Raw genomic sequence first — 72,089 nt, 5'->3', positions numbered from 1 at the left:
CCGGGGCAAGCCAGCCCGAAGGCCCAGCCGCCCCGAAACCCTAGCCGCGCCCTAACCCTAGCCACCAGCCGCCGCCGCCGCCAGCCGCCGCCGCCCCGCCGCCGATCCGCCGGAGCCGCGCATCGCCCGAGGTTCGCCGCACCTCGAAATCCGTGCCGTTTTTTTAAAAAAAATTCCGTTCGTCGTTTTTCTTTTTCGTCGGATTTTTCCGCGGTTATTTTCTGATCGCGATTTCTGATCCGATTTTCGTTTTAGTTTAACTTTTCGCTCGTTTATCGGAATCAGGCGATTCAAGCGCCTGGAGTTTCGTCTCGAAACCCTCTATCTGAATAATCAACTTAAACAAGTTTTTTCTACTGTAAAATTTGACTTAGGTTCAGATTACTAGAATGAAGTTGTTTTCTTTGGCCGTTTGACTTTCTTTGCTTCGTTCAATTTGATTCCTTTTGCCAACCGGAGTTCTTAAGTTGAACCTTCTGGTTAGATCTCTTATTTGAGTTTTACCTGTGCATTAGATGAGTACTTATTGTATGCTTGTTTGTTTGCCTGCGATAGAGTACCCGGAGTGCGCCGCCTGTTTCTTCGAATCGTTAGGTTTCACGGATCATCAGCAAGGCAAGTAACACTTTGATCATACCTTTTCTACAACCCAGTTATTTTTTTGCATTAGATCAATCTTCACACATTGCATGATTAGGATCTAATTAAACTGTGGGATGGGAAGTAGATGAGGTAGTACCTATTACCTGTTTATTATCAAACCATTGGGAGTTACTTCTACGTTTTCTTATTATGCCATGCTATGCTAGTAGACGTGGATTGGGTGAGTGAAATCCATGACAGATGTGAGATTGATAATTAATGGTTTATCTAAGGTGGCAACTTAAACACACATCTGGGTGGATTGAGGCACCTGGGTATTCCAGGACATGCCTGTTTTCTTTTGGACCGCCACCCAGACTCAAAGGGATCATGAGATTTTTCAAGCTAGAAACTTCCGTGTGCAGCCACAAGCCATTATGGGCTCTGGCATAGTTTATTAAGTCGTGCGAACTCTTACAGGGTAGACTAGCAGATGTAGGGGAAAGTAGGTGTACCGGTCTATCCATCGTAAGGTGCTAGCGCTTCTGAAAGACTATGTCTCGGTCATCCGTTTCTCAAACACCATGTAGTGCGAGAAATCTAACGGAGGCGATCGAGTCTTGTGGGGAAAAGTGCGCAAACCTCTGCAGAGTGTAACAAACTAATCATGATTAGCCGTGTCCCCGGTTATGGACATCTTGAGTATCTAGTATCTGGATTATCATGTGAATCTCAACATGTTACTCTAAAATTAATGTTGTTGGGTTAATGATGATGCTTAATTTGGGATTGAGAATGCTGTCAACCATTCTCAATGTTTAACAACCACCATGACAGTAATTAAATTTATTCCTTTTGAAGTAGGGAAAAATTGGCTTTATGCAAAACTGTAACCATAGAGCTTTCCACCAGCCAAATATGCATATAGTATAGCTGTTGCATTCCATTACTCTCTATGTGTTACCTTGCCAGCATATTCCATGTGCTGACCCGTTTTCGGGCTGCAACGTTAATGTTGCAGACTTTTCACACGACGATTAAGGAGTTTTTAGGTTGTGGTTCTATACTCAGTGATGCCGTTGGAGTTGATGGACTCACTTATCGTCCAAGCCTTCCACTGTTATTATTATTAGATGGCCTTAAGCCATATTTATTGTAATAAGTTCTCTTCTGAGACACTCGATGTAATAAGTGTGTGATTGCTACTCTGCTATAAATCCTCCGAGTACTGTGTGGTGTCAGCATTACTGATCCAGGGATGACACCGGAGCACAGAGATCAGACTGTTTGAGGTCTGGTCGCTACAGAGATGGTATCAGAGCACACGCTGACTGTAGGACACGACCACTAAGCTAAAGACCTAGATCACTACTCACTCTCTTCTCTTCTGACCTCTCATCTTTTCTACTCTTTAGAATGGCGGATGCAAGGAACAAGTTCACCCAACTGGATGAAGATACACCCTTTGGACGCCACTTGAAGGAAGTCACTAGATACCTGAACATAGGAGTACCAAGCTTCACAGGAACCTACAATGCCACTTTACCTGAAGAAGAGCGCTGGATGATTCAAGTTCAAATCCCAGGAAGGACGTTCATGCCATTCACTGAGCCCATAGAGTTTTCTTTTGATGCACCAACTTGGAGTCTAGGAAAGAGTATGGCAGCTCACATCGCCATGGGACGCATTGGAGAAGTCTACCGCAAGGATCTTAAGGATACTATATACCAGATTTGTGGGCGTCGAGATGAACACTGGGAGATGATTAGCACCATGAAGGATAGATCAATCACAGCTTTTATCCAGGAGTTAAACCAGCACATTCGACGACAGGAGAATCAGATGTGCACCGACATGATAGATCTGAAGAAGGCTAAGACTAGAATCAAGGAACTGGAGGAAGAACTCAAGGCTACACGCGAAGGTTATGAAGACGAAATTGAAGTATTGGTGGATAAGAATGCCGACCTAACTATGAAGCTAGCAGTATTTATGGGAGGCCCGACGCCAGTAGATGAAGACGAAGAACCCAAGGAGATTAGCCCGGAAGACTACATCATCATTGACGGCACCGACTCAGAACAAGATAGTAGAAATGATGATTATGTTGATGAAGCAGGAGCAGATATCATGGAGTCTACAACTGTAGAATATTTCTAGTAGACCACCTCATCAGTAGTAGTAGTCCACCATGTGAATATAGTGGTCCGCGCACTTTGCGATAGTTAGATCAATTGTATGCCTTTGTTTGTTTGAATGAAGTGAATTGTTTGCTTTTGCCTCATGTGCATATGGGTAGTGTTTTCTCTTTAGACCCCCTCTATTCTTATATCTCATCTTTTCTAAACCCTCAGATGCCTCTGAGACGTGACCCCGGATTTACCTTTCCGCCGGAGCTCACCCAGTTGATCCAGCAGCAGAACACCTTGATGCAGTTGCTAGTCCAGAATCAGAATCAGGGGAACAACAACAACAACCCACCACCACCACCACCACCTGTTGACCACTTAGCCCGTTGTCTTAGGCTGAATCCGCCGGTGTTTTCCAGTAGCACCGAGCCGATAGTAGCAGATGATTGGCTCCGCAAGGCAGCTAGGGAGTTGACCATAGCAGGATGCACAGATGCGGAGAAGGTTAAGTTTGCCGCACATCAGTTAGAAGGACCCGCAGCATCATGGTGGGAGAATTTCACAGCCACCTTTCCCGTCGACACTGTCACATGGGATCAATTTCAGCAGGCTTTCCGTACTGCCCATGTTTCAGCAGGAGCAATGGCCATGAAGAAGCGTGAGTTTTGTAACTTGCGCCAAGGAGGGCGGACAGTTGGTCAGTATGTGGAGGAGTTTAGTAAGCTAGCACGTTATGCCCCAAATGACGTTGCTATGGATGCAGCTAAGCAGGAGAAGTTCCTGGAAGGACTGAATGATGAGTTGAGTATGCAGTTGATGGTAGCCACCTTCAACAACTACCAGGAGTTGGTAGACCGTGCTCTTATGATTGAAGGGAAGCAGCAGCAAATTGAGAACCGCAGGAGGAAGTACCAGTGGTAAGGGAATTCCCTGATGTATTTCCAGAGGAGTTGCCAGGCATGCCACTGGATAGAGATATTGAGTTCTTAATTGAGCTATTGCCAGGCACAGGGCCAATATCAAAGAGACCATATAGGATGCCAGCAAAGGATTTGGTGGAAATTAAGAAACAGATTAAGGAGTTACTGGATAAAGGTTACATTCGCCCAAGTTCTTCACCTTGGGGATCACCAGTACTATTAGTAGAGAAGAAGGATGGATCGTTAAGGATGGTTGTTGATTATCGAGGATTGAATGAAGTAACAATCAAGAACAAGTACCCGCTACCAATGATCAATGATCTGTTTGATCGATTGCAAGGAGCTAAAGTGTTTTCCAAGATCGATTTGCGATCAGGGTACCACCAGTTGAAGATTCGAGAACAGGATATTCCGAAGACAGCTTTTACCACCAGGTATGGGCTGTATGAGTATACCGTTATGTCATTTGATCTGACTAACGCGCCTGCCTATTTTATGAACATGATGAACAAAGTGTTTATGGAGTTTTTGGATAAGTTCGTCATAGTGTTCATTGATGATATCCTGGTTTATTCAAAGAATGAAGAGGAACATAAGGAGCATTTGCGTTTGGTACTTGGAAAGCTCAGAGAACATCAATTATATTCCAAGTTCAGCAAATGTGAGTTTTGGTTGAAGGAAGTAGGATTCCTCAGACACGTTATATCTGGAGAAGGTATAGCTGTTGATCCCACTAAAGTTGATACCGTGACCAAGTGGGAAGCCCCAACAACAGTTGGAGAGATCCGGAGTTTTCTTGGACTCGCAGGATACTACCGGAGGTTTATTGAAATTTTTTCAAAGATTTCGAAGCCTATGACGGAGTTGTTGAAGAAAGATACCAAGTTCAAATGGACTGAGCAGTGTGAGGCTAGTTTCCAGGAGTTGAAGAAACGCTTGGTTACCTCACCAGTGTTGATTTTGCCAGATCAGACCAAGGATTATGAGGTGTATTGCGACGCTTCACGTCGAGGACTTGGAGCAGTGCTTATGCAGAAAGGGAGAGTTCTTTCATATGCCTCAAGACAACTGAAGCCCCATGAGTTGAATTATGCTACGCATGATTTGGAGTTAGCAGCCGTAGTGCATGCCTTGAAGACATGGAGACATTTACTCATCGGAAATCATTGTGAGGTGTACACGGATCATAAGAGTTTGAAGTACATTTTCACACAGAAGGAGTTGAACCTCAGACAAAGGAGATGGTTGGAGCTCATCAAGGATTATGATATGAGATTGCATTATCATCCCGGGAAGGCTAATGTAGTAGCTGATGCATTAAGCCGCAAGAGCCATGTCAATACGTTAATGACGGGAGAAATACCCAAGGAGTTAGCAGAAAATCTTCGTGAACTATGTTTGGAAATAGTTCCCAGAGGCTATGTAGCAATGTTGGAAATTCAGTCAACTTTGATGGACAGAATCAGGAAAGCTCAGAAGACTGACAAGGAGATTGCTTCCATAAAGGAGAAAATGAAAGAAGGAAAAGCTAAAGGATTTTGTGAGGATGAGCACGATACCCTATGGTTTGAAGACCGTGTCTATGTGCCCAATGACCCAGAGATCAGGAAGTTAATTCTGCAAGAGGCCCATGATTCACCCTATTCAATTCACCCAGGGGATACCAAGATGTATCTGGATTTGAAGGATATTTTCTGGTGGACCGGAATGAAGAAAGAAATAGCAGAGTATGTAGCAGTTTGTGATGTATGCCAGAGAGTAAAGGCAGAGCATCAGAAGCCAGCAGGATTGTTACAACCATTGCCGATACCCGAATGGAAGTGGGATAAGTTAGGCATGGATTTTATCACGGGATTTCCCAGGACTCGTTCAGGCTATGACTCGATTTGGGTTGTAGTCGATCGATTGACGAAAGTAGCTCATTTCATCCCAGTAAAGACCACATATACCAGTGCTAAGTTGGCAAAAATATACATGACCAGAATAGTATGTCTGCATGGAGTTCCGAGGAGTATCGTATCAGATAGAGGAACCCAGTTTACCTCAAAGTTCTGGAAGCAGTTGCACGAAACTTTGGGAACCAGGCTAGAATTCAGTATAGCTTTTCATCCACAGACAGATGGACAGACCGAGAGAGTCAATCAGATTTTGGAGGATATGCCGAGAGCTTGTGCGCTAGATTATGGATCTAGTTGGGACGATAATTTGCCATATGCAGAGTTCTCTTACAACAACAGTTACCAAACCAGTTTGAAGATGGCCCCTTTTGAAGCTTTGTACGGAAGGAGGTGCAGGACACCATTGTCGTGGGACGAAGTTGGAGACCATCAGTTGTTTGGACCTGACTTGATTAAGGAGTCTGAACAGAAAGTGAAGTTGATTCACGATAGGCTCAAGGTAGCCCAGTCCAGACAGAAGAGTTATGCAGATTCTAAACGCAAGGAGACAGTTTACGAAGTTGGAGACAGAGCTTATCTTCGAGTATCTCCACTTCGGGGAACAAAGCGTATGGGAGAAGTGGCCTACAAGTTGAAATTGCCCAAAGGATTGTCAGGAATTCATGATGTGTTCCACGTTTCTCAGTTAAAGAAGTGTCACGCGGAGATGGCTGACATACCATTGAGAGACACAGTGCCTTTGGAAACTATTCAGTTGGATAATGATTTGACCTACGAGGAGAAACCAGTTAAGATCCTCGAGTTTGCCAGCCGAGTTACTCGCAGCAAAGTTATCAAGTTTTGCAAGGTTCAGTGGAGCCACCACACGGAGGATGAAGCCACTTGGGAACGAGAGGAAGATTTGCTCAAAGACCACCCTCACCTATTTTCTAGCCAACCCGAATCTCGAGGGCGAGATTCATCTTAAGGGGGGTAGGTTTGTAACATCCCAAATTTTCAATTTGGAATGTTATACATTAGATCGTCATGCATATCATATTTTATTTGCTTTGGGTTTTGATCCTAGAAAATTCTAAGCAACTCAAGGACCAACGGAGAGAGTTGGGGATTTCGTTATTTTCATATTTGAGTTTTTCTCAAATTTTGAGAATAGGATCATTTGATTTTATTTATTTTATCATCAATTATTTCTATTACAAAAATATGAGAGAGGGAATAAAATGACTTTCCCAAAATATAGAAATGTTGAGGATTTAATAAAAAAATCAAATAGTTTTATTTCGGAGTTTTTTGTTGTTTTTATTTGAATTAGGAAAAATGCGTGTTTTTCAAAATTGCATTTAGGGCCCGAATAAATGTTCACTTTGTCGGGCTTGATTTTAGAAGCCCGGGAAAATTTATTTCGGGATTTTTGCAGTCCGTTTAGTATTTCTTTTTATTTTTTTTTCTTCCGAGCAAAAAAAAAGCGCAACCGACTATGGGCCGTACTCGGCCAGGACTCCGCCTGGCCGGGGCCTTTATAAGCTGGGGCAAGCCAGCTCGAAGGCCCAGCCGCCCCGAAACCCTAGCCGCGCCCTAACCCTAGCCGCCAGCCGCCGCCGCTGCCAGCCGCCGCCACCGATCCGCCGGAGCCGCGCGTCGCCCGAGGTTCGCCGCACCTCGAAATCCGTGCCGTGTTTTTTAAAAAAATCCATTCGTCGTTTTTCTTTTTCGTCGGATTTTTCCGCGGTTATTTTCTGATTGCGATTTCTGATCCGATTTTTGTTTTAGTTTAACTTTTCGCTCGTTTATCGGAATCAGGCGATTCAAGCGCCTGGAGTTTCGTCTCGAAACCCTCTATCCGAATAATCAACTTAAACAATATTTTGCTACTGTAAAATTTGACTTAGGTTCAGATTACTAGAACGAAGTTGTTTTCTTTCGCCGTTTGACTTTCTTTGCTTCGTTCGATTTGATTCCTTTTGCCAACCGGAGTTCTTAAGTTGAACCTTCTGGTTAGATCTCTTATTTGAGTTTTACCTGTGCATTAGATGAGTACTTATTGTATGCTTGTTTGTTTGCCTGAGATAGAGTACCCGGAGTGCGCCGCCTGTTACTTCGAATCGTTAGGTTTCACGGATCATCAGCAAGGAAAGTAACACTTTGATCATACCTTTTCTACAACCCAGTTATTTTTTTGCATTAGATCAATCTTCACACATTGCATGATTAGGATCTAATTAAACTGTGGGATGGGAAGTAGATGAGGTAGTACCTATTACCTGTTTATTATCAAACCATTGGGAGTTACTTCTACGTTTGCTTATTATGCCATGCTATGCTAGTAGACGTGGATTGGGTGAGTGAAATCCATGACAGATGTGAGATTGATAATTAATGGTTTATCTAAGGTGGCAACTTAAACACACATCTGGGTGGATTGAGGCACCTGGGTATTCCAGGACATGCCTGTTTTCTTTTGGACCGCCACCCAGACTCAAAGGGATCATGAGATTTTTCAAGCTAGAAACTTCCGTGTGCAGCCACAAGCCATTATGGGCTCTGGCATAGTTTATTAAGTCATGCGAACTCTTACAGGGTAGACTAGCAGATGTAGGGGAAAGTAGGTGTACCGGTCTATCCATCGTAAGGTGCTAGCGCTTCTGAAAGACTGTGTCTCGGTCATCCGTTTCTCAAACACCATGTGGTGCGAGAAATCTAACGGAGGCGATCGAGTCTTGTGGGGAAAAGTGCGCAAACCTCTGCAGAATGTAACAAACTAATCATGATTAGCCGTGTCCCCGGTTATGGACATCTTGAGTATCTAGTATCTGGATTATCATGTGAATCTCAACATGTTACTCTAAAATTAATGTTGTTGGGTTAATGATGATGCTTAATTTGGGATTGAGAATGCTGTCAACCATTCTCAATGTTTAACAACCACCATGACAGTAATTAAATTTATTCCTTTTGAAGTAGGGAAAAATTGGCTTTATGCAAAACTGTAACCATAGAGCTTTCCACCAGCCAAATATGCATATAGTATAGCTGTTGCATTCCATTACTCTCTATGTGTTACCTTGCCAGCATATTCCATGTGCTGACCCGTTTTCGGGCTGCAACGTTAATGTTGCAGACTTTTCAGACGACGATTAAGGAGTTTTTAGGTCGTGGTTCTATACTCAGTGATGCCGTTGGAGTTGATGGACTCACTTATCTTCCAAGCCTTCCGCTGTTATTATTATTAGATGGCCTTAAGCCATATTTATTGTAATAAGTTCTCTTTTGAGACACTCGATGTAATAAGTGTGTGATTGCTACTCTGCTATAAATCCTCCGAGTACTGTGTGGTGTCAGCATTACTGATCCAGGGATGACACCGGAGCACAGAGATCAGACTGTTTGAGGTCTGGTCGCTACATTTTCTTAGTTCGATCCTATTAGTAGTATCTTGATCTAGTAAAATAAAGTTTATGGCATGATCTAGTTTTGAGTTTTGCTTTATGATCCCTCTATGTAATCGAGTCTGTGAGCTATATATAATAAAGATTAGTGTTGAGTCAAGGGCTTGATTGTTTTGCCATGATCTTGGTTAAATAAAAGAAAAGAGAAAAGGAATAAAAAGAAACCAAGAGTTCATATTGATCTTATTGAGAGTAATGACTTCACATAGAAAGAGTATGATGATTAAAAGTTGTCGGGAGTTGGCAGACATAGCTTTGGTCATTGTTGCAATTAATAGGAAGTAATAAGGAAAGAGAGGTTTTCACATATGGATATATTATCATTGACATCTTTTATGATTGGGAGCACTCATTAAATTATGACATACTAAAGAGTTGATGTTGGACAAGGAAGACAACGTAATGAGTTATGTCTTTCTTATATCTGAGATAAAGTATGTTGTCATGGTTCCTCTAACTTGTTGAGCTTGCCTATCCCCCTCATGCTAGCCAAATTCTCAGCACCAAGTAGAAATACTACTTGTGCTTCCAAATATCCCTAAACCAGTTTTGCCATGAGAGTCCACCATATCTACCTATGGATTGAGTAAGATCCTTCAAGTAAGTTGTCATCGGTGCAAAGCAATAAAAAATGCTCTAAATATGTATGATTGATTGGTTGGGAGAAATAAGCTTTATACGATCTTGTGATGTGGAAGTAATAAAAGCGACGGACAGCATAATAAAGGTTCATACCACAAGTGGCAATATAAAGTGACGTTCTTTCGCATTGAGATTTTATGCATCAAACCATAAAAGCGCATGGCAACCTCCGCTTCCCTCTGCGAAGGGCCTATCCTTTATTATTATCCTCTACCTTATGCAAGATTCATGGTCATCTTCACCTTTTCTTTTTCATTTTATCCTTTGGCAAGCTCAGCATGTTGGAAAGAACATGATATATATATATATATATATATATATATATATATCTAATTGGATGTAGGGGAGCATGAACCGTTATTGTTGACATTACCCTTGAGGTAAAAGGTTGTGGGGGAAAACTATAAGCCCCTATCTTTCTCTGTGTCCGATTAAGACTCTGCAACCACAAGTATTGCGTGAGTGTTAGCAATTATGGAGGACTAAATGATAGTTGAGTATGTGGAGTTGCTTTTTTAGCTCTGACATAGACTCTTTCCGATGTTATGATAAATTGCAATTGCTTCAATGACCGAGATTATAGTTTGTTGGAGCCCAATAAGGTTTATGATTTATAATTTTGCATTGTGAATAGATCATCACTTAAACATAAGTAATCATATGACAAAATCTATATATGTTGCTGTTATAAGAATAATCATGATGCCTTCATGTCCGTATTTTATTTTTATCGACACCTCTACCTCTAAACATGAGGACATATTTATTGTTATCGGCTTTTCGCTTGAGGACAAGCGAGGTCTAAGCTTGGGGGAGTTGATACGTCCATTTTGAATCATGCTTTTATATCGATATTTATTGCATTATGGACTGTTATTTCACTTTATATCACAATACTTATGGCTATTCTCTCTTATTTTACAAGGTTTACATAAGGAGGGAGAATGCCGGCAGCTGGAATTCTGGGCTGGAAAAGGAGCAAATATTAGAGACCTATTCTGCGCAACTCCAAAAGTCCTGAAACTCCACGGAACGTCTTAAAAGAAATAAAGAAAAATGCACGCCAAAGATGAAGGCCAGGGGGCCCACACCCTGCTCACGAGGGTGGGGGGCGCCCCCCTAGGGCGCGCCCCCTATCTCATGGGCCCCCTGGTGGCTCTCCGATGCCCATCTTCTCCTATATGAGGTCTTTCGATGAGAAAAAAATAAGGAGGAACTTTTCGGGACGAGACTCCGCCGCCACGAGGCGGAACCTTGGCGGATCCAATCTAGAGCTCCGGCAGAGCTGTTCTACCGGGGATACTTCCCTCCCGGAGGGGAAATCATCACCATCGTCATCACCAACGCTCCTGTCATCGGGAGAGGGCAATCTCCATCAACGTCTTCACCAGCACCATCTCATCTCCAAACCCTAGTTCATCTCTTGTATCCAATTCTTGTCTCAAAGTCTGGGATTGGTGCTAGTAGGTTGCTAGTAGTGTTGATTACTCCTTGTAGTTGATGCAAGCTGGTTTAATTGGTGGAAGATCATATGTTGAGATCCTATATGCAAATTATTACCCCTCTGATTTTGAACATGAATATGCTTTGTGAGCAATTACGTTCGTTCCTGAGGACAATGGGGAAGTCTTGCTATGAGTAGTCATGTGAATTTGGTATTCGTTTGATATTTTGATAAGATGTATGTTGTCTAGCCTCTAGTGGTGTTATGTGAATGTCGACTACATAACACTTCACCATTATTTGGGCCTACAGGAAGGCATTGGGAAGTAATAAGTAGATGATGGGTTGCTAGAGTGACAGAAGCTTAAACCGTAGTTTATGCGTTGCTTCGTAAGGGGCTGATTTGGATCCATATGTTTCATGCTATGGTTAGGTTTACCTTAATACTTTTTTTGTAGTTGCGGATGCTTGCAATAGATGTTAATCATAAGTGGGATGCTTGTTCAAGTAAGAACATCATCCAAGCACCGGTCCACCCACATATCAAATTATCAAAGTATCGAACGCGAATCATATGAACGTGATGAAAACTAGCTTGGCGATATTCCCATGTGTCCTCGGGAGCGCTTTTCCTATTATAAGAGTTTGTTCCGGCTTGTCCTTTGCAACAAAAGGATTGGGCCACCTTGCTGCACTTTATTTAATTTTGTTACTTGTTGCTCGTTACAATTTATCCTATCACAAAACTATCTGTTACCACTTATTTCAGTACTTGCAGAGAATACCTTGCTGAAAACCGCTTATCATTTCCTTCTGCTCCTCATTGGGTTCGACACTCTTACTTATCGAAAGGACTATGATAGATCCCCCAATACTTGTGGGTCATCACACGACGGCGTGGTGGTGGAAGTAGTGGGATCCCGGCAGGGCTTCGCTTAGCGCAAGCGGGGATGAAGAGGTGTCACGGGAGGGAGGCGCCAGGGACTTGGGGTGCGGCTGCCCTCCCTCCCCTCCACTATATATAGGGGGCCTGGGTTCGGCGCCGGCCCCTAGAGATCCCATCTAATGGGGGGGCCTAGGGGGTGGCTTGGCCCCCAAGCCAGGTCCCCCACCCCCTTAGGGTTTCCAACCCTAGGCGCAAGGGAGGCCCAAGGGGGGCGCACCAGCCCACTAGGGGCTGGTTCCCTTCCCACTTCAGCCCATGGGGCCCTCTGGGATAGGTGGCCCCACCCGGTGGACCCCCGGGACCCTTCCGGTGGTCCCGGTACAATACCGGTGACCCCCAAAATTTTCCCGATGGCCGAAACTGGACTTCCTATATACAAATCTTTACCTCCGGACCATTCCGGAACTCCTCGTGACGTCCGAGATCTCATCCGGGACTCCGAACAACTTTCGGGTTACCGCATACTAATATCTCTACAACCCTAGTGTCACCGAACCTTAAGTGTGTAGACCCTACGGGTTCGAGAACCATGCAGACATGACCGAGACAACTCTCCGGCCAATAACCAACAGCGGGATCTGGATACCCATGTTGGCTCCCACATGTTCCATGATAATCTCATCGGATGAACCATGATGTCGATGATTCAATTAATCCCGTATTCAATTCCCTTTGTCAATCGGTACGTTACTTGCCCGAGATTCGATCGTCGGTATCCCAATACCTCATTCAATCTCGTTACTGGCAAGTCACTTTACTCGTTTCGTAACACATCATCCCGTGACCAATCCCTTAGTCACATTGAGCTCATTACGATGATGTCTTACCGAGTGGGCCCAGAGATACCTCTCTGTCATACGGAGTGACAAATCCCAGTCTCGATTCGTGCCAACCCAACAAACACTTTCGGAGATACCCGTAGTGCACCTTTATAGTCACCCAGTTACGTTGTGACGTTTGGCACACCCAAAGTATTCCTACAGTATCCGGGAGTTGCACAATCTCATGGTCTAAGGAAAGGATACTTGACATTAGAAAAGCTCTAGCAGACGAACTACACGATCTTGTGCTATGCTTAGGATTGGGTCTTGTCCATCACATCATTCTCCTAATGATGTGATCCCGTTATCAATGACATCTAATGTCCATAGTCAGGAAACCATGACTATCTGTTGATCAACGAGCTACTCAACTAGAGGCTCACTAGGGACATGTTGTGGTCTATGTATTCACACATGTATTACGATTTTCGGATAACACAATTATAGCATGAACAATAGACAATTATCATGAACAAGGAAATATAATAATAACCATTTTATTATTGCCTCTAGGGCACATTTCCAACATTCAGTAGCTTCTCAAATCCTTTGTCAAGCACAACATTCTCTGCCTTCCACTGCAGCAATTCCAGTACGGTACCGAGCTTTGTGTTGCCATCTTCGCAATTGGGGTACATCCCTTTTTTGTGATCCTCTAACATGTGATCGAACTTCAGCTACTCCTTTTGACTTTCGCATCGCGTCCTTGCATCGACAATGACCCGGCGGAGATCATCATCATCGGGCACATCGTCTGGTTCCTCATGATCTTCAGCAACTTCCCCCGTTGCAGCATCATTGGGCACATCGTCTGGTTCCTCTTAATCTTCATCGGCTTCCCCCATTGCAGCATCAGCGTATTCAGGGGGCACATAGTTGTCATCGTCCTCTTCTTCTTCATTGTCTTCCATCATAACCCCTATTTCTCCGTGCCTCGTCCAAACATTATAGTGTGGCATGAAACCATTGTAAAGCGGGTGGGTGTGAAGGATTTTCCGGTCAGAGTAAGACTTCGTATTCCCACATTTAGGGCATGGACAACACATAAAACCATTCTTCTTGTTTGGCTTAGCCACTTCGATAAAATCATGCACGCCCTCAATGTACTCGGAGGTGTGTCTGTCACCGTACATCTATTGTCGGTTCATCTGTGTGCATTATATATAATTAAGTATGTCAAAAACCATTACAGAACATCATGAATAGATAATTAAGTGACCAAATTAATAGAAGTTCATCATCACATTAAAACCAAAGTACATACCTAGTTCTCATCGAGCAACATATAGCTCTCCAGAGCATCTAATTAATTAAACCATACATTGAAATATGTAAAACATTTCAATGCGAAAACAAATGCGATCATAATCACAACCAAGGTAACAATTGATCCAACGGCATAATGATACCAAGCCTCGGTATGAATGGCATACTTTCTAATCTTTCTCATCTTCAACCGCATTGCATCCATCTTGATCTTGTGATCATCGACGACATCCGCAACATGCAACTCCAATATCATCTTCTCCTCCTCAATTTTTTTATTTTTTCCTTCAAGTAATTGTTTTCTTCTTCAACTAAATTTAACCTCTCGACAATAGGGTCGGTTGGAATTTCCGGTTCAACTACCTCCTAGATAAATAAAATATATGTCACGTTGGTCGGCATAATTGTCATAAACAATAAATGAACCAAATAGTTATAAAAAGATAATATATACCACATACGGATCATAGCCAGGACGAGGGCCGACGGGGGCGGATACCATAACCATCGCACTATATAATAACAAGCAATAATACAAGTAAGAAAATTAGACAAGTATCTATCTAAAGTAAGAATTTTTTTCTTTCAGAAAGAAGATAAGAACAAGAGGCTCACCACGGTGGTGCCAACGACGAGATCGGTGCGGGCGATCGACGGCGGTGACGGGAATGGGATGTGACGGGCCGCTAAACCTAGACAAATCTCGAGGAAAATTGAGCTTTGAGGTCAAGCTTCGAGAGGAGAAAGCTTAACTAGTGTGGCTTGGGCATTTCATCGAACACCTCATGTGCATAGGAGGTGAGCTAGAGCACCACAAAACCCTCCCCTCACCGGCCAGAGAAAAAAAGAACACCGGGGTGCTCTTCTCGCGGGCGAGGGGTATATATAGGCACCTCATTGGTCCCGGTTCGTGGCATGAACCGGGACCACAGGGAAGCCTGTGGTCCCGGTTCAAGCCACCAACCGGGACCAATGGTGGTGGGCCAGGAGCGAGGCCCATTGGTCCCGGTTCGTCCCACCAACCGGGACCAAAGGGGCCAGACGAACCGGGACCAATGCCCCCACGAGGCCCGGCAGGCCCCTGGCCTCACGAACCAGGACCAATGCCCCCATGGGTCCCAGTTCTGGACTGAAGCGGGACTAATGGGCTGACCCGGCCTGAACCAAAGCCCTCTTTTCTACTAGTGTAGATTAGAAGGATGAACCATGACTTGAGTTGGTTCTGGCCCAGATGTTGCTGTTGAGCTAGCTCTCGCTGATTGTATTGACATTATGATTTGAGTAATACTTCCTCCGTCTCAAAATAAGTGTCTCAACTTTGTACTAATCTTAGTACAAAGTTGTACTAAGCTTGAGACACTTATTTAAGACGGAGGGAGTACAATTTATCACCAGCAAAGAAAAAAGAATATGAGAAGAATGAGGCTCTGCACACAATGACCAGAATGCCCAACTTCTGTAATACTACTACTACATGGAGTGCAGGAACACACAAGCAGAATCCCCCTATGGCCCAACTTCTGCAATACTACTACTACATCGAGCGCAGCAGCACAAAAACATGACATGTCCTATTATATAGCCATGATATATCTCCATATTTTGTAATCATCTTATCAATTTGAACAACTTTGTTGGTTTCCTTTTTTTGTTTATGGATAAAGGGGTCTTTAGTTCCGGTGAAAACTCCGCTTTTGCCTCCGTGTCCATGTCGTATTCGCTCCATTTTTGGTTCCAGTAGTATTCATTTTCATATTTGTTTCCAGGGTTTCTGTATTCGTTTTTGCTTCCGCAAAAGATAAGAAAATAAATGTGGTAGCACCCAGTTTCATCTGTTTTCGCTCCGTTTTCATCCCTACCGTTAATCGTATATATCAGGTGTGTATCAGCCGCCTTCTAGTACGATCATGAATCTGATTAGGTCACTGTTATCATCCAAGTGCTACCTCTGGCCAAACAATGTTTCGGTATATTGATTGGTCGGTAAATCTGTTTGTGTGTAAAACTAATATCAAGTATACTTGGTCGTGTGTTTCAATAAAAACTTGGTCGTGAAAACTTCATAACTTCTACTAAAACATTCACCTATTGAACAATGCTTGAAGAGATCATGAATCATCTCACAATAAAGGGCAAATCTTTTTATTTTTGAACAATCACCGGGGACGGCGCTCACCTGAATGCATTATTCAAAGGTATTAATGAGGCAAGTTTTACAAGAAAGCACAAAGCGCAAAGAGAAGTATTGATGCAAAGAGAAGGCGACAACTTTCATAGAGGTTCTTAAATCTAAATGTCCAGGGAGTGAAGTCATTTTTGGAGTCCCGGATTTTTCATAATACTAAGAGGGCAATAGAAGGCCAAATCTTACTATCGAGGCTAGCCAGTGATGGGACATCCCAGATAAGGTCGATGGAGGTGGGAGTCATGAGCTGCAATTTGTCCTAAAGCACGTCACTGGGACATTGAATGAACATGTGTAGAGCATCCTTGAAAGGTGCTTCTGAAGGAAATATGCCCAAGAGGCAATAATAAAGTTGTTATTTATATTTCCTTATATCATGATAAATGTTATTCATGCTAGAATTGTATTAACCGGAAACTTAGTACATGTGTAAATACATAGACAAATAGAATGTCACTAGTATGCCTCTACTTAACTAGCTCGTTGAATCAATGATGGTTATGTTTCCTAACCATATACATGAGTTGTCATTTAATTAACGAGATCACATCATTAGAGAATGATGTGATTGACTTGACCCATCCGTTAGCTTAGCACGATGATCATGTAGTTTGTTGCTATTGCTTTCTCCATAACTTATACATGTTCCTATGACTATGAGATCATGCAACTCCCGAATATCGGAGGAACACTTAGTGTGCTATCAAACGTCACAACGTAACTGGGTGACTATAAAGATGCTCTACAGGTGTCTCCTATGGTGTTTCTTGAGTTGGCATAGATCGAAATTAGGATTTGTCACTCCGAGTATCAGAGAGGTATCTCTGGGCCCTCTCAGTAATGCACATCACTATAAGCCTTGCAAGCAATGTGACTAATGAGTTAGTGCGGGACGATGCATTATGGAATGAGTAAAGAGACTTGCCGGTAATGAGATTGAACTAGGTATTGAGATACCGACGATCGAATCTCAGGCAAGTAACATACCGATGACAAAGGGAACAACGTATATCATTATGCGGTTTGACCGATAAAGATCTTTGTAGAATATGTGGGAGACAATATGAACATCCAGGTTCCGCCATTGGTTATTGACCAGAGCCGTATCTCGGTCATGTTTACATAGTTCTTGAACCCGTAGGGTCCACACGCTTAACGTTCGGTGACGATCGGTATTATGAGTTTATGTGTTTTGATGTACCGAAGGTAGTTCGGAGTCCCAGATGGGATCACGGACATGACGAGGAGTCTCGAAATGGTCGAGACATAAATATTGATATATTGGATGACTATATTCGGACACCGAATGAGTTCCGGGGTCACCGGATAATTATCGAAGTGCTGGGGCGTTATCAGAACACCCGAGGGATCTGATGGGCCAACATGGGCCTTGTGAGAGAGAGATGTGGGGGCCTTAGGGTTGGCCTTGCCCCCCCCCCCTTGAGGAGTCTGAATTCGACAAGGAGGGGGCGGTGCCCCCTCTTTCCCTCCCTCTCTCCCTCTCCTTCCTTCCCCCTTCCTCCTCCTAGTTGGACTAGGAAAGGGGGAGTCCTACTCCTACTAGGAGGAGGACTCCTCCCCTCCTTGGCGCACCCCCAAGGGTCGGCCGGCCTCCCCCCTTGCTCCTTTATATACGGGGGCAGGGGCACCCTGATACGTCTCCAACGTATCTATAAATTTTTTATTATTCCATGCTATATTATATCCTGTTTTGGACATTATTGGGCTTTATTATACACTTTTATATTATTTTTGGGACTAACCTAATAAGCGGAGGCCCAGCCCAGAACTGCTGTTTTTTGCCTATTTCAGAGTTTCGCAGAAAAAGAATGTCAAACGGAGTCCAAACGGAATGAAACCTTCGGGAACGTGATTTTTGAAACAAACATGATCCAGAGGACTTGGACCCTACGTCAAGAAAGCAATCAGGAAGGCACGAGGTAGGGGGCGCGCTTACCCCCCCCCCCCCAGGCGTACCCTCCACCCTCGTCGGGCCCATGTTGCTCCACCGACGTACTTCTTCCTCCTATATATACCTATGTACCCCCAAACTACCAGATACAGAGCCAAAACCCTAATTCCACCGCCGTAACCTTCTGTATCCGTGAGATCCCATCTTGGGGCCTTTTCCGGAGCTCCGCTAGAGGGGGCATCGATCACGGAAGGCTTCTACATCAACACCATAGCCTCTCCGATGAAGTGTGAGTAGTTTACTTCAGACCTTCGGGTCCATAGTTATTAGCTAGATGGCTTCTTCTCTCTTTTTGGATCTCAATACAAAGTTTTCCCCCTCTCTTGTGGAGATCTATTTGATGTAATCTTCTTTTGCGGTGTGTTTGTTGAGACCCATGAATTGTGGGTTTATGATCAAGTTTATCTATGAACAATATTTGAATCTTCTCTGAATTCTTTTATGTATGATTGGTTATCTTTGCAAGTCTCTTCGAATTATCAATTTGGTTTGGCCTACTGGATTGATCTTTCTTGCAATGGGATAAGTGCTTAGCTTTGGGTTCAATCTTGCGGTGTCCTTTCCCAGTGACAGTAGGGGCAGCAAGGCACGTATTGTATTCTTGCCATCGAGGATAACAAGACGGGGTTTATTTCATATTGCATGAGTTTATCACTCTACATCATGTCATCTTGCTTAAAGCATTACTCTGTTCTTTTGAACTTAATACTCTAGATGCATGCTGGATAGCGGTCGATGTGTGGAGTAATAGTAGTAGATGCAGGCAGGAGTCGGTCTACTTGTCTCGGACGTGATGCCTGTATACATGATCATTCCTAGATATTCTCATAACTATGCTCAATTCTGTCAATTGCTCAACAGTAATTTGTTTACCTACCGTAATACTTATGCTCTCGGGAGAAGCCACTAGTGAAACCTATGGCCCCCGGGTCTATTTTCCATCATATTAATCTTCCGTCAACAAGCTATTTCCTTTTCCGTTTTTTTGCTTTCTTTACTTTGCATCTTTATCATAAAAATACCAAAAATATTATCTTATCATATCTATCAGGTCTCACTTTTGTAAGTGACCGTGAAGGGATTGACAACCCCTTTATTGCGTTGGTTGCAAAGATTTTATTTGTTTGTGTAGGTGCGAGGGACTCGTGCGTGGCCTCCTGCTGGATTGATACCATGGTTCTCAAAAACTGAAGGAAATACTTACACTACTTTGCTGCATCACCCTTTCCTCTTCAAGGAAAACCAACGCAGTGCTCAAAAGGTAGCAAGAAGGATTTCTGGCGCCGTTGCCGGGGAGTCTACGCAAGAGTCAACATACCAAGTACCCATCACAAACCCTTATCTCCCGCATTACATTATTAGCCATTTTCCTCTCGTTTTCCTCTCTCCCACTTCACCCTTGCCGTTTTATTCGCCCTCTCTCTCCATTCCCCTTCTCTCTCCCAATTTGCCTCTTTTGCCCGTTTCTTGTTCGCCTCATATGGTTGGAATAGTTGTTTATTTATTACTAAACAGAGAACCTAAGATCTATGGATCCTCATCCACTTGCTGATCTTTTTAAGAGATCCAATTATGATGAACCAATTGCTAGTGAGTTTTGTGCACTAGATTATCTTTATGAGGTTTTGCTTGAAATTTGTGAATCTGAAAAGTGTGATGAATTACTTTATGAAGCGATTCATGATAGATCTTTGAATAAAAATCATGATTGCAATGATTTTATTATAAATTCTATTTATGTAAATTGTGCTAATAATATTCAAATTCCTAAGCTTGGGGATGCTAGTTTTGCTATGTCCTCTACTTGTTGCAATGATCATGATTGGGGTGATTCTTCTTATGAGCTTGAAAATTTATTTAAGCCCCATGATGAATATGAGATTGATAATAGTGTTTGCAATATTATTGAAAGTGGGTTTGGAAGATTTTCAACTTTAGATCCCACATATTCGGAAATTTTTCAATCTTATGAAATCTTTGATAAAAGTGGGTTTGGAGAGGTCATGACTTTAGTTAATGTTAATCCCACTATTTTGGAAGAGTGTCAACTTTGCATGCATGTGGATCGTGTTGAAAATATTTTATGTAATAGCTATTTTGTTGAATTTGCTTATGATCCTACATATGAGAGAGGAAAGTATGGTGGTAGAAATTTTCATGTTACTAAATTACCTCTCGTTATGTTGAGATTGCTATTGTTTCTTTCCTCTTCCTTGCATATGCTAGTTTTTGCTTGCCTTGATATTTTGTTTGCCTATAAGATGCCTATGCATAGGAAGTATGTTAGACTTAGATGTGTTTGTCACGTGTTCTATGATGCTCTCTTTGTGCTTGAATTCTTGTCTTTCATCTGAGCATCATTGAAATATTATGCCTAGCGCTTGTTGGGAGGCAACCACATTTTATTTTTATTCCTTGCCTTTTGCTCCTGTTTAATAATAAATAATTTATATAGCCTCTGTTTTGGTTGTGTTTTTTGTGTTTAATTAGTGTTTCTGCCAAGTAGAACCGTTGGGAAGACTTGGGGAAAGTCTTTTTAATCTTGCTGTAAAAAAAAGAAACTTTAGCGCTCACAAGAATTGCTGCCATTTTTATTTGGAAAGTGATATTTAGTTAATTCTTTTTGCAGATGATTAATAGATAAATTCCTCACGTCTAGAAATTTATTTTAGAATTTTTGGGGTTCCATAACTTGCGTTAGCTACAGATTACTACAGACTGTTCTGATTTTGACAGATTCTGTTTTTCGTGTGTTGTTTGCTTATTTTGATGAATCTATGGCTAGTAAAATAGTTTATAAACCATAGAGAAGTTGGAATACAGTAGGTTTAACACCAATATAAATAAAGAATGAGTTCATTACAGTACCTTGAAGTGGTGTTCTGTTTTCTTTCGCTAACGGAGCTCGCGAGATTTTCTACTTTAAGTTTTGTTTTCTGAAGTTTTCAAGTTTTGGGTGAAAGATTTGATGGATTATGGAACAAGGAGTGGCAAGATCCTAAGCTTGGGGATTCCCAAGGCACCCGAAGATAATCAAAGGACACTGAGGGAGTCCAGGATTAGGGGTCTCTGGACAGCCGGACTATATCCTTTGGCCGGACTGTTGAACTATGAAGATACAAGATTGAAGGCTTCGTCTCGTGTCCGGATGGGACACTACTTGGCGTGGAAGGAAAGCTAGGCAATACGGATATGTATATCTCCTCCTTTGTAACCTACCTTGTGTAACCCTAGCCCCCTCCGGTGTCTATATAAACCGGAGGGTTTTAGTCCGTAGGACAACATACAATCATACCATAGGCTAGCTTCTAGGGTTTAGCCTCTCTGATCTCGTGGTAGATCAACTCTTGTAATACCCATATCATCAATAATAAATCAAGAAGGACGTAGGGTTTTACCTCCATCAAGAGGGCCCGAACCTGGGTAAAACATCGTGTTCCCTGCCTCCTGTTACCATCTGCCTTAGACGCACAGTTCGGGACCCCCTACCCGAGATCCGCCGGTTTTGACACCGATATTGGTGCTTTCATTGAGAGTTCCTCTGTGTCGTCGCCGTTAGTCTTGATGGCTCCTAAGATCATCGATAGCGATGCAGTCCAGGGTGAGACTTTTCTTCCCGGACAGATCTTTGTGTTCGGCGGCTTCGCACGGCGGGCGAACTCGCTTGGCCATCTGGAGCAGATCGAAAGTTACGCCCCTGGCCACCAGGTCAGGTTTGGAAGATTAAATTACACGACCGATATCCGCGGAGACTTGATCTTCGACGGATTCGAGCCTCTGCCTTGTGCGTCACACGGTCACGATGAGTACGATTTAGCTCTACCATCGGACAGTGTCCAGGAGATCGCACCGACAGCCGCTCCGACCCTCAATTCGGAGCTAGTTGCGCCGCCCATGGACAGGTGGATGGACCCCGCCACGGAGGCCTTATCCTCAGCGGCGATCGAGGCGAACATCGACCTTACCCCGCACGAGAGCCGTGTTGTCAAACTGCCGGATCCTTCTCCGGCCACGGACTCCGAACCGCCTGCGCCCGTTCCTAGCGAATCCGATTGGGCGCCGATCATGGAGTTTACCTCCACGGATATTTTTCAGCACTCGCCCTTTGGCGACATACTGAATTCATTAAGGTCTCTCTCCTTGTCAGGAGATTCCTGGCCGAACTATGCCCGACAGAATTGGGATGCGGATGACGAAGAAATTCGCCGCCCACCCACCACCCACTTAGTAGCCACTGTCGATGATTTAACCGACATGCTCGACTTCGACTTCGAAGACATCGACGGTATGGACGACGATGCAGGAGACGAACGGGAACTACTGCCCACAGGGCACCAGACGCCCACTTCATCACATGACGTATACATGGTGGACACACCAAAAGAAAACGACGACGAGGAACGGAAGGACGCAACAAAGGGTTGTCCCCTCAAGAAGCAGTCAAAGCGGCAGCGTAAGCGCCGCCCCAAATCCTGCCTCGGCAGAAACAACGATCATACAGACCCAGCGTTAGATCAGGGTGAACAATCGCCGGACCACGGCAACACGGAGAATCAAATGGAACAACCCGACTCTGTCAAAGACAATAATCCGGACGACATCACGCCGGACAGACACCTGGAGCAACAGAATGCTCATCAAAGGCTTGTTGCCACCGCGAGGAGTCTAAAAAAGCAGAAGCAAAGGCTCAAGGCTGCGCAAGACACACTCAGAATCAGATGGAGTAAAGTACTCAACACAGCGGCGAAGTACGGTGATAATCGCCACACCAAGAGCTACCCGAAGTGGAAGTTGCTACCTGAATTCGATGAGGAGGCCGTAGATCCCCCGCAACCAAAAATTAAAATGGCCATCCGGCCGGATAGACGACCTCACGGCCAACATAGAGCGGCGAACAATGCCGCACATAAACCAATACGCGATCCACGCGAGGGCTCGCTTCAAAAGGACGGTGCAACCAGATCCATTTATGGACCACGCAAGCGCGCTCCAGCATACGATGCAACACAACAAACATCAGAACACCACGGTACACCTAGATAAAGGGGTGCCGCACACCCCCTATGTTTCACCGATGAGGTGCTGTACCATGAATTTCCAGAGGGATTCAAACCTGTAAACATAGAGGCATACGACGGAACAACAGACCCTGGGGGTCTGGATTGAGGACTATATCCTCCATATCCATATGGCTCGAGGAGATGATCTCCACGCCATCAAATACTTACCCCTCAAGCTCAAAGGGCCAGCTTGGCACTGGCTTAAAAGCCTCCCCGAAAGCTCATTGGAAGCTGGGAAGAGCTCGAAGACGCTTTTCGGGCGAATTTTCAAGGGACTTATGTCCGACCTCCGGATGCGGACGATTTGAGTCATATAACTCAACAGCCCGGAGAGTCAGCCCGAAAGCTTTGGAATAGGTTTCTTACTAAAAAGAACCAAATAGTTAACTGTCCGGATGCCAAAGCCTTGGCAGCCTTTAAGCACAGCGTCCAAGACGAATGGCTTGCCAGACACCTCGGCCAAGAAAAGCCGAGAACAATGGCAGCATTAACAAGCCTCATGACCCGCTTTTGCATGGGCGAGAACAGCTGGCTAGCCCGATGCAACACCAGCGACCCAAGTACATCCGAAGTTAGAGACGAAAACGGGAAATCACGATGCAGCAAAAATAATAAGCGCTGGAATAAAGAAGACAACCCAAAGAGCACGGAGGTAAACGCCGGATTCAGAAGCTCTCGGCTAGATCAGCAAAAGCCGCCCTCTAAAGGCGCCAGAGATGAACTGTCCAGCTTAAACAAAATTCTGGAACAAATATGTCAGATCCATAGCACCCCCGATAAACCTGCAAATCATACCCACAGAGAATGTTGGGTCTTCAACCAGTCCGGCAAGCTCAACGCCGAACATAAGGGGCAGGATACACCAAGCGAAGACGAGGATGAGCCTCGCAAGCAAAACTCTGGGGAACAGAAGAAATTTCCACCAGAAGTCAAAACAATAAACGTGTTACACGTGATAAAGGGGATAGGCAAAGCGGCACTCCCAGATAAACATGCCCAAGGGCCTATCACCGCGGAGTTTTGCCACTGGCCATCTCAACCGATCACCTTCGACCATCAGGATTACTCAGCAAGTATCCGGAGAGAAGGATGGGCTTCCTTGATATTAGATCCGATAATTGACGGATACCACTTCACACGAGTCCTCATGGACGGCGGCAGCAACTTAAACCTGATATATCAGGACATAATCCGCAAAATGGGGATAGACCCAACGAAAATTTGCCGCACCAATACTACCTTTAGAGGAGTAACGCCAGGCCCAGGGGCTTATTGCACGGGCTCCCTACTACTAGGGGTTATATTCGGTTTCTCCGACAACTTCCGTAGAGAAACTTTAACCTTCCACATTGCTCTGTTCCAAAGTGGCTATCAAGCACTACTTGGACGCGAAGCTTTCGCTCGCTTTAACGCAATACCGCATGACGCTTCCCTCACGCTTAAGATGCCCGGTCCACGTGGCATCATTACAGTAAATGGAAATATTGAGCGACCCCTGCGCGCCGAAGAGAGTGCGGCTGCCTTGGCAGCCGCACACTAAAACAGCCTGACCAACAAAAGCATTCAACAGGTCGTCAAGACCACGGACACGGTTAGACGAGTCCGGCACAGCTATATGTAATTCATACAGGTTTGATGACCACACCCCCATTACAAATACAAGGGGCTCAACACGTGCATACAAGTGGCAATTTTTACTCATCTCAAACTGTAAATGGTTTCTTTAAACCTACCTTTTTGCACGACAACTTTTGACCTAAGTTCCTCTCTTTTACATATGACCATCGTGCTACACCCATCCAGGATACGGCACAACGGCACAGGCGCAGACGTGCAGCAGGGACCCGTTCAAAGGATTCTTTTTAGATTAAGACCCTGCGTCAACCTTTTTTACTGTCTCTTGTTGATACACATCCCTCGGATTCTCAGTACAATTGAGAAAGATGCTGGCGTCTTGGCATGTGGCCACGCCAGAACAATGCACGTACCTGGACACCAGGGGCTTCTTACAAAGGGCACTGTTTAGGCCCGGTTTACACCATAAAGACCGAATACCTTAGGGAGTGTTCGGCGTCGCGAGTTTGGCCTTATATGCATCAGCTTCGAATCATGTCTTTGGTCAAATGTTGGGTTTGCCCGGCTCCTGTGTTTTGCTGCCTTACGTTCCGCTCTATCGGCTAATGCGGCACCAGGAGAACTACTGCGATTGTGCCCTGGTTCATCCGGACGAGCACGTCAGTAGAGAAAGCCGAAAACTGACTGTCATGATATAGCGTGAGACTGGTCAACCACTCGATGACCTATCAGAATCTTAGAATTCCTCCGCCTTAACGAAGGGCCATTTCCCGGCGAGGCATGTACGCACCCCAAATTCGGGTGAGTGCGGAGCCACCAGGGGCTATATAGTAGCCCCACTGTCAAACTCCTATGGCTAAGCGAAACTGTTAAAGCATTATAGTCCGGTTGCCTAGTCCGCTGCGCTATCACCTCCCTATTAGGACCAAGACGTTGGATTAAGTGTGAATACGCGTCTTCTGCGAACACCCCCGCATTATATGCGTGGGGGCAGAAGCTGACGACTACAATCTTTCAGGATATATACATGTATACATAAACGGCCGCATAGGAGGCATCACAATACTTTCGGGCACAAGTATAAATACAGCCTTGATAAATTCAATAAAATATCGTTTTTACAATGGGAATACATGTCACTCAAACATAATATTCTTCGAGCACTGGGCCTCTATCAAACGAGCACCCTCAAGAACTTCTTCAAAATAGTGCTCGGCAGCCACTCGGCCTATGGCCGAACCCTGCGCCGCAACAGTGGTAGCATCCATCTCCGCCCAGTATGCTTTGACACAGGCAGAGGCCATCCGTGAGCCTTCTATGCACGCCAACCTCTTCATCTCATTGATGCGCGGCACCGCACCAAGGAACTGCTGCACTAAGCTGAAATAGTTGTTCGGCTTCGGCTTTTCCGGCCACAGATGATCTACGACGGACCTCATGGCGAGTTCGGACAATCTATTGAGTTCAGCCCATTCGGCAAGCTGATCAGTTAGTGGAAGTGGACGCTCTGGAACGTTAAACTGTGATCAGAATAGCTTGTCCACTTCACGTTCTGTTTTATCTCGGAAGTATCCGGCCGCATCGACAGCACTCGCCGTCAAATCCAGATATGCATCTGCCGAACTCCATAGTCGATCCAGAGGGGCATACCGCGGATCACCGAACTCCCTCCGCAGCAAAAAGGGCTTCCCAGCCACAATATCACCGGCTTCACGCAGCTCTTCCTTCTTCGCCCTCATGGCAGAGCGGGTGTCTTTGGCCGCCATTGTGGCCTTTTTGAGGTCCGTCGCCTTTGCTCGGTTCTCTTCTTCAAGGAACTGACAACGGTTGGCAGTGTCTTTTAACTTTACAGCCTTCTTGGCCATCTTCTCTTTGCTCTCGCAATGTGCGGCCTTCTCGGCTCTTAAACTCTTTGGCCGCCTTCAAAGCAGCCGCATTACTACTCCTTGCTTGTTCTTTGGCTCTGGCAAGTTCCACCCGAAGGGTCTCCACGGTGGCAGCTCCATCTGTAGTCAACACATATTAAAGATACTGGCATCACGCTACTCTTACTATGTGACATTCACCAGAAAACATCACTTACCCTGTGCCTCGTCAAGCCGCTTGTTAACAAGCTCGATGTCAGCATCCGCCGCATCCAGTTGCCGCTTTAGTTCGGCAAACTCATCAGTCCAGCTAGCCACCGGAGCTTCCACCACCTACACATAAAAGTAGTCCAGCTATTACATTGGACTATGACCCTCTGTTTGCTGCCGCTCTCGGCAACAACCAGAGTCTCAGGGGCTACTATCTACATAGGGCACACCTAAAAATGTGCAGTACTATCACAAATGTATATCATTTTATGTACCTCAAAGCCCGTTAGTAGACTCATAAATGCGTCATGCAACCCGCTTTCGGTGGACGAAATCCTTTCCATCACCGTACCCATCAACGTACAGTGTTCTTCCGAGATGGTCGCTCGCTTTAGCAGATCCCTCAGTGCGTCCGACCGCATACCAGACGGCGCCGGACTCCTTTGTTTGCTCTCTTCAAGAGTCGGATGCTGGGGACTTCGGGTGACTATAGGATTATCTTCTGGCCTCACCGGATCCGGAGAGGCCCTCCATGACGACACTTCAAGGTCGCCTGCTTCTTGAGCGAGGGAGTCCGGGGGAGGCGTTTCGCTCTCCATCATCTCCGGAAGAAGGTCCCCTGAAGACGAGCTCTGTTGAGAAGGGCTAAGATCCGAACTACAAGATAAACGCTTTGGTTATTTTCCTCAGACGTAAGGTAGAATACCTTTACTATTAAGTATTTTTTGATCACTTATGGCTCGTTAGAGGGCTGATCCCCGTGCGGACTTTGTGCGGCAAGAGCACCCCCCAAGGCAGGACCCTTTGTTGGAGACTCCTTCTCCCATTTGGAAGCCTTGGTTTTTGGATCTCCAGAGGCAGTCATTTTCCTTCCTCGGAGTGAGAGAAGGTTAGAATCTTTCCCTTGGTTACCCTCCCTCACGGGAACGCTCATTCCCTCGGTTGGAATTGGCAGCGATGGGGGCCCTCTTTCGCCCTCATTATTCCCCCTTTATCTTCCTTTGAGGGCTTCGGGCAAGGTGCTAGCTCGAGCATCTTTTCCAGTACCGGATTGTCCAAACCCTCAGGAAGGGGGGCCGAACACCGAATCATCTTCACCTTTGTTAGCCAGTCATGGTCAAAAAGCGATTTCTCAGAATGACGTCATGATAAATGAAAGACGGTGTGTTCGGCTAGAGGATTACTTACTTGGTCGGCGGTACGGTTGCTGCTTAGGCCCATGTCCTTGGTAGTATCCGGACACTCTATTTGGGGTCCGAAGAATGATTTATAAATCTCCTCATGCGTCAGGCCGAGGAAATTCTGAATAGTGCGCGGTCCTTCTGGATTGAACTCCCACATGCGGAGGGGCCGGCGTTTGCATGGCTGGACTCGACGAACCAGCATGACTTGCACTACCATAACCAAACTAAAATCTCCCTCGAAGAGACCTCAGATGCGGCTCTGCAATACGGGCACATCCTTGGCTGGGACCTAGCTCAGCCCCCTGCTGATCCATGACATCAGTTGTGGTGGAGGGCCTGAGCGGAAGGCGGGGGAAGCTACCCACTTGGCACTTCTAGGAGCGGTGATGTAGAACCACTCCTGTTGCCATAATCCGGACACCTCTAGAAAGGAACCTTTTGGCCATGGAGCTCCTGCAATCTTGCTTATTAATGCGCCTCCACACGCTGCATACTGCCCTTCGACCGTCTTCGGCTTCACATCAAAGGTCTTGAGCCACAGGCCGAAGTGAGGGGTAATGTGGATGAAGGACTCACATATGACAATAAATGCCGAGATGTGGAGAAAGGAATCCGGGGCTCGATCGTGGAAATCAAGCCCGTAATAGAACATCAAACCCCGTACGAAGGGATCCAAAGCGAGGCCTAGTCCTCGGAGGAAGTGGGAGATGAACACGACGTCTTCGTTGGGTTCAGGAGTAGGGACGACCTGCCCTCGGGCGGGCAGCCGATGTGAGACTTTGGCGGTCAGGTATCTTGCCTCCCTCAACTTCTTGATATCCTCTTTCATGATGGAGGAGGGCGTCCACCGGCCCTGGAGGCTGGATCCGGACATGATTGAAGATCCAAAGCACCTGACCTAGGCTTTGAGTGTTAGAACTCGAGGCGGGGGAGGGATTCGATTGAGCACGGGAGGAAAAAAGTAAAAGCCTTGTCCCTTTATAAAGAGGGTGAATATCAAGCGTCCTCCTCGTGGCCGTTTGGGACTTACCTAAAATCTAGGAGTCCTAGGCGTGGATGAGTTACCCACGCCCGTATTGATGAGAATCCCGTAATAAGGGGAACACGATCTCTGCTTTGACAAGACGTGTCAAGAAACTACCTCGCATTATGTGCGGGGCTAGTTAAAGAAAAACGGTTCGAATAATCGCCGAGCCATGGCATGATGTCATGTTGCCAAAACGTGTCAGCAGATCAGATTTGTGGAAATATTATTCTCTCTATGGTGGTATGTGGAACTTATTTTGCAGGGTCGGACACTATCCTTTTATTTGAACTCTTTTGTGGTATATCCGGAGGAGGAACCCGCCTTGCAATGCCGAAGACAACACTGCGCGCCGGACTCGTCGTCATTGAAGCCTGGTTCAGGGGCTACTGAGGGAGTCCAGGATTAGGAGTCTCCGGACAGCCGTACTAGATCCTTTGGCCGGACTGTTGGACTATGAAGATACAAGATTGAAGACTTCTTCTCGTGTCCGGATGGGACTCTACTTGGCGTGGAAGGCAAGCTAGGCAATACGGATATGTATATCTCCTCCTTTGTAACCGACCTTGTGTAACCCTAGCCCCCTCTGGTGTCTATATAAACCGGAGGGTTTTAGTCCGTAGGACAACATACAATCATACCATAGGCTAGCTTCTAGGGTTTAGCCTCTCCGATCTCGTGGTAGATCAACTCTTGTAATACCGATATCATCAAGAATAAATCAAGCAGGACGTAGGGTTTTACCTCCATCAAGAGGGCCTGAACCTGGGTAAAACATCGTGTTCCCTGCCTCCTGTTACCATCCGCCTTAGACGCACAGTTCGGGACCCCCTACCCGAGATCCGCCGGTTTTGACACCGACAGACACCTAAAATCCCAAGCTTGGGGATGCCCCGGAAGGCATCCCCTCTTTCGTCTACTTCCATCGGTAACTTTACTTGGAGCTATATTTTTATTTACCACATGATATGTGTTTTGCTTGGAGCGTCTTGTATTATTTGAGTATTTATTTGTTAGTTTTCCACAATAATCCTTGCTATACATACCTTTTCAGAGAGACACACATGATTCGGAAATTGTTAGAATACTCTATGTGCTTCACTTATATCTTTTGAGTTATATAGTTTTTGCTCTAGTGCTTCACTTGTATCTTTTAGGGCACGGTGGTGGATTTGTTTTATACAAACTATTGTTCTCTCATGCTTCACTTAGATTATTTTGAGAGTCCTACAAAACAGCGTGGTAATTTGCTTTAATTATGTTAGTCATTCCAGATTAATGAAAAAAATTCTTATGAGTGTGTTGAATACTATGAGAAGTTCGATACTTGATAATTGTTTTGAGATATGGAGATGGTGATATTAGAGTCGTGCTAATTGAGTAGTTGTGAATTTGAGAAATGCTTGTGTTGAAGGTTGTGATTCCCGTAGCATGCACGTATGGTGAACCGTTATATGAAGAAGTTGGAGCATGATTTATTTATTGATTGTCTTCCTTATGAGTGGCGGTCGGGGACGAGCGATGGTCTTTTCCTACCAATCTATCCCCCTAGGAGCATGCGTGTAGTACTTTGCTTCGATAACTAATAGATTTTTGCAATAAGTATGTGAGTTCCTTATGACTAATGTTGAGTCCATGGATTATACACACTCTCACCCTTCCACCATTGCTGGCCTCTCTAATACCGCGCACCTTTCGCCGGTATCATACACCCACCATATACCTTCCTCAAAACAGCCACCATACCTACCTATCATGGCATTTCCATAGCCATTCCGAGATATATTTCCATGCAACTTTCCACCGTTCCGTTTACTATGACACGCTCCATCATTGTCATATTGCTTTGCATGATCATGTAGTTGACATTTTAGTTGTGGCAAAGCCACTGTTCGTAATTCTTTCGTACAAGTGACTCATGCATCATTGCTATCCCGGTATACCGCCGGTGTTGGGGAACGTTGCAGAAAACAAAAAATTTCCTACGGTTTCACCAAGATCCATCTATGAGTTCATCTAGCAACGAGTGATCGGATTGCATCTACATACCTTTGTAGATCATGCGCGGAAGCGTTCAAAGAACGGGGATGAGGAAGTCGTACTCGACGTGATCCAAATCACTGGAGATCCTAGCGCCGAACGGACGACACCTCCACGTTCAACACACGTACGGTCAGCATGACGTCTCCTCCTTCTTGATCCAGCAAGGGGGAAGGAGAGGTTGATGAAGATCCAGCAGCACGACGGCGTGGTGGTGGATGCACGGGTCACGGCAGCAAGGCTTCGCCGTTCTACTACGAGAGGGAGAGGTGTATCAGGGGAGAGGGAGGCGCCAAGACTCAAGGGGTGCGGCTGCACCTCCCTTCCCCCCTTTATATTGGCTCCCCTAGGGGGGGCGGCCCTAGGAGATGGGATCTCCTAGGGGGGCGGCGGCCAAGGGTGGAGTGTCCCCCAAGGCAAGTGGGGCGCCCCCACCCTAGGGTTTCCAACCCTAGGCACAGGGGGTGGGCCAAGGGGGGCGCACCAGCCCACTATGGGATGGTTCCCCTCCCCACTTCAGCCCATGGGGCCCTCCGGGATGGATGGCCCCACCCGATGGACCCCCGGGACCCTTCCGGTGGTCCCGGTACAATACCGGTGACCCCGAAATTCTCCCGATGGCCGAAACTGCACTTCCTATATATAATTCTTCACCTCCGGACCATTCCGGAACTCCTCGTGACGTTCGGGATCTCATCCGGGACTCCGAAAAACTTTTGGGTTACTGCATATTCATATCTCTACAACCCTAGCATCACCAAACCTTAAGTGTGTAGACCCTACGGGTTCGGGAGACATGTAGACATGACCGAGACGACTCTCCGGTCAATAACCAACAGCGGGATCTGGATACCCATGTTGGCTCCCACATGCTCCTCGATGATCTCATCGGATGACCACGATGTCGAGGATTCAAGCAACCCCATATACAATTCCCTTTGTCAATCGGTACGTTACTTGCCCGAGATTCGATCGTCGGTATCCCAATACCTCGTTCAATCGCGTTACCGGCAAGTCACTTTACTCGTACCGTAATGCATGATCCTGTGACCAGACACTTGGTCACTTTGAGCTCATTATGATGATGCATTACCGAGTGGGCCCAGAGATACCTCTCCGTCATACGGAGTGACAAATCCCAGTCTTGATCCGTGTCAACCCAACAGACACTCTCGGAGATACCCGTAGTATACCTTTATAGTCACCCAGTTACGTTGTGACGTTTGGTACACCCAAAGTACTCCTACGGTATCCGGGAGTTACACGATCTCATGGTCTAAGGAAAAGATACTTGACATTGGAAAAACTCTAGCAAACGAACTATACGATCTTGTGCTATGTTTAGGATTGGGTCTTGTCCATCACATCATTCTCCTAATGATGTGATCTCGTTATCAATGACATCCAATGTCCATAGTCAGGAAACCATGACTATCTGTTGATCAACGAGCTAGTCAACTAGAGGCTTACTAGGGACATGTTGGTGTCTATGTATTCACACATGTATTATGATTTCTGGATAACACAACTATAGCATGAATAAAAGACAATTATCATGAACAAGGAAATATAATAATAATCCTTTTATTATTGCCTCTAGGGCATATTTCCAACAGTCTCCCACTTGCACTAGAGTCAATAATCTAGTTACATTGTGATGAATCGAACACCCATGGAATTCTGGTGTTGATCATGTTTTGCTCTTGGGAGAGGTTTAGTCAATGGATCTGCTACATTCAGGTCCGTATGTACTTTACAAATATCTATGTCTCCATCTTGAACATTTTAACGAATGGAGTTGAAGCGACGCTTGATGTGCCTGGTCTTCTTGTGAAACCTGGGCTCCTTGGCAAGTGCAATAGCTCCAGTGTTGTCACAGAAGAGTTTGTTTGGCCCCGACGCATTGGGTATGACTCCTAGGTCGGTGATGAACTCCTTCACCCAAATTGCTTCATGCGCTGCCTCCGAGGCTGCCATGTACTCCGCTTCACATGTAGATCCCGCCACGATGCTCTGCTTGCAACTGCACCAGCTTACTGCCCCACCATTCAAAATATACACGTATCCGGTTTGTGACTTAGAGTCATCCAAATCTGTGTCGAAGCTAGCGTCGACGTAACCCTTTACGACGAGCTCTTCGTCACCTCCATAAACGAGAAACATTTCCTTAGTCCTTTTCAGGTACTTCAGGATATTCTTGACCGCTGTCCAGTGTTCCTTGCCAGGATTACTTTGGTACCTACCTACCAAATTTATGGCAAGGTTTACATCAGGTCTGGTACACAGCATGGCATACCTAATAGAACCTATGGCTGAGGCATAGGGGATGACACTCATCTCTTCTATATCTTCTGCCGTGGTCGGACATTGAGCTGAGCTCAATTTCACACCTTGCAACACAGGCAAGAACCCCTTCTTAGACTGATCCATATTGAACTTCTTCAATATCTTATCAAGGTATGTGCTTTGTGAAAGACCTATGAGGCGTCTTGATCTATCTCTATAGATCTTGATGCCTAATATATAAGCAGCTTCTCCAAGGTCCTTCATTGAAAAACTCTTATTCAAGTAGGCCTTAATGCTGTCCAAAAGCTCTATATCATTTCCCATCAAAAGTATGTCATCTACATATAATATGAGAAATTCTACAGAGCTCCCACTCACTTTATTGTAAACGCAGGCTTCTCCATAAGTCTGCATAAACCCAAACGCTTTGATCATCTCATCAAAGCGAATGTTCCAACTCCGAGATGCTTGCACCAGCCCATAAATCGAGCGTTGGAGCTTGCACACCTTGTCAGCATTCTTAGGATCGACAAAACCTTCCGGCTGCATCATATACAATTCTTCCTTAAGGAAACCATTAAGGAATGCCGTTTTGACGTCCATTTGCCATATCTCATAATCATAGAATGCGGCAATTTCTAACATGATTCGGACGGACTTCAGCTTCGCTACCGGCGAGAAAGTCTCATCGTAGTCAACCCCTTGAACTTGTCGATAACCCTTAGCGACAAGCCGAGCTTTATAGATGGTCACATTACCATCCGTGTCTGTCTTCTTCTTAAAGATCCATTTATTTTCTATGGCTCGCCGCTCAACGGCCAAGTCAGTCAAAGTCCATACTTCGTTTTCATACATGGATCCTATCTCGGATTTCATGGCTTCCAGCCATTTGTCGGAATCCGGGCCCGCCATCGCTTCTTCATAGTTCGAAGGTTCACCGTTGTCTAACAACATGATTTCCAAGACAGGGTTGCCGTACCACTCTGGTGCGGAACGTGTCCTTGTGGACCTACGAAGTTCAGTAGCAACTTGATCTGAAGTTTCATGATCATCATCATTAACTTCCTCTCTAGTCGGTGCAGGCACCTCAGGAACATTTTCTTGAGTTGCGCCATTTTCCGGTTCAAGAGGTAATACTTCATCAAGTTCTACTTTCCTCCCACTTACTTCTTTCAAGAGAAACTCCTTCTCTAGAAAGGATCCATTCTTGGCAACAAAGATCTTGCCTTCGGATCTGAGGTAGAAGGTATACCCAATAGTTTCTTTAGGGTATCCTATGAAGACGCATTTTTCCGACTTGGGTTGGAGCTTTTCAGGTTGAAGTTTCTTGACATAAGCATCGCATCCCCAAACTTTTAGAAACGACAGCTTAGGTTTCTTCCCAAACCATAATTCATACGGTGTCGTCTCAACGGATTTTGACGGAGCCCTATTTAAAGTGAATGCGGCAGTCTCTAAAGCATAGCCCCAAAATGATAGTGGTAAATCGGTAAGAGACATCATATATCGCACCATATCTAATAGAGTGCGATTACGACGTTCGGACACACCATTACGCTGAGGTGTTCCAGGCGGCGTGAGTTGTGAAACTATTCCACTTTTTCTTAAGTGTGTGCCAAATTCGTGACTCAAGTATTCTCCTCCACGATCTGATCGCAAGAACTTGATTTTCCTGTCACGTTGATTCTCAGCCTCACTCTGAAATTCCTTGAACTTTTCAAAGGTCTCAGACTTGTGTTTCATTAAATAGACATACCCATATCTACTCAAGTCATCAGTGAGGGTGAGAACATAACGATAACCACCGCGAGCCTCAACACTCATTGGACCGCATACATCAGTATGTATGATTTCCTATAAGTTGGTTGCTCGCTCCATTGTTCCTAAGAACGGAGTCTTGGTCATTTTACCCATGAGGCATGGTTCACACGTGTCAAATGATTCGTAATCAAGAGACTCTAAAAGTCCATCTGCATGGAGCTTCTTCATGCGGTTGACACCTATGTGACCAAGGCGGCAGTGCCACAAGTATGTGGGACTATCATTATAAACCTTACATCTTTTGGTACTCACACTATGGATATGTGTAGCATTACGCTCGAGATTCATTAAGAATAAACCATTCACCATCGGAGCATGACCATTAAACATATCTCTCATATAAATAGAACAACCATTATTCTCGGATTTAAATGAGTAGCCATCTCGTATTAAACGAGATCCTGATACAATGTTCATGCTCAAACTTGGCACTAAATAACAATTATTGAGGTTCAAAACTAATCCCGTAGGTAAATGTAGAGGTAGTGTGCCGACGGCGATCACATCGACCTTGGAACCATTCCCGACGCGCATTGTCACCTCGTCCTTCGCCAGTCTCCGCTTATTCCGCAGCTCCTGCTTTGAGTTACAAATGTGAGCAACTGCACCGGTATCAAATACCCAGGAGATACTACGAGTACTGGTAAGGTACACATCAATTACATGTATATCACATATACCTTTCGTTTTGCCGGCCTTCTTGTCCGCTAAGTATTTGGGGCAGTTCCACTTCCAGTGACCACTTTCCTTGCAATAAAAGCACTCAGTCTCGGGCTTGGGTCCATTCTTTGGCTTCTTCCCGGTAGCTTGCTTGCCGGGCGTGGCAACTCCCTTGCCTTCCTTCTTGAAGTTCTTCTTACCCTTGCCTTTCTTGAACTTAGTGGTTTTATTCACCATCAACACTTGATGTTCCTTTTTGACTTCTACCTCTGCTGATTTCAGCATTGCAAATACTTCAGAAATGGTCTTTTCCATCCCCTGCATATTGAAGTTCATCACAAAGCTCTTGTAGCTCGGTGGAAGCGACTGAAGGATTCTGTCAATGACCGCGTCATCCAGGAGATTAACTCCCAGCTGAGTCAAGCGGTTATGTAACCCTGACATAGTGAGTATGTGCTCACTGACAGAACTATTTTCCTCCATCTTACAGCTGAAGAACTTGTCGGAGACTTCATATCTCTCGACCCGGGCATGAGCTTGAAAAACCATTTTCAGCTCTTCGAACATCTCATATGCTCTGTGTCTCTCAAAACGTTTTTGGAGCCCCGGTTCTAAGCTGTAAAGCATGCCACACTGAACGAGGGAGTAATCATCGGTACGTGTCTGCCAAGCGTTCATAACGTCTTGTTCTGCAGGGAGAGCAGGTGTTTCACCTAGCGGTGCTTGTAGGATATAATCTTTCTTGGCAGCTATGAGGATGATCCTCAGGTTCCGGACCCAGTCCATATAGTTGCTGCCATCGTCTTTCAGCTTGGTTTTCTCTAGGAACGCGTTGAAGTTGAGGACAACATTGGCCATTTGATCTACAATACATGTTGTAAAGATTTTAGACTAAGTTCATGATAATTAAGTTCATCTAAATCAAATTATTCAATGAACTCCCACTCATATAGACATCCCTCCGGTCATCTAAGTATAACATGATCCGAGTTAACTAGGCCGTGTCCGATCATCATGTGAGATGGACTAGTCAACATCGGTGAACATCTTCATGTTGATCGTATCTTCTATACGACTCATGCTCGACCTTTCGATCTTCTGTGTTCTGAGGCCATGTCTGTACATGCTAGGCTCATCAAGTCAACCTAAGTGTTTGCATGTGTAAATCTGTCTTACACCCGTTGTATGTGAACGTTGGAATCTATCACACCCGATCATCACGTGGTGCTTCGAAACAACGAACTGTCACAATGGTGCACAGTTAGGGGGAACACTTTCTTGAAATTATTATGAGGGATCATCTTATTTACTACCGTCGTTCTAAGTAAACAAGATGCAAAAACATGATAAACATCACATGCAATCAAATAATAATAGTGACATGATATGGCCAATATCACATAGCTCCTTTGATCTCCATCTTGGGGCTCCATGATCATCTTGTCACCGGCATGACACCATGATTTCCATCATCATGATCTCCATCATCGTGTCTCCATGAAGTTGCTCAACAACTATTACTTCTACTACTATGGCTAACACGTTTAGAAATAAAGTAAAGTAATTTACATGGCGTTTCTCAATGACACGGAGGTCATACAAAAAATAAAGACAACTCCTATGGCTCCTGCCGGTTGTCATACTCATCGACATGCAAGTCGTGATTCCTATTACAATAGCATGAACATCTCATACATCACATATATATCATTCATCATTCATCACAACTTTGGCCATATCACATCACAAAACACTTGCTGCAAAAACAAGTCAGACGTACTCTAATTATTGTTGCAAGTTTTACGTGGCTGCAATAGGGTTCTAGCAAGAACGTTTTCTTACCTACGTGAAAGCCACAACGTGATTTGTCAACTTCTATTTACCCTTCATAAGGACCCTTTTCATCGAATCCGCTCCAACTAAAGTGGGAGAGACAGACACCCGCCAGCCACCTTATGCAACTAGTGCATGTTAGTCGGTGGAACGGGTCTCACGTAAGCGTACGTGTAAGGTTGGTCCGGGCCACTTCATCCCACAATACCGCTGAAGCAAAATAAGACTAGTAGCGGCAAGAAAGTTGACAACATCTACGCCCACAACAAATTGTGTTCTACTCGTGCAAAGAGAACTACTCATAGACCTAGCTCATGATGCCACTATTGGGGAACGTTGCAGAAAACAAAAAATTTCCTACGGTTTCGCCAAGATCCATCTATGAGTTCATCTAGCAACGAGTGATCGGATTGCATCTACATACCTTTGTAGATCACGCGCGGAAGCGTTCAAAGAACGGGGATCAGGAAGTCGTACTCGACGTGATCCAAATCACCGGAGATCCTAGCGCCGAACAGACGGCACCTCCGCGTTCAACACACGTACGGTCAGCGTGATGTCTCCTCCTTCTTGATCCAGCAAGGGGGAAGGAGAGGTTGATGAAGATCCAGCAGCACGACAGCGTGGTGGTGGATGCAGGGGTCACCGCAGCAGGGCTTCGCCGTTCTACTACGAGAGGGAGAGGTGTATCAGGGGAGAGGGAGGCGCCAAGACTCAAGGGGTGCGGCTGCCCCTCCCTCCCCCCTTTATATAGGCTCCCCTAGGGGGGCGCCGGCCCTAGGAGATGGGATCTCCTAGGGGGGGCGGCGGCCAAGGGTGGAGTGGCCCCCAAGGCAAGTGGGGCGCCCCCCCCACCCTAGGGTTTCCAACCCTAGGCGCAGGGGGTGGGCCAAGGGGGGCGCACCAGCCCATTATGGGCTGGTTCCCCTCCCCACTTCAGCCCATGGGGACCTCCGGGATGGGTGGCCCCACCCGGTGGACCCCCGGGACCCTTCCGGTGGTCCAGGTACAATACCGGTGACCCTGAAATTCTCCCGATGGCTGAAACTGCACTTCCTATATATAATTCTTCACCTCCGGACCATTCCGGAACTCCTCATGACGTCCGGGATCTCATCCCGGACTCCGAACAACTTTCGGGTCACTGCATATTCATATCCCTACAACCCTAACGTCACCGAACCTTAAGTGTGTAGACCCTACGGGTTCGGGAGACATGTAGACATGACCGAGACGACTCTCCGGTCAATAACCAACAGCGGGATCTGGATACCCATGTTGGCTCCCACATGCTCCTCGATGATCTCATCGGATGAACCATGATGTCGAGGATTCAAGCAACCCCGTATACAATTCCCTTTGTCAATCGGTATGTTACTTGCCCGAGATTCGATCGTCGGTATCCCAATACCTCGTTCAATCTCGTTACCGGCAAGTCACTTTACTCGTACCGTAATGCATGATCCCGTGACCAGACACTTGGTCACTTTGACCTCATTATGATGATGCATTACCGAGTGGGCCCAGAGATACCTCTCCATCATACGGAGTGACAAATCCCAGTCTTGATCCGTGTCAACCCAACAGACACTCTCGGAGATACCCGTAGTATACCTTTATAGTCACCCAGTTACGTTGTGATGTTTGGTACACCCAAAGCACTCCTACGGTATTCGGGAGTTACACGATCTCATGGTCTAAGGAAAAGATACTTGACATTGGAAAAACTCTAGCAAACAAACTATACGATCTTGTGCTATGTTTAGGATTGGGTCTTGTCCATCACATCATTCTCCTAATGATGTGATCTCGTTATCAATGACATCCAATGTCCATAGTCAAGAAACCATGACTATCTGTTGATCAACGAGCTAGTCAACTAGAGTCTTACTAGGGACATGTTGGTGTCTATGTATTCACACATGTATTACGATTTCCGGATAACACAATTATAGCATGAATAAAAGAAAATTATCATGAACAAGGAAATATAATAATAATCCTTTTATTATTGCCTCTAGGGCATATTTCCAACAGCTGGAGGCATTCATATAGAGTCATAATTTGTTCTAGTATCGAGTTGTAATCATTGAGTTGTAAATAAATAGAAGTGTGATGATCATCATTCATAGAGTATTGTCCCAAAAAGAGAGAGAGAGAGAGAGAAAGGCCAAAAAAGGGAGGCCAAAAAAAATATAATAAGGGACAATACTACTATCCTTTTTCCACACTTGTGCTTCAAAGTAGCACCATGATCTTCATGATAGAGAGTCTCCTATGTTATCACTTTCATATACAAGTGGGAATTTTTCATTATAGAACTTGGCTTGTATATTCCAATAATGGGCTTCCTTAAAATGCCCTAGGTCTTCTTGAGCAAGCGAGTTGGATGCACACCCACTTAGTTCTTTTCGTTGAGCTTTCATATACTTATAGCTTTAGTGCATCCGTTGCATGGCAATCCCTACGCACTCACATTGATATCTATTGATGGGCATCTCCATAGCCCGTTGATACGCCTAGTTGATGTGAGACTGTATTCTCCCTTTTTGTCTTCTCCACAACCACCATGCTATTCCACATATAGTGCTATGTCCATGGCTCACGCTCATGTATTGCGTGAAGTTTGAAAAAGTTTGAGAACACCAAAAGTATGAACAATTGCTTGGCTTGTCATTGGGGTTGTGCATGATTTAAATACTTTGTGTGGTGAAGATGGAGCATAGCCAGACTATATGATTTTGTACGGATAAGTTTCTTTGGCCATGTTATTTTGAAGAGACATAATTGCTTAGTTAGTATGTTTGAAGTATTATTATTTCTATGTCAATATTGAACTTTTGTCTTGAATCTTTCGGATCTGAATATTCATACCACAATTAATAGAATTACATTGAAATTATGCCAAGTAGCATTCCACATCAAAAATTCTGTTTTTATCATTTACCTACTCGAGGACGAGCAGGAATTAAGCTTGGGGATGCATGATACGTCTCCAACATATCTATAATTTTTTATTGTTCCATGCTATATTATATCCAGTTTTGGACATTATTGGGCTTTATTATACAATTTTATATTATTTTTGGGACTAACCTATTAACCGGAGGCCTAGCCCAGAATTGCTGTTTTTTTGCCTATTTCAGACTTTCGCAGAAAAAGAATATCAAACGGAGTCCAAACGGAATGAAACCTTCGGGAACGTGATTTTCGGAACGAACATGATCCAGAGGACTTGGACCCTACGTCAAGAAAGCAATCAGGAAGGCACGAGGTAAGGGGGTGCGCCTACCCCCAGGCGCGCCCTCCACCCTCATGGGGCCCATGTTGCTCCACCGACGTACTTCTTCCTCCTGTATATACCTATGTACCCCCAAACTTCCAGATACGGAGCCAAAACTCTAATTCCACCGCCGTAACCTTCTGTATCCATGAGATCCCATCTTGGGCCTTTTCCGGAGCTCCGCCGGAGGGGGCGTCGATCACGGAGGGCTTCTACATCAACACCATAGCCTCTCCGATGAAGTGTGAGTAGTTTACTTCATACCTTCGGGTCCATAGTTATTAGCTAGATGGCTTCTTCTCTCTTTTTGGATCTCAATACAAAGTTCTCCCCCTCTCTTGTGGAGATCTATTCGATGTAATCTTATTTTGCGGTGTATTTGTTGAGATCGATGAATTGTGGGCTGATGATCAAGTTTATCTATGAACAATATTTGAATCTTCTCTGAATTCTTTTATGTATGATTGGTTATCTTTGCAAGTCTCTTCGAATTATCAGTTTGGTTTAGCCTACTAGATTGATCTTTCTTGCAATGGGAGAAGTGCTTAGCTTTAGGTCCAACCTTGCAGTGTCCTTTCCTAGTGACAGTAGGGGCAGCAAGGCACATATTGTATTTTTGCCATCGAGGATAACAATATGGGGTTTATTTCATATTGCATGAGTTTATCCCTCTACATCATGTCATCTTGCTTAAAGCGTTACTCTGTTCTTGTGAACTTAATACTCTAGATGCATGCTGGATATCGGTCGATGTGTGGAGTAATAGTAGTATATGCAGGCAGGAGTCGGTCTACTTGTCTCGGACGTGATGCCTATATACATGATCATACCTAGATATTCTCATAACTATGCTCAATTGTGTCAATTGCTCAACAATAATTTGTTTACCCACCGTAATACTTATGCTCTCGAGAGAAGCCACTAGTGAAACCTATGGCCCCCGGGTCTATTTTCCATCATATTAATCTTCCATCAACAATCTATTTCCTTTTCCTTTTATTTTGCTTTCTTTACTTTGCATATTTATCATAAAAATACCAAAAATATTATCTTATCATATCTATCAGATCTCACTTTCGTAAGTGACCGTGAAGGGATTGACAACTCCTTTATTGCGTTGGTTGCGAGGATTTTATTTGTTTGTGTAGGTGCGAGGGACTCGTGCGTGGCTTCCTACTGGATTGATACCTTGGTTCTCAAAAATAGTGGGAAATACTTACGCTACTTTTCCGCATCACCCTTTCCTCTTCAAGGGAAAACCAACGCAGTGCTCAAGAGGTAGCACACCCTAGGACACACAAGTTGATCATTGATCTCTTAGCCGTGTGCGGTGCCCCCCTCCACCATAATCCACCTCGATCATATCATCGTAGTGCTTAGGCGAAGCCCTGCGCTGGTAGCTTCATAATCATCTTCATCACGCCGTCGTGCTGACGAAGCTCTTCCTCGACACTCAGCTGGATCGAGAGTTCATGGGACGTCACCGAGCCGAACGTGTGCAGATCGCGGAGGTGCCGTACTTTCGGTACTAGGATCGGTTGAATCATGAAGACGTACGACTACATCAACTGCATTGTCATCATGCTTCCGCTTATGGTCTACGAGGGTACGTGGACAAGACTCTTCCCATCTCATTGCTATGCATCACCATGATAGATCTTGTGTGTGCGTAGGGAAAAAAATTAAATTACTGCGTTCCCCAACAATGGCATCCGAGCCAGGTCTATGCGTAGATGTTATATGCACGAGTAGAACACAAAGGAGTTGTGGGCGTGGGTATATACATATGGCTTGTCGTCACTAGTTGATTTTTGATTCAGCGGTATTGTTGGATGACGCGGCCCAGACCAACATTACGCGTACGCTTACGCGAGACTGGTTCTACCGACGTGCTTCGCACACACGTGGCTGGGGGGTGTCAGTTTCTCCAACTTTAGTTGAATCGGATTCAATGAATAGGGTTCTTTCTGAAGATCAAAAATCAATCACTATACCACGTTGTGGTTTTTGATGCGTAGGTAAGAACGGTTCTTGCTCAGCCCGTAGCAACCACATAAAACTTGCAACAACAAAGTAGAGGACGTCTAACTTGTTTTTGCAGGGCATGTTGTGATGTGATATGGTCAAGACATGATGCTAAATTTTATTGTATGAGATGATCATGTTTTGTAACACAGTTATCGGCAACTGGCAGGAGCCATATGGTTGTCACTTTATTGTATGAAATGCAATCGCCATGTAATTGCTCGACTTTATCACTAAGTGGCAGTGATAGTCGTAGAAGCAATAGTTGGTGAGATGACAATGATGCTTCGATGGAGATCAAGGTGTCAAGCCGGTGACGATGGTGATCATGACGGTGCTTTGGAGATGGAGATCAAAGGCACAAGATGATGATGGCCATATCATATCACTTATATTGATTGCATGTGATGTTTATCCTTTATGCATCTTACTTTGCTTAGTTCGACAGTAGCATTATAAGATGATCTCTCACTAAATTTCAAGGTATAAGTGTTCTCCCTGAGTATGCACCGTTGCTATAGTTCGTCGTGCCGAGACACCACGTGATGATCAGGTGTGATATGCTCTACGTTCACATACAATGGGTGCAAGCCAGTTTTGCACACGCAGAATACTCGGGTTAAACTTGACGAGCCTAGCATATGCAGATATGGCCTCCGAACACTAAGACCAAAAGGTCGAGCGTGAATCATATAGTAGATATGATCAACATAGTGATGTTCACCATTGAAAACTAATCCATCTCACGTGATGATCGGACATGGTTCAGTTGATATGGATCACATGATCATTTAGATGATTAGAGAGATGTCTATCTAAGTGGGAGTTCTTAAGTAATTTGATTAATTGAACTTTAATTTATCATGAACTTAGTACTTGATAGTATTTTGCATGTCTATGTTGTTGTAGATAGATGGCCCATGCTATTGTTCCATTGAATTTTAATGTGTTCCTAGAGAAAGCTAAGTTGAAAGATGATGGTAGCAACTACACAGACTGGGTCCGTAACTTGAGGATTATCCTCATTGCAGCACAGAAGAATTACGTCATGGAAGCACCGCTAGGTGACAAACCCGCTACAGGAGCAACACCAGATGTTGTGAACACCTGGCAAAGCAAAGCTGATGACTACTTGATAGTTCAGTGTGCCATGCTTTACAGCTTAGAACTGGGACTTCAACGATGTTTTGAACGTCATGGAGCATATGAGATGTTCCAGGAGTTGAAGTTAATATTTCAAGCAAATGCCCGGATTGAGAGATATGAAGTCTCCAATAAGTTCTACAGCTACAAAATGGAGGAGAATAGTTCTGTCAGTGAACATATACTCAGAATGTCTGGGTACCACAACCACTTGACTCAGCTGGGAGTTAATCTTCCTGATGATAGTGTCATTGACAGATTTCTTCAATCACTGCCACCAAGCTACAAGAGCTTCGTGATGAACTACAATATGCAAGGGATGGATAAGACGATTCCTGAGCTCTTCGCAATGCTAAAAGCTGCGGAGGTAGAAATCAAGAAGGAGCATCAAGTGTTGATGGTCAACAAGACCACCAGTTTCAAGAAAAGGGTAAAGGGAAGAAGGGGAACTTCAAGAAGAACAACAAGCCAGTTGTTGCTCTAGTGAAGAAACCCAAGTTTGGACCTAAACCTGAGACTGAGTGCTTCTACTGCAAAGGGACTGGTCACTGGAACCGGAATTATCCCAAGTATTTGGCGGAGAAGAACGATGGAAAAGTGAAAGGTATATTTGATATACATGTTATTGATGTGTACCTTACTAATGCTCGCAGTAGCGCCTGGGTATTTGATACTGGTTCTGTTGCTAATATTTGCAACTCGAAGCAGGGGCTACGGATTAAGTGAAGATTGGCTAAGGACGAGGTGACGATGCGCGTGAGAAATGGTTCCAAAGTCGATGTGATCGTCGTCGGCACGCTACCTCTACATCTACCTTCAGGATTAGTTTTAGCCCTAAATAATTGTTACTTGGTGCCAGCGTTGAGCATGAACATTATATCTGGATCTTGTTTGATGCAAGACGATTATTCATTTAAATTAGAGAATAATGGTTGTTCTATTTATATGAGTAATATCTTTTAGGGAAAATTCCATTTTGCCCCCTAACTTGAGCCACCACCTGGCATTTGCCCCTAATTTTTGGGTATGCTCAAAAATACCCCTCTCCCGTCTGTTGCCCTTACAGAAATACCCTCCGCACTGTTTCCGTCGGGTCAAGGGTGTTTGACCGGTAACTGGACATCAGTTGGACATTTTAGCCCTTTCTCCTTACATGTGGGCCCGTCTCAAACGCTATCCACGAGCTCACTCTGTTTCCTCTACCTCGTGATGCATCTCTTCTCTGTAGCTTGGAGATTCACCAGCCGTGCACGAACTACAACCTTCTAGAGCATGGGGAGTGAAGCTGTGTTGATGTGCACCTCAGGCATGTCGTCCGCGAGCTCTCCTATCGCCGTGGAGGTTAGTTTTCCTTCTCTGATCTATGGATTTCTCATTAGGGTTTGATCTCAAATTGGGGATTTTCTCGCTTGTTGGTCGATCGGGCCGGCATAGTGCAGTTCTCGTCCGAGTTCTACATGTCGGATCTGAGCTATTGCGGCCTTGAGAAGCTTTCGAAGCACCGATGCCCGAGGCACGGGCTCGTTCCCGCTCGCCATGTCGCCTGGGGAGGAGCAAGCATGGGGATACGATTTCTTGGATGCCCACTTGATGTAATTTGTTAGAATTTGTTTGTTTTGCTTTGCGAAGATTGCATTTTGATGATTTTTTGGATGTTGCAGCTTCCTGATGAATGTGAATGGGCTGTTTGGGTCAACGCTCCTCCTCTAGATCTTGTTGGGCATGCTTTTGAGACACTGCATGATGGGCTAGAAGCAAGTTGGCTCAAAGCTCATCATTTAGAGAGGAGGGTGACATATCTGGGAGAGAAAAATAAGAAGCTAAAGCTAGAGATGAAGAAGATGCATGATCAGATGGAAACATGGGCATTTCTGATGATAATTGTGAAGGAAATATGCCCTAGAGGCAATAATAAAGTTGTTATTTATATTTCCTTATATCATGATAAATGTTTATTATTCATGCTAGAATTGTATTAACCAGAAACTTAGTACATGTGTGAATACATAGACAAACAGAGTGTCACTAGTTTGCCTCTACTTGACTAGCTCATTGAATCAATGATGGTTATGTTTCCTAACCATAGACATGAGTTGTCATTTGATTAACGGGATCACATCATTAGAGAATGATGTGATTGACTTGACCCATCCGTTAGCTTAGCACGATGATCGTTTAGTTTGTTGCTATTGCTTTCTCCATAACTATACATGTTCCTATGACTATGAGATCATGCAACTCCCGAATACCGGAGGAACACTTTGTGTGCTACCAAACGTCACAACGTAACTGGGTGATTATAAAGGTGCTCTATAGGTGTCTCCGATGGTGTTTGTTGAGTTGGCATAGATCAAGATTAGGATTTGTCACTCTGATTGTTGGAGAGGTATCTCTGGGCCCTCTCGGTAATGTGCATCACAATAAGCCTTGCAAGAAATGTAGCTAAAGAGTTAGTTACGGGATGTAGCATTACGGAACGAGTAAAGAGACTTGTCGGTAACGAGATTGAACTAGGTATTGAGATACCGATGATCGAATCTCGGGCAAGTAACATACCGATGACAAAGGGAACAACGTCTGTTGTTATGCGGTTTGACCGATAGAGATCTTTGTAGAATATGTAGGAACCAATATGAGCATCCAGGCTCCGCTATTGGTTATTGACTGGAGATGAGTCTCGGTAATGTCTACATAGTTCTCGAACCCGTAGGGTCCGCACGCTTAACGTTCGGTGACTTTCGGTATTACGAGTTTATGTGTTTTGATGTACCGAAGTTAGTTAGGAGTCCCGGATTTGATCACAGACATGACGAGGAGTCTCTAAATGGTCGAGACGTAAAGATCGATATATTGGAAGCCTATGTTTGGACATCGGAATGGTTCCGGGTGAAATCGGGAATATACCGGAACACCGAAAGGTTACCGGAACCCCCCCTGGAGGTATATGGGCCTTATTGGGCCTTAGTGGGAGAGAAGGGAAAGGAGCAAAGGAGGGCCCCCCAAGCCCAATCCGAATTGGGAGGGGGGCCGCCCCCCCCCCCTTTTTCCTTCCTCCTCCCTCCTCCTTCCCTCTCTCCTAAATCCAACAAGGCAAGGGGGAATCCTACTCCCGGTGGGAGTAGGACACCCCTTGGGGTGCGCCTAGGAGGCCGGCCCCTCCCCCTCCTCCACTACTTTATATACGAGGGAGGGGCACCCCATGGACAAACAAGTTGATCATTGATCTTTTAGCCGTGTGCGGTGCCCCCCTCCACCATAATCCACCTCGGTAATATCGTAGCGGTGCTTAGGCGAAGCCCTGTTCCAGTAGAAATATCATCACCGTAATCACGCCGTTGTGCTGACAAAACTCTCTCCCTCGAAGCTCTATTGGATTGTGAGTTCGCAGGACGAAACCGAGCCGAACGTGTGTAGATCGCGGAGGTGCCGTACCTTCGGTTCTAGATCGGTCGATCGTGAAGACGTATGACCACATCAACTGCGTTGTCATAACGCTTCCACTTATAGTCTATGAGGGTACATAGACGATACTATCCCCTCTCGTTGCTATGCATCACCGTGATCTTGCGTGTGCATAAGAATTTTTTGAAATTAATGTGTTCCCCAACAGTGGCATCCGAGCCAGGTCTATGCGTAGATGTTATATGCACGAGTAGAACACAAAGGAGTTGTCGGTGTGGGTATATACATATTGCTTGCCGTCACTATTTGATTCTTGATTCAACAGTATTGTTGGATGAAGCGGCTCAGACCGACATTACGCGTACGCTTACGCGAGGCTGGTTCTACCGACGTGCTTCGCACACAGGTGGCTAGTGGGTGTCCGTTTCTCCAACTTTAGTTGAATTGGTTTCAATGAACGGGGTTCTTTCTAAAGATCAAAAAGCAATCACTATACTATGTTGTGGTTTTTGATGCGCGGGTAAGAACGGTTCTTGCTCAGCCCGTAGCAGCCACGTAAAACTTGCAACAACAAAGTAGAGGACGTCTAACTTGTTTTTGCAGGCCATGTTGTGATGTGATGTGGTCAAGACATGATGAGATATAAATTGTTGTATGAGATGATCATGTATTGTTGAAGTTGTCAGCAACCGGTAGAAGCCTTATGGTTGTCTCTTTATTGCATAAGATGCAAGCGCCAAATAAATTGCTTTACTCTATCGCTATGCGATAGCAATAGTTGCAAGAGCAATAGTTGGCGAGACAACCATGTGACGACACGTTGATAGAGATCAAGATGATGGAGATCATGGTGTCATGCCGGTGACGATAGAGATCATGACGGTACTTTCGAAATGGAGATCAAAAGCGCAAGATGATCATGGCCATATCATGTCACATATTTTGATTGCATGTGATGTTTATCCTTTATGCATCTTATTTTGCTTAGTTCGGCGTTAGCATTATAAGATGATCTCTCACTAAATTTCAAGGTATAAGTGTTCTCCCTGAGTATGCACCATTGCGACAGTTCGTCATGCCGAGACACCAGGTGATGATCGGGTGTGACAAGCTCTACGTTCACATACAACGGGTGCAAGCCAGTTTTGCACACGCGGAATACTCGGGTTAAACTTGACGAGCCTAGCATATGCAGATATGGCCTCGGAACACTGGAGACCGAAAGGTCGAGCGTGAATCATATAGTAGATATGATCAACATAGTGATGTTCACCATTGAAAACTACTCCATCTCACGTGATGATCGGACATGGTTTAGTTGATTTCGATCACGTGATCATTTAGATGACTCGAGGGATGTCTATCTAAGTGGGACTTCTTAAGTAATATGATTAATTGAACTTTAATTTATCATGAACTTAGTCGTGATAGTATTTGCATAACTATGTTGTAGATCAATAGCTCGCGATGTAGCTCCCCGTTTATTTTTTTATATGTTCCTAGAGAAAAAATAAGTTGAAAATGTTAGTAGCAATGATGTGGACTAGCTCCGTGATCTGAGGATTATCCTCATTGCTGCACAGAAGTATTATGTACATGATGCACCGCTAGGTGACAGACCTATTGCATGAGCAGATGCATATGTTATGAACGTTTGCTCAGTATGATGACTACTTGACATTTTAGTGCACCATGCTTTACGACTTAGAACCGGGACTTCAAAAATGTTTTGAACGACATGGAGCATATGAGATGTTCCAATAGTTGAAATTGGTATTTCATACTCATGCCCATGTCGAGAGGTATGAGACCTCTGACAATACTTTGCCTACAAGATGGAGGAGAATAGCTCAACCAGTGAGCATGTGCCCAGATTATCTGGGTACTACAATTGCTTGAATCAATTGGGAATTAATCTTCCAGATAAGATAGTAATTGACAAAGTTCTCTAGTCACTATCACCAAGTTACTAGAACTTCGTGATGAACTATAATATGCAAGGGATAACGAAAACAATTCCCAAGCTCTTCGCGATGCTAAAATCGGCGAAGGTAGAAATCAAGAAAAGCATCAAGTGTTGATGGTTAACAAGACCACTAGTTTCAAGTAAAAGGGCAAGGGGAAGAAAGGGAACTTCAAGATAATGGCAAGCAAGTTGCCACTCCCATGAAGAAGCCCAAAGCTAGACCCAAGCCTGAAACTGAGTGCTTCTACTGCAAAGGAAATGGTCACTAGAAGTGGAACTGCCCTAGATACTTGGCGGATAAGAAGGATGGCATACTGAACAAAGGTATATTGGATATACATGTTATTGATGTGTACTTTACTAGTGTATATAGCAACCCCTTGGTATTTGACTCTGTTGGAAAAGGCAGTTCCTATGAGACGCTTAGGCACTAGGCAATGGTCCGACGCCTCACAGGACCTGAGCATAAGTCTAGGCACGGCAAGCAAAAAAATCTACCCAAGTGAGAAATCATGCCATATTGCACTAGTATGCCAAACGTGTGATATTCCAATGCTTGTAGCTCGTAGTTAACTTATTTATATGCCCTGAATTAATATAATACATATAAAATAACCATAGACACACCCTGATATTATAACTATATTATCGCCTAGCCATGCCTAGGGCGCTTAAGCACCGCCTAGGCACTAGGCAAAGCCCAACCGCCTCGCATATGCTTACCTTTTTTTCAACCTTGATACTAGTTCAGTTGCTAAGAGTAGTAACTCGAAATGGGAGTTGCAAAATAAACAGAGACTAGTTAAGGGCAAGGTGATGATGTGTGTTGGAAGTGATTCCAAGTGTTGAACCTAAAATAAATGTTATTTGTGTTGGGGAACGTAGTAATTTCAAAAAAATCCTACGCACACGCAAGATCATATTGATGCACAGCAACGAGAGGGGAGAGTATAGTCCATGTACCCTCGTAGACTGTAAGCAGAAGCGTTATGACAACGAGGTTGATGTAGTCGTACGTCTTGACGATCGACCAATCCTAGTACTGAACGTACGACACCTCCGCGATTTGCACACGTTCAACTCGGTGACGTCCCACGAACTCACGATCCAGTAGAGCTTCCAGGGAGAGCTTCGTCAGCACAACCGCATGATGACGGTGATGATGAAGCTACAGGCGCAGGGATTCTCCTAAGCACTATGACGATATGACCGAGGTGGATTATGGTGGAGGGGGGCACCGCACATGGCTAAGAGATCAATGATCAATTTGTGTGTCTATGGGGTGACCCCATCCCCTGTATATAAAGGATTGGAGGAGGGGGGAGCCGGCCCTCTACTATGGCACGCCCTAGGGAGTCCTCCTCCCACCGGGAGTAGGATTCCCCCTTCCATGTAGTAGGAGGAGGAGAGAAGGAAGGAGGGGGCTCCGCCCCTCCCCCTAGTCGAATTTGGACTAGGCCTTGGGGGGCGCACTGCCCTAGGCAGCCCCTCTCTCTCTCCCCCTAAAGCCCAATAAGGCCCATATACTCCCCGGCGAATTCCCCTAACTCTCCGGTACTCCGATAAATACCCGAACCACTCATAACCTTTACGAATTCTGAATATAGCCTTCCCATATATCGATATTTACGTCTAGAACATTTCGAGACTACTCGTCATGTCCCTGATCTCATCCGGGACTCCGAACAACCTTCGATGCATGAAAACACATAAGCTCATAATACCGATCATCACCGAACGTTAAGCGTGCGGACCCTACGGGTTCGAGAACTATGTAGACTTGACCGAGACTTATCTCCAGTCAATAACCAATAGAGGAACCTAGATGCTCATATTGGTTCCTACATATTCTACGAAGATCTTTATCGGTCAAACCGCATAACAACATACGTTGTTCCCTTTATCATCGGTATGTTACTTGCCCGAGATTCGATCGTTGGTATCTCAATACCTAGTTCAATCTTGTTACCGGCAAGTCTCTTTACTCGTTCCGTAATGCATCATCCCGTAACTAACTCATTAGTCACATTGCTTGCAAGGCTTATATTGATGTGCATTACCGAGAGGGCCCAGAGATACCTCTCCGACAATCGAAGTGACAAATCCTAATCTCGATCTATGCCAACTCAACAAACACCATCGGAGATACCTGTAGAGCACCTTTAGAATCACCCAGTTATGTTGTGACGTTTGGTAGCACACAAAGTGTTCCTCCGGTATCCGGCAGTTGCATGATCTCATAGTCATAGGAACATGTATAAGTTATGGAGAAAGAAATAGCAACAAACTAAATGATCATCGTGCTAAGCTAACGGAATGGGTCAAGTCAATCACATCATTCTCTAATGATGTGATCCCGTTAATCAAATGACAACTCATGTCTATGGCTAGAAAACTTAACCATCTTTGATTCAACGAGCTAGTCAAGTAGAGGCATACTAGTGACACTCTGTTTGTCTATGTATTCACACATGTACTAGGTTTCCGGTTAATACAATTCTAGCATGAATAATAAACATTTATCATGATATAAGGAAATAAATAATAACTTTATTATTGCCTATAGGGCATATTTCCTTCAATTTGGTGTTTGCGATGAGCATGAATATGATTGGATCATGTTTATTGCAATACGGTTATTCATTTAAGTCAAAGAATAATCGTTGTTCTATTTACATGAATAAAACCTTCTATGGTCATACACTCAATATAAATGGTTTATTGAATCTCGATCATAGTGATACACATATTCGTAATATTGAAGCCAGAAGATGCAAAGTTAATAATGATAATGCAACTTATTTGTGGCACTGCCATTTAGGTCATATTGGTGTAAAGCGCATGAAGAAACTCCATGTTGATGGGCTTTTGGAATCACTTGATTATGAATCACTTGATGCTTGCGAACCATGCCTCATGGGCAAGATGACTAAGACTCCGTTCTCTGGAACAATGGAGCGAGCAACTGACTTATTGGAAATAATACATACTGATGTATGCGGTTCGATGAGTGTTGAGGCTCGCGGTGGGTATCGTTATTTTTTGACCTTCACAGATGATTTGAGAAGATATGGTTATATCTACTTGATGAAACATAAGTCTGAAACATTTGAAGTGGAAAATCATCATAACAAGAAAATAATGTTTCTACGATCTGATCGCGGAGACGAATATTTGAGTTACGAGTTTGGTCTTCAACTAAAACAATGTGGAATAGTTTCACAAATTCATGCCACGGGGAACACCACAGCATAATGGTGTGTCCGAATGTCATAACCGTACTTTATTTGATATAGTGCAATCTATGATGTCTCCTACCGATTTACCACTATCGTTTTGGGGTTATGCATTAGAGACAGCTGCATTCACGTTAAATAGGGCACCATCTAAATCTGTTGAGATGACACCGTATGAACTATGGTTTGGCAAGAAACCAAAGATGTCGTTTCTTAAAGTTTGGGGTTGCGATGCTTATGTGAAAAAGTTTCAAACTGATAAGCTTGAACCCAAATCAGAGTAGTGCATCTTCATAGGATACCCAAAAGAAACTGTTGGGTATACCTTCTATCAAAGATCCGATGGCAAGATATTCTGTTGCTAAGAATGGATCCTTTCTAGAGAAGGAGTTTCTCTCGAAAGAAGTGAGTGGGAGGAAAGTAGAACTTCATGAGGTAACTGTACCTTCTCCCGAATTGGAAAGTAGTTCATCACGGAAATCAGTTCCAGTGATTCCTACACCAATTAGTGAGGAAGCTAATGATGATGATCATGAAACTTCAGATCAAGTTACTATCGAAACTCGTAGGTCAACTAGAGTACGGTCCACACCAGAGTGGTACGGTAATCCTATTCTGGAAGTCAAGTTACTAGGCCATGACAAACCTATGAACTATGAGGAAGCGATGATGAGCCCAGATTCCGCAAAATGGCTTGAGGCCATGAAATCTGAGATGGGATCCATGTATGAGAACAAAGTATGGACTTTGATTGACTTACCCGATGATCAGTGAGTCATTGAGAATAAATGGATCTTCAAGAGGAAGACGAACGCTGACAGTAGTGTTACTATCTACAAAGCTCGAATTGTCACAAAATGTTTTCGACAAGTTCAAGGTGTTGACTACGATGAGATTCACTCGTATCCATGCTTAAAAGTCTGTCCGAATCATGTTAGCAGTTGCCGCATTTTATGAAATCTGGCAAATGGATGTCAAAACTGCATTCCTTAATGGATTTCTTAAAGAAGAGTTGTATATGATGCAACCAGAAGGTTTTGTCGATCCTAAAGTTGCTAACAAGGTAAGCAAGCTCCAGCGATCCATCTATGGACTGGTGCAAGCATCTCGGAGTTGGAATATATGCTTTGATAAAGTGATCAAAGCATATGGTTTTATACAGACTTGCGGTGAAGCCTGTATTTAAAGTGAGTGGGAGCACTACAACATTTCTGATAAGTATATGTGAATGACATATTGTTGATCCGAAATAATGTAGAATTTTCTGGAAAAAATAAAGGAGCATTTGAAAGGAGTTTTTCAAAGAAAGACCTCGGTGAAGCTACTTACATATTGAGCATCAAGATCAATAGAGATAGATCAAAACGCTTGATATATTTTTCAATGAGTACATACCTTGACAAGTTTTTGAAGTGGTTCAAAATGGAACAGTCAAAGAAAGAGTTCTTGTCTGTGTTGCAAGGTGTGAAGTTGAGTAAGACTCAAATCCTGACCACGGCAGTAGATAGAGAGAGAATGAAAGTCATTCCCTATGCCTCAGCCATAGGTTCTATAAAGTATGCCATGCTGTGTGCCAGACTGCAGCGACCCGACCTCAAACGGTCAAGCCTCTATGTATCCGTGCCATCCCTGGATCGGTATGCTGGCACACACAGTACATCAATGTATATATCAAAGTGCAATCACATGTATAAATTACGTAAGACAAATATATATACCTCTTAAGTCTCAGCGGAAACAAACATAAGGGTGTGGAGTCCCATCAACACCAACGGCAAGTTGAGTGTAGACCGTAACCCTACAACGTAACTCTTACTCGTCGTAGAAATTCCTGCAACATAAGACGTTGCAGCCCTGTAGGTCAGTACATTGAATGTACTGGAAAGTAACATCATAAGAATAATGAACCTATTGTACATGCAATTTGGCTGGTGGAAAGCTCTAAGTTTAGTTTTTGCATAAAGCTAGTTTTTCCCTAGAATAAAAGATATTATTCTACCACTACTGTATAGCATAGGATGAGTTGGCAAACCCAACTCAACCCATTCCCAAAGTTTCATTTAAAACCCAACTGTTTAATTAAGAGTGATGAGATCTCCCAGCATTTCCACTACTAGATGCTCAAGTTGTCCGTAACCAGGGACACGACTAATCGATTAGGTTTTAACACTCTATAGAGGTTTGCGCACTTTTCCCCACAAGACTCGATCGCCTCCCTTGAAGTTCTCGCACTGCCTGGCGTTTGAGAACAGGATGACCAAGGCATAGTGAGGGAGTCCTGGATGAGGGGGTCTCCGGACAGCCGGACTATATCCTTTGGCCGGACTGTTGGACTATGAAGACACAAGATTGAAGACTTCGTCCCATGTCCGGATGGGACTCTACTTGGCGTGGAAGGCAAGCTAGGAAATACGGATATGTATATCTCCTCCTTTGTAACTGACCTTGTGTAACACTAGCCCCCTCCGGTGTCTATATAAACCGGAGGGTTTTAGTCCGTAGGACAACATACAGTCATACCATAGGCTAGCTTCTAGGGTTTAGCCTCTCCGATCTCGTGGTAGATCAACTCTTGTACTACTCATATTATCAAGAATAATCAAGCAGGACGTAGGGTTTTACCTCCATCAAGAGGGCCCGAACCTGGGTAAAACATCGTGTCCCCTGCCTCCTGTTACCATCCGCCTTAGACGCACAGTTCGGGACCCCTTACCCGAGATCCGCCGGTTTTGACATCGACATTGGTGCTTTCATTGAGAGTTCCTCCGTGACGTCGCCATTAGGCTTGATGGCTCCTTCAATCATCGGTAGTGATGCAGTCCAGGGTGAGACTTTTCTCCCCGGACAGATCTTTATATTCGGCGGCTTCGCACTACGGGCCAACTCGCTCGGCCATCTGGAGCAGATCGAAAGTTATACCCCTAGCCACCAGGTCAGGTTTGGAAGCTTAAACTACATGGCCGATATCCGCGGAGACTTGATCTTTGACGGATTCGAGCCCCTGCCGAGTGCGCCACACAGACTCGATGAGCATGATTTAGCTCTACCATCGGACAGTGTTCAGGAGATCGCACCGGCAACCGCTCCGACCCTCAATTTGGAGCCAATCATGCCATCCATGGACGGGTGGATAGACCCCGCCACGGAGGCCATACTCTCAGCCGCGATCGAGCCGAGGATGGACCTTACCCTTCACGGGAGCTGTGACGCCGAACTACCGGATTCTTCCCCGGCCACGGACTCCGAACTGCCTGCGCCCGTGCCTATCGAATCCGACTGGGCGCCGATCATGGAGTTTCCCTCCGCGGATATCTTTCAGCACTCACCCTTCGGCGACATACTGAACTCATTATGGTCTCTCTCCTTATCAGGAGAGTCCTGGCCGAACTATGTCCGGCGGGATTGGGATGCAGATGATGAAGAAATTCGCCCCCACCCACCACCTATTTAGTAGCCACTGTCGACGATTTAACCGACATGCTTGACTTCGACTCCGAAGACATCGACGGTATGGACGACGATGCAGGAGACGAACAGGAACCACTGCCCACAGGGCACTGGACTCCCACTTCATCACATGACGTATACATGGTGGACACATCCAAAGAAAACAACGACGAGGAACGGAAGGACGCAGCGAAGGGTTGTTCCCTCGAGAAGCAGTCAAAGCGGCGGCGTAAGCGCCGCTTCAAATCCCGCCTCGGCAGAAACAACGATCACATAGACCCAGCGTTAGAGCAGGGTGAACCATTGCCTGACCACGGCAGCACGGAGAATCAAACCGAACAACCCAACCCCGTCGAAGATAACAGTCCGGACGACATTACACCGGACAGGCACCTGGGGCAACAGAATGCCCATCAAAGGCTGGTTGCCACTGCGAGGAGTCTGAAAAAGCAGAAGCAAAGGCTCAGGGCTGCACAAGACACACTCAAAATCAGATGGAGTGAAGTACTCAACACTGCAGCGAAGTACGGCCGTAATCGCCACACCAAGAGCTACCCTAAGCAAAAATTGCTACCTGAATTCGACGAGGAGGCCTTAGATCCCCCGCAATTAGAAAACAAAATGGCCATCCGGTCGGATAGACGACCTCGTGGCCAATATAGAGCGGCAAACGACGCTGCACATAAGCCAGTACGCGATCCACGCGAGGGCTCGCATCAAAAGGACGGCGCAACTAGATCCATCTACGGACCACGCAAGCGCGGTCCAGTATGCAATACAGCACAACAAACATCCGAACACCACGGTACACCCAAATACAGCGATGCCGCACACCCTCTATGTTTCATCGATGAGGTACTGGACCATGAATTTCCAGAGGGATTCAAACCCGTAAACATAGAGGCGTACGACGGAACAACAGACCCTGGGGTCTGGATTGAGGACTATATCCTCCATATCCACATGGCTCTAGGAGACGATCTCCACGCCATCAAGTACTTACCCCTCAAGCTCAAAGGGCCAGCTCGGCACTGGCTTAAAAGCCTCCCTGAAAACTCCATTGGAAGCTGGGAAGAGCTCGAAGACGCTTTTCGGGCAAATTTTCAAGGGACTTATGTCCGACCACCGGATGCAGACAATTTGACTCATATAACTCAACAGCCCGGAGAGTCAGCCCGAAAGCTTTGGAACAGGTTTCTTACTAAAAAGAACCAAATAGTCGACTGTCCAGACGCCGAAGCCTTAGCAGCTTTCAAGCATAGTGTTCGAGACGAATGGCTTGCCAGACACCTCGGCCAAGAAAAGCTGAGAACAATGGCAGCATTAACAAGCCTCATGACTCGCTTTTGCGCGGGCGAGGACAGCTGGTTACCCGATGCAGCACCAGCGACCCAAGTACATCCGAAGTCAGGGATGGAAACGGGAAATCACGACGCAACAAAAATAAGCGCCGGAATAAAGAAGACAGCCCGAAGAGCACGGCGGTAAATGCCGGATTCAGAACCTCTCGGCCAGGTTAGCAAAAGCCGCCCTCAAAAGGCAACAAAGACGAACTGTCCAGCCTAAAAAATATTCTGGACCAAATAAGTCAGATCCATAGCACCCCCGGTAAACCTGCAAATCATACCCACAGAGAATGTTGGGTCTTCAAGCAATCCGGCAAGCTCAACGCCGAACATAAGGGGCAGGATACACCAAGCGAAGACAAGGACAAGCCTTGCAAGCAAAGCACTAGGGAACAGAAGAAATTCCTACCAGAAGTCAAAATAGTAAACGTGTTACACGTGATAAAGGGGAGAAACAAAGCGGCACTCCTAGAGAAATATGCCCCATGACCTATCACTGCGGAGTTCTGCCACTGGTCGTCTCAGCCGATCACCTTCGACCATCGAGATTACTCGGCAAGTATGCAACGTGCAGGATGGGCTGCCTTGGTATTAGATCCAATAATTGATGGATACCACTTCACACGAGTCCTGATGGACGGCGGCAACAGTCTAAACCTGATATATCAGGACACATTCTGCAAAATGGGGATAGACCCAACAAAAATTTGCCCCAGCAATACTACCTTTAAAGGAGTAACGCCAGGCCTAGAGGCTCATTGCACGGGCTCCCTGCTACTAGAGGTTATATTCGGCTTCCCCGATAACTTCCGTAGCGAAAATTTAACCTTCCACATCGCTTTAACGTAGTACCGCATTACGCTTCCCTCATACTTAAGATGCCCAGTCCACGCGGCATCATTACAGTAAATGTAAATATTGAGTGCTCCTTGCGCGCCGAAGATAGTGCGGCTGCCGTGGCAGCCGCACACTAAACGGCCTCACCAACTAAAGCATTTGACAGGTCGTTAAGACCACGGACGCGGTTAGACGAGTCCGGCGCAGCTGTATGTAATCAATATAGGTTTGATGGCCACACCCCTATTACAATACAAGGGGCTCAACACGCGCAAACAAGTGGCAATTAGGCTCAATTTTACTCATCTTGAATTGTACATGGTTTCTTTAGTATAACCTACCTTTTCGCACGACAACTTTTAAACTAAGTTCCTCTCTTTTACAGATGACCATCGTGCTACACCCGTCCAGGATACGGCAGAATGGAGACACAGGCCCAGACATGCAGTAGGGACCCATTCCAAGGATTCTTTTTAGATTAAGACTCTGCGTAAACCTTTTTTACTGTCTCTTGTTGATACACATCCCTCGGATTCTCTGTACAATTGAGAAGGATGTTGACGTCTTGGCATGTGGCCACGTCAGAATAATGCACGTAACTGGACACCAGGGGCTTATTGCAGAGGGCACTGCTTAGGCCCGGTTTACACCATAAAGACCGAATACCTTAGGGAGTGTTCGGCGTCGCGAGTTTGGCCTTATATGCATCAGCTCCGAATCATGCCTTTGGTCAAATGTTGGGTTTGCCCGGCTCCTGTGTTTTGCTGCCTTACGTTCCGCTCTATCAGCTAAGGCGGCATTTGGAGAACTACTGCGATTGTGCCCTGGTTCATCCGGACGAGCACCTCAGTAGAGAAAGCCAAAAACTGACTGTCATGATATAGCGTGAGACTGGTCAACCACTCAATGACCTATCGTAATCTTAGGGATTCCTCCGCCTCAATGAAGGGCCGTTTCCCGGCCAGGCACGACGCACCCCAAGTTCAGATGAGTGCGGAGCCACCAGGGACTATATAGTAGCCCCACTGTCAAACTCCTCTGGCTAAGTGAAAGTGTTAAAGCATTATAGTCCGGTTGCCTAGTTCACTGCGCTATCACCTCCTTAATGGACCAAGACATTGGATCAAGTGTGAACACGCGTCTTCTATGAACACCCCCGCATTATATGCGTGGGGGCTAAAGCCGACGACTGCAATCTTTCAGGTTATATACAAATATACATAAACGACCGCACGGGAGGCATCATAATACTTTCGAGCAAAAGTATAAATACAGCCTTGATAAATTTAATAAAACATTGTTTTTACAATGGGAATACATGTCATTCAAACATAATATTCTTCGAGCACCGGGCCTCTATCTAACGAGCGCCTTCAAGAACTTCTTCAAAATAGTGCTCGGCAGCCACTCGGCCTATGGCTGAACCCTGCGCTGCAACAGTGGTAGCATCCATCTCCGCCCAGTATGTTTTGACACGGGCAAGGGCCATCCGCGAGCCTTCTATGCACGATGACCTCTTCATCGCATTAATCTGTGGCACCGCACCAAGGAACTGTTGCACGAAGCTAAAATAGGTGTTCGGCTTTGGCCTTTCCGGCCACAGATGAACCACAACAGACCTCATGGCGAGTTCGGACAATCTATTCAGCTCGCCCCATTCGACAAGCTGATCAGTCAATGGAAGCGGATGCTCTGGAACGTTAAATTGCGACCAGAATAGCTTGTCCACTTCATGATCTGTTTGATCTCGAAAGCATTCGGCCGCATCAACAGCACTCGCCGCCAAGTCCAGATATGCGTCTGCCAAACTCCACAGCCGATCCAAAGGGGCATACCGAGGATCTCCAAACTTCCTCCGCAGCATAAAGGGCTTCCCAGCCACAATATCCCTGGCTTCACGCAGTTCCTCCTTCTTCGCTCTCATTGTAGAGTGGGTGTCTTTGGTCGCCATCGTGGCCTTTTCCAGGTCCGTCGCCTTCGCCTGGTTTTCTTCTTCAAGAAGCTGGCAGCAGTCGGCGGTATCTTTTAACTTTACAGTCATCTTGGCAATGTTTTCTTTGCTCTCACTATGCGCGGCCTTCTCGGCTCTTAACTCTTCGGCAGACATTAAAGCGGCCGCATTACTACTCCTTGCTTGCTCCTTGGCTCGGGCGAGCTCCGCCCGAAGGGTCTCCACGGTGGCAGCTCCATCTGCAGTCACAACATATTAAAGATACTGGCATCTCGCTGCTCTTACTATGTGACATTCACCAGAAAACATCACTTACCCTGTGCCTCGTCAAGCCGCTTGTTAACAAGCTCGATGTCGGCATCCGCCGCATCCAGTTGCCGCTTTAGTTCGGTAATCTCATCAGTCCGGCTAGCCCCCGGAGCTTCAACCACCTGCACATAAAGGCGGTCTGGTTATTACCTGGGACTACGATCCTCTGTTTACCGCCGTTCTCGATGACAACCAGAGTCTCAGGGGCTACTATCTACAGAGCACACACCTAAAAATGTGCGGTACTATCACAAATGTATATCATTTCACGTACCTCAAAACCCGTCAGTAGACTCATAAAGGCTTCATGAAACCCGCTTTCGGCGGACGAAATCCTTTCAATCGCCGTACCCATCAATGTACGGTGCTCTTCTAAGATAGTTGCTCGCTCTAACAGATCCTTCAGTACGCTCGACCGCATACCAGATGGTGTCGGACTCTTTTGATTGCTCTCTTCAAAAGCCGGATACTGCGGACTTCGGGTGGCCATAAGATTACCTTCTGGCCTTGCCGGATCAGGAGAAACCCTCCGTGATGACACTTCAAGGTCGTCCGCTTCTTGAGTTGGGGAGTTCGGGGGAGGCGTTTCGCTCTCCATCATCTCTGGAAGAAGATCTCCCGAAGACGAGCTTTGCTGAGAAGGGCTAAGATCCGAACTGCAAGATAAATGCTTCGGTTATTTTCCTCAGAGGTAAGGTAGTATATCTTCACTATTAAGTGCTTTTTGATAACTTACAGCTCGTTAGAGGGCTTATCCCCGCACGGACTTTGTGCGGCAAGAGCACCCTCTGAGGCAGGACCCTCTGGTGGAGATTTCTTCTCCCGTTTGGAAACCTTGGTTTCCGGATCTTCAGGGGTAGTCCTCTTCTTTCCCCGGGGTGAGAGAACGTCATATTCTTCCCCTTGGTTATCCTCCCTCACGGAGGCGCTCATTCCCTCGGTTGGAATAGGAAGTGGTGGAGGCCCGCTTTTGCCCTCTTTATTCCCCCCTTCATCTTCCTTTGAGGGCACCGGGCGAGGTGCTGGCTCGAGCATCTTTTCCAGCACCGGATTGTCCAAGCCTTCAGGAAGGGGGGCTGAACACCGGATCATCTTCGCGTTTGTTATCCAGTCCTGGTCAAAGAGCGATTCTTTAGAATGATGTCATGATAAATAAAAAGATAGTGTGTTCGGCTAGGAGATTACTTACTTGGGCCGCGGTGCGGTTGCTGCTTAGGCCCACGTCCTCGGTAGTGTCCGGACACTCTATTTGGGGTACGAAGAACGATTTGTACATCTCCTCGTGCGTTAGGCCAAGGAAATTTTGAATAGTGCGCGGTCCTTCCGGATTGAATTCCCGCATGTGGAGGGGCCGGCGTTTGCAAGGCTGGACTCGACGAACCAGCATAACTTGCATTACCATAACCAGACTGAAATCTCCCTCGAAGAGATGTCGGATGCGGCTCTGCAGCATAGGCACGTCCTTGGCTGGACCCCAGCTCAGCCCCCTGCTAATCCATGACATCAGTTGTGGTGGAGGGCCCGAGCGAAAAGTGGGGGCAGCTACCCACTTGGCACTTTGGGGAGCTGTGACGTAAAACCACTCTCGTTGCCACAATCCGGACACCTCTGGAAAGGAACCCTTCGGCCATGGAGCGCCAGCAATTTTGCTTATTAGAGCACCTTCACATGCTGCATGCTGCCCTTCGACCATCTTCGGCTTCACATCAAAGGTCTTGAGCCACAAGCCGAAGTGAGGGGTAATGCAGAGGAAGGCCTCACAAACGACAATGAATGACAAGATGTGAAGGAGGGAATCCGGGGCTAGATCATGAAAATCCAGCCCGTAATAGAACATGAGACCCCTAACAAAGGAATCCAGAGTGAGGCCTAGTCCTTGGAGGAAGTGGGAGACGAACACGACGCTCTCGTTGGGTTCGGGAGTAGGGATGACCTGCCCTCGGGTGGGCAGCCTATGCGAAATTTCGGCGGTCAGGTATCTGGCCTCCCTCAACTTCTTGATGTCCTCCTCCGTCACGGCATCCACCGGCCCTGAAGGCTGGATCCGGACATGATTGAAGGTCCGAAGCTCCTGACCTGGGCTTTGGGTGTTAGAACTCAAGGCGGGGGAAGGATTCGATTGAGCACGGGAAGGAAAAAAGTAAAAGCCTCGTCCCTTTATAAAGAGGGTGAATATCAAGTGTCCTCCTCGTGGCCATTTGGGACTTGCCTAAAATCTAGGAGTCCTAGGCACAGTTGGGTTACCCACGTCCGTATTGACGAGAATCCCGTAATAAGGAGAACACGATCTCTGCTTTGAGAAGACGTGTTAAGAAATCGCCTCGCGTTATGTGTGGGGTTGGTTAAAGAAAAACGGTTCGAATAATTACCGGGCCATGGCATGATGTCGTGCTTCCGAAACGTGTCAGCAGATTAGATTTGTGGAAATACTATTCTTTCGACGATGGTATGTGGACCTTATTTTTCAGGGTCGGACACTATCCTTGTATTCAAACTTTTCTGTGCTGTATTCGGAGGAGGAACCCGCCTTGCAATGCCGAAGAAAACACTGCGCGCCGGACTCATCGTCATTGAAGCCTGGTTCAGGGGCTACTGAGGGAGTCCTAGATGAGGGGGTCTCTGGACAGCCGGACTATATCCTTTGGCCGGACTGTTGGACTATAGACACAAGATTGAAGACTTCGTCCCGTGTCCGGATGGGACTCTACTTGGCGTGGAAGGCAAGCTAGGCAATATGGATATGTATATCTCCTCCTTTGTAACCGACCTTGTGTAACCCTAGCCCCCTCCAGTGTCTATATAAACCAGAGGGTTTTAGTCCGTAGGACAACATACAGTCATACCATAGGCTAGCTTCTAGGGTTTAGCCTCTCCGATCTCGTGGTGGATCAACTCTTGTACTACTCATATTATCAAGAATAATCAAGCAGGACATAGGGTTTTACCTCCATCAAGAGGGCCCGAACCTGGGTAAAACATCGTGTCCCCTGCCTCATGTTACCATCCGCCTTAGACGCACAGTTCGGGACCCCCTACCCGAGATCCGCCGGTTTTGACACCGACACATAGTCTTTCGAAAATGTTCCCCCTTAACCCACGGATAGGCCGGTACACCTACATCATTCTACATCTGCTAGCCCATCCCGAAAGGGGTCACACTAACTACTCAACTAAGCTAGAGTCCATATTGGCTTGTGGTTGCACACATAAGCTTCTAGACATGAGAATATGATTGATCTCTTTGAGCCTGGGCGGATGGTCCACTAGTGGTGCACCACCATGGATGTCCCATGCGTGCCCCATTGTACTTCTTCACCATTCCAACAAGTTTCCGCCTAGGTCGTTCATTAATTATATTAGGTCCTATTTACTACATTGTCACTCAAACTTTACAATGATCACTCCCCAATCCACGTCTACTTAGTGTAGCAACATAATGTAAAACGATGGCGAGAATGTTATACGGTTCAGACCTACCTCAATGAACTACTGGGTGAAAAGCATATCCATCTGGCAACAATAAATCCTACCTCAAAGGACTATTACATAATAAAAACATAGGTAATTGAAGGAATGGTCATATGTGAACTTGCCTCGTAATAGTTGATGAAGATAATATCGCTCTCAGAAATTTACTTAATGGAACTATTCGTCACTCTCCGATGAAAATCTATAAAGTCAAACATTGCACTCACATAAGCAATCATTTCAGAGAACCAAGAAGAACATGCAAAATAAAAAGTCTTGGAAAAACCAAATGAACATTCAACACACTTAACTAGCATGGAAATATCCTAAATGCAAAACTACATGTGACATAGGGTGCAAAGATGTGATGTGTACTAAAGTGCATACATGGCATAATAGTAAAACTATCATAGACAGACCATTTTTGTGTGGAAAATGTGTGACAATGGTCCAAGTGGTAGGGTTTGGCTACGGTGACATGGTGCAAAAAGAATCGCATCAATCGGAGCTACGGTTTAGGAGATATGGCCAGTTGAAGTTTGAATTCAAACTTGAATAAATTCAAATTTGAAATTGGCCGAAAGTTTTCAAAGTTCGTTCTCTGGATAAAGCTATTTGAGACGAACATTTTGCCGCTGGTTTCGTCGAATTTGGAGTTACGGTTAAAAAGATACAACCATTCGAAGTTCAGGGACTAATCTGAAAACTCAGGGACTTGACTATGAAAGTTTTATTCGCGACCAGGTCCCTGGCCACGTGGCGGCTCATGGTTGGCCGAGGAGCGTTCGCTGCAGAAGCTATGTGGCAAACGGCCGTAACTTAAGCAAAACAGCGGCGACGGCTAGAAAAATAATTAAACCGGAGATCGGTTTGACTAAACCGAACGGTTTACTAAAGCCCGCGGTTAACCGATCTAATTAAAATATGAAAAACCTAAACTAAGCGAACGGGGCAGTAGCTCATGGTGGAGACGATGAAGAACAGGAAACGATGGCGTGGGCATTGGGCGGTGGATGGGGCGGCGTCTCCGGCGCTCCTTGGCGATGGGGAAGGAGGTGTCGGGGTCCGGCGCGGCGTGGGCAATCCGGTGGTGGAGGCGGCGAACCTCGGGGTGGCCGGGACGGGCGAGGCGAGGGCGGCGGCTCCGTCCTCCGGTGAGGACGCAGGTCATCGGGGCAGCGTCACCGGCGGTCCTAGGGGCACAAGAAGATGTCAGCAGGATGCGCACGGACTCGGGCAGTATCTTAGTGAAGAAGAACGTGGTCGAGGCGGCCTTACGGATGACGACAAACTCCGGCGACGGAGCTTCGGCCGGCGAGATCCACACGGCGATGACAAGCGGTGCGAGGGGCAAGGGGGTGTGCGAGTTGACTGAATGGAGAGAGGAGGTCGAGGGCTCTTCATAGGCGAGCTTAAGGCGTCGGGGAGCAGTGGGATAAGCCTCATCCCGAGAGCTTAGCCCGGCGGTTGCGGCGTGCGCGCACGGTGCTGCGTGTTTATCCGAGCGGGAGGTTAGGGACGATGGGTGGGCCCCATGCGTCAGCGGCAGCAGCAGGTAGCGAGCGAAGTGAGGAGCGGGCGGCTCGTGAGTGTGGCGTTGGGACGCTGGCCTCCTGACGCTTGCGTGGGCTGGCTGCCCTAGCGCTACGGCTAGGCCTTGGCCTCGTCGGCCTGTGGCTGGGCCGGTGGGCTCGCGCGCGCGTGCGTTTTAGAAAAACAGAAAGAAAACTCCAACATAAGTAAATTAAATAAAAAATATACATAGGCATATCATATACCAAAATGTTCAGAAAAATACCCCGAATAAGATGAACTATTTTTCAAGTTCAACTAAATTCCATAAAAAATCATAAAAGTCAAACAGTGCTACTGTTGCATTTAAAATCAATAAAAATCATTTTTTAAATAGCAAAATAATTTCAAATTTATTTTCTCCTAATTTTCTATTGAAGGGAATCATTTTACCCTTATTTCCATTTATTTATTTTTAGGAGAATTTTTTTTGAATAGAAACTCAAATAACTCCCAATTGGATTTGAATTTGGAATTTCAAACAACTTCAAATGGAAAATGAGTTTCAAATAACTTCAAAGTGTCTTCCAATTTATTTCTTTGAAACTTCCAACTCTCTTTCTTTAAATATGAAGAAGTCATTTTATCTTCCCTCATGAACTCATTGAGTTGCTTAAAGTTTCTGAATTTAAAAATATTTCAAATGGAAATTCAAATCATTTTCGAACCCCTTTCCATTTCTTTAAATGGAAGAAGTCATATTATCTTCACTCTAGGGTTTTGTAATGAAATGAATTTTGAACTCAGGGAGATCAAAATGCAAGATGAAAAGTTTTGGGAAAGTCCTTTTATTCCCTCTCATTCAACTTTCAAAAAGTTTTCAATTTCCAATCATTTTCACACAATCAATCACACAAAAAATCAAACAAACAATCATAATAATTTATTTAATATAACATTCCAAAATTTAGAATTTTCGGATGTTACAAACTACCACCCTCAAAATGAATCGCGTCCTCGAGATTCGAAGAGGCTAGAAAGAAGGTTAGGTTTGGGGTCTCCTTGAAAATCCATTCACCAACATAAGGTATGGAGTGCTACCACCCTTAGAAGCATGGTCACGGTTCCAACAAAACTCATGTACTCCATCCTTTGCGTTGACGGTGTCGCTCTTCTCATATTCTCCAAGATAACTCCTTCACTTTTGCTCTGCTGGTAAGGGCATGGTCTTTTCCTCAAAATCAGGAGTCCTTGCATCAAAATAAGATCCTTCTGAGACTTGTCAGGTCTGGCGCCAATGCTAAACAACTATAGAAAAGCTCATGGTGGTCGACAATTTTTGGTTTCTCCTGCAGGAAATGGGTCTGGGCTGAACCTCACCGCATAACCTATGATTGACAATAGGTGCATGTACAGGGTTTCCATCGTCCTGCCATTCTAAGGTTTTTGGCTTATCGTGTCGACACTCTTCTAGGGTTTCAAGGCTCTCTGATTTTCTATCAACATATGATAGCTCATGATAGAAGCACTACAAAAAAAAGACACATCCGTGACATTTTCGGCCGAACGAAAAAAATTTACGTCATACATATGACACTTCTATGACGATAATTGTGACAAAACCCGGTATCATCATAGATGTGGTGGGCTCCTACTTCTATGACAAAAAATCATGACAGAAAATGGGCATTTCGTCCTGGGCGGGCCGGAGACGCAGATGCATGACATTCTTTGGGCTGTCCATGCCGGAAAAAAACATGGTAGAAGCGAGGGCGAGGAAAATTTCGGGGAGTTCCTGGTTACGGTGGGAGGTCGGGGGCCGAGCGATGCGTGTTTCTCTCGTACACGTACGCGCGTGTGTGCGAGGCGTTGGCTCTAACTGAACCCGAGCGAGGCGTTGGGCTCTAACTGAACCCGAGCGATTGCACTGCAGGCTACGCGTTACTGAACCCGAGCGATCGATCGATGGCTGTTAACTGAACACGATCAAGCGATTCCTTCGCTACTGCTGCTAACTAAAGCCGATCGATGCTGCCTCTGGGATGAACTGTGAGCGTTGTGGGGGGGGGGGTCAGATGAACAGTGAGCGGTGGCATTGCCTCTGGATGAACAGGACCCCGTGGTGTGGTGGAGGGCTGGATGAACAGTAGACGGTGGAGGGGTGGTTGAACAGGACCCCGTGGTGTGGAGGGCTGGATGAAGAGTAGACAGTGGAGGGGTGCCCGTGGAGAGGTGGTTGAACAGTAGCCGGTGGAGTAGCGCGCGGTGGAGGCTAGATGAACATGAGCCCGTGGAGGCAGGAGGAGGTCGACGGTGGAGATGAACAGTATCCTGTGGAGTTCCGCTTTGCGGTACGCCACACCCCACCCGTTGAACAGGACCCCCGTTTCGACTGTAGGAGGTCCGTTTCGTCCGTTTTGCGGTACGCCACACCCCTCCCGATCAACAGGACCCCCGTTTCGACCGTAGGAGGTTCGTTTCCTCCGTTTTGCGGTACACCACACCCCTCCCGATCAACAGGACCCCCGTTTCGACCGTAGGAGGTTCGTTTCCTCCGTTTTGCGGTACGCCAAACCCCTCCCGATCAACAGGACCCCGTTCCGAATGTAGGAGGTCTGTTTCCTCCGTTGTGCGGTACGCCAGGCCTCGTTTCCATCGTCTGTTCTGTCCAAGCCCTCCCGATGAACACGACCACGCATTCCGTTCTGACCCAGCCGGTTGGCTCCCACGCGTTTCGTTGCCTCCCGATGAACACGACGCATTCCGTTGCCTCCCCATGAAGACAACGACGACGCTGTTTCTCCGTTCCGACCCAGCCATGTACACGAGCCCTGGCCGTACGTATGCGCGAGTAGGCGTTCGAGACACCGCCCGTATGTACACATACATGGCCGTATTTTCTTTTTGCACCCTGGCCGCTGTACATACGTGTACATGCTATGTGCGCACCTCTACTATGACACGTACGCGCCTCTACTACGACAGGTGCACGCCTCTACATCCACCAGTATATATGTACGTACACGTTCGCGACCAGAATGACAACGCTATGTACGCTTCGACCAGGTGGGTTCCGACTGTCAGGCACTTCCTTGCCTGCGAAGATGTAGCTGGTGGGTCCCAGCAGTCAGGGGGGCGAATCGGTTTTTTTCCCAGACGCACTTCCTTGCGTGCGAAGATGTAGCTGGTGGGTCCCAGCAGTTGGGGCAAACGTTTTTTTCGCGAAATACGGTGGCCCGTCCGGTGGGTCCCCGTTGTCAGGTGGAGGAAAAATTATTTTGCACGTAATAAGGAGGCACTTCCTTGCTACGGCCGTGGACCTAGCTGTCTGCCTCTCCACGTACATTCCACGTCCGATGGAAGCCGTTCCTTGACTACATTGACCACGCCGTGTCGAGAGCACCAGGGGGTGGACGACGGCAAGGCCTAGGAAGGGGATGACGCGGAGTCGGGGAAGACGTGGCAGTGGATGCCCACACGTAGAGGAGTACGAGGGTTCACTGGTTCGCTGCGGTGTGAGGCTGCCGTCGCCGCAAAATAACAGGGGGTGTCGGTCATTGACCACGTTGACCAGGCCGCGCTGAGAGCACCAGGGCGGTGGACGACGACAAGGCCTAGGAAGGGAATGACACGGAGCCAGGGAAGACTCGGCAGTTGTTTCCCACGCGGAGGGGAGTACGACTGTATGAGGGTTTACTGGTTCGTCTGCCGTCACCGAAGAATAACATTAGGTGTGGGTGAGTAGAGGGATGGCTAGGCCAGCGATGGGAGTACGGTGGGGTGGTGAGGCCTGCACGGCAGCACAGCCGGCCGCGGGGAGGAGGGAGCAGGCAGTCCCGCCGGCGCTTGTTTGAGCAGCTGGAGCAGGAAGAGCATAGATTGAAGAAGCACGACGGTCGTTCGATGGACATCCAATAGTCACTACTTGTGCGTCAACCTTTTTTAGGAAAGCCTCAAATCTGTGGAAAACAACATACAGCCCATCTGCCATTATTTCTAATAATTTACAGTCCATTTGCTAATTCTTAAGGTTTTTTTTGGAGCCCATATTGTTTTTGTTAGCATTACAGCCCATATTGTGGCCACGGTTAAAAAATTATACAAAATTTTGCATATTTCGGTGCGGTCCGAACTATTTTTAATCCCAAAATTTCGACTCACATTCAAACTAATTTTAAAAATAAATGTATATCAATATAAAATCCAACAAATTCTCCACACATAAAAATTAATGTAATTTAAAATCTCGAAATGAAAAAAGAGATATTTGAAACTAATTGCCGGTTTGATGTGTTTTAAAAATGTACAACCCATTTCTCATTACTGATGGGCCATTTTCTCGGCCAGCCGAATGAAAGCTCTCCCCATCTTGAAAGATTTGCAGCCCAACAGGCCTGACAAAGCGACTTACTTGGCAAATCACAAAAAAACTAGGCTATGGCCGTGGACCCAGCTGTCAGCCTCTCCACGTACAGTACTCTTCCGATGGAAGTCGTTCCTTGACCATGTTGACCATGCCGCGTGGAGAGCACCACGGCGGTGGACGACGGCGAGGCCTGGGAAGGGGACGACGCGAAGACGGGGAAGACGCGGTAGTGGAAGCCCGCGCGAAGAGGAGTACGAGGGTTCACTGGTTCGGCTGCGGTGTGAGGCTGCCGTTGCCGCAGGGCCTGGCCAGCGGTGGGAATAGTAGGGGGCGGTGAGGCCTCCGCGGCAGCACAGCCGGCCACGGGAGGCAGGAGCATGCGGTGCGACCGGCGCTGCTTTGGGCGGCTGGAGCAAGAAGAGCAGAGGTTGAAGAAGCACTACGGCCGTTGGATGGACATCATATGGTCACTGGAGCTAGAATCGTTCATATTGACTAAGTTGACAAAGCCCTTCGTCCCCGTCAACTTAGTAGGCCCGCAAGTCAGCCTCCCACCAAGGTGGGTCCCAGCTAGCCGGGGGAGTATTCATTTTTTGTGTGCGTAATAAGGAGGCACTTTCGGTGGGTCCGAGCTGATAGTGGGGGGAACGTTTTTTCGTGAAATACGGTGGCCCGTCAGGTGGGTCCCAGCAGTCAGGGGCAAATGTTTTTTCGCAAAATATGGTGGCCCATCCAGTGGGTCCCAGCTGTCAGTTAGAGGAATCATTATTTTCCGCATAATAAGGAGGCACTTACTTGCTGCGGCCGTGGACCCAGCTGAGACTATCCACGTACAGTATACTTCCGATGGAAGTCGTTCCTTGACCATGTTGACCTCGCCGCATTCCGTTGCATGCATGCATCCATGGGCGTGGTGCGTCCCCACTGTCAGCCTCTCACGTACAGTCATCTTCCAATGACTCTTGGTTGTTGACCACGTTGACCACACCGTGCCGAGCGCACCCAGACTAGAACGACCGGAGATGGGGAAGACGGGGCGGTGGAGTCGCAGATGGAAAGGAGTGGGAAACTTCACTGGTTCGGGTGCGCGGCAGCACAGCGGCGGTGCCGCCCACGGGAGACAGGAGCAAGAACAGAGGTTGAAGAAGGAGCACGGTTGTTGGATTAACATCCAACGGTCCAGCTGCTAGAATCATTTGTTGATTAAGTTGACAAAGCCGTGCGTACACGTCCGCTTAGTAGGCCCACAAGTCAGTCACCAAATCTGATGGGTCCCAGCTGTCAACGGAATGAATAATTTTTTTCGCAAAACAAGGAGGCACTTCCTTCCGTGCGAAGATACAGTCGGTGGGTCCCAGCTGTTAGGTTGAGGAAACATTTTTTCAGCTTAATAAGGAGGAACTTTCCTTGCGTGCGACCATGGACCTCGAGGGTCCCAGCCGTCAGGCTCTCCACGTACAGTCCTCTTACGATGACTCCCGTTTGTTGACCATGCCGCACCGAAGGCAGCGAGGCGGTGGACGACGGCGAGGCCCCGGACGGGAATGACTCGGAGATGGGAAAATGCGGCAGTGGAGTCACAGATTGAGAGGAGGAGAAGGGTTATAACTGGTTCTGTTGCAGCGTGGGCTGTAGTCTGTGGAGAATAACAGGAGGTGTCGAGGGGTGGAGTGATAGCCTGGCTGGCGGTGGGGTAGCGCTTCGCAGCGATGCGTGCTAAGCAGAGCCGCTAGCCGACGGAGGCCGGACCAGGTGGTCCCGGTGACGCTGGAGGAAGAAGACGAGAGATTGAAGGTGCATGCCGGCCGTTGGATATAAATCCAATGGCTGTGGATGACACAATCATTTTTTGACCAAGTTGACAACGCCGTGTGTAGGCTTCGACATATTGGCCCACATATAAGCCTGCAAAAATGTGGCATATATTTAACCTATGTTTTCTAGAATGTACAGTCCATTTGCTAGGCTGGGTGAAAAAATAATTTCGTGT

This window comes from Triticum urartu, chromosome 1A (genome assembly GCF_056163025.1).
Source record: "Triticum urartu cultivar PI428250 chromosome 1A, HENAU_Tu73, whole genome shotgun sequence".
Lineage (NCBI taxonomy): Eukaryota > Viridiplantae > Streptophyta > Magnoliopsida > Poales > Poaceae > Triticum > Triticum urartu.
This window is presented reverse-complemented; position numbering follows the sequence as displayed.